The 58,046-nt window shown below is 40.3% G+C and overlaps 4 protein-coding genes and 1 pseudogene across 4 annotated transcripts; 3 read left to right on the top strand and 2 right to left on the bottom strand.

Annotated features, from left to right (window-relative positions):
• Positions 1 to 1,277: 1,277 nt before the first annotated feature.
• Positions 1,278 to 17,786, top strand: LOC121975552 (G-type lectin S-receptor-like serine/threonine-protein kinase At4g27290). Its single transcript, XM_042527268.1, has 9 exons — positions 1,278 to 1,415; positions 1,659 to 2,813; positions 2,893 to 3,087; positions 3,165 to 3,281; positions 16,236 to 16,354; positions 16,421 to 16,631; positions 16,716 to 16,956; positions 17,039 to 17,189; positions 17,274 to 17,786. The coding sequence occupies exons 1-9, from the start codon at positions 1,331 to 1,333 to the stop codon at positions 17,547 to 17,549; spliced, it is 2,550 nt and encodes an 849-aa protein (XP_042383202.1). The 5' UTR covers positions 1,278 to 1,330; the 3' UTR covers positions 17,550 to 17,786.
• A 2,435-nt stretch (positions 17,787 to 20,221) lies between these two features.
• Positions 20,222 to 21,349, top strand: LOC121975554. The gene is made up of 2 exons (XM_042527271.1): positions 20,222 to 20,781; positions 21,161 to 21,349. Exons 1-2 carry the CDS (start codon positions 20,307 to 20,309, stop codon positions 21,196 to 21,198), a joined length of 513 nt encoding a protein of 170 aa, XP_042383205.1. The 5' UTR covers positions 20,222 to 20,306; the 3' UTR covers positions 21,199 to 21,349.
• Positions 21,350 to 27,905: 6,556 nt separating this feature from the next.
• Positions 27,906 to 28,550, top strand: LOC121975555 (dolichol-phosphate mannose synthase subunit 2-like). Its single transcript, XM_042527272.1, has 2 exons — positions 27,906 to 28,095; positions 28,184 to 28,550. The coding sequence occupies exons 1-2, from the start codon at positions 28,006 to 28,008 to the stop codon at positions 28,340 to 28,342; spliced, it is 249 nt and encodes an 82-aa protein (XP_042383206.1). The 5' UTR covers positions 27,906 to 28,005; the 3' UTR covers positions 28,343 to 28,550.
• Positions 28,551 to 29,361: 811 nt separating this feature from the next.
• LOC121978404 lies at positions 29,362 to 32,055 on the bottom strand (annotated as a pseudogene).
• A 109-nt stretch (positions 32,056 to 32,164) lies between these two features.
• On the bottom strand, positions 32,165 to 32,974 carry LOC121978405 (cysteine-rich repeat secretory protein 38-like). Its single transcript, XM_042530754.1, has 2 exons — positions 32,921 to 32,974; positions 32,165 to 32,551 (listed from the first exon to the last, which is right to left on the bottom strand). Exons 1-2 carry the CDS (start codon positions 32,972 to 32,974, stop codon positions 32,165 to 32,167), a joined length of 441 nt encoding a protein of 146 aa, XP_042386688.1.
• Positions 32,975 to 58,046: the final 25,072 nt, after the last annotated feature.

A 58,046-nucleotide genomic window follows, 5' to 3' on the forward strand; every position in this document is an offset into this window, starting at 1 on the left:
AATCTATAACAAAAGATCCGCAGCGTATCAAATTTTAACCTTTTTTTTCATTTCTTTTGTTTGATTTGATTTAGTTTTGTTTGTGACACCAAGCAGATAGCGATTATCCTGCGGGCTAATGCGAAAAGAAAAATTGAGGAGATAAGAAAAAGAATCTCGAAGAAGAAAACTTTTTATTAAAACTTGAGGGGTTATCCATTAAATCTAAACATGACTCTTTATACACCACAGCCTAAGACTCAAATAAGGAAAGAAATTACAATAATTACAATTAACATATCTTAATTCTAATTTTGTAAAGAAAGGAAATAGATTTTTACCCTAAAAAGAAAATAATTAACTTAACCATCTTAACTCAAATCAAGACGCAGATCAAAACAAATCCTCTCTAAAAAAATACTAGAAATATAAAAATTACCCTAAATACAAAAAAAATAAAAATTACCAAAAATAGTAAAAAGACCCTAAAAATGATTTAAACATCAAAATTTGAGGCTAAAAATTGACAGTTACGATATCACCGATAACAAATATAGGTTTTCGAATTCTGCACGTGTAACGATAGACAGAGCCTGATTCCAAATCCCGAGTCAAAAGTTATGCCCGTTTGAAGTTTAAAAATTCATATTGGACTTCAACATAGATTGAGCCTGCTTCAGTTTGACTTTTTTTTAATGGTCAACTCTGAATCGTTTTAACTATAAGAGCATTCACACCAATTTTCTTATCCAAAATATATAATTTAAGTTTAAAACAAATTACTTTATTAAATTTAGATATTCATTTTTCAATAAACCATATATCAACTTCCCTATTTTTTTTTTCTGACCTCTATTATATTTAGGTAATGGAATCTATTCTCTAAATTTAGAGAAGTATTAGTTATAAATATAAAATTTAGAAATATGATAGAATAATATAAAAAAAATTAGTTACTTTATCTCAAATTTAAAGTAAAAATTTTAAATAAAATAACTGATATATTCTTGTCTTGGATTCTTGAATGCTATCGATGATCTCGAAAATTATACCAGTATGATTTTGTGAGTGTGTCATAATTATTGAAAGGGATCGAAAATAATTTTATGCCTTTCATTTCCATTTTTTCAATTTGATAACGGATAGTTTCGACTTTTTTATTTCAAAAGACAGTCAACAACATGTGAAAAATGCCATCGATGACTTAAGAATTCTGTTTCCGCATTAGTTACATAGAACAGAGACAACTTTGTGGATAAACTTCTTTATAGAACTTGAGCAACTTCAATAGAAAGAAGTTAAAACGCAGTCGTAGAGTGCAGGTGCAAGCAACGCAAATCAATACACTTCCATGGCCAAGATGCAGCTCTTTCTTCTTCAGTTGCTGGAAATAATAGCGGCAACAGCTTTGGTTGTTCTTGGTCAGTCTTCATCTGGTATGTATAGAAAAGAAATCTCAGTCCATAATTAAACTATAAAATATGATCGGATCTTTCTAACTTACCATCTTCATTTATTTGTTTGCAATTTTTTTTTTCTTTGCTGAAATAACTCTGCTAGTTTCTGAATTAAAGAAAATACAAACTGCTCATACTCTCTCTTGAAGAAAATGCAACTATGTACAATTTCACCACAAGATAAGAGGAACTGAACCAGAGACTAATTAACCTTTTGTGCAGGAGACACAATGACCCCGAACAGCTCACTTATTAATGGCCAGACCTTGATATCAGCAGGAGGCATATTCCAGCTTGGTTTCTTCAGTCCTGCTAAAGATTCAGAGAATGGATACTTAGGAATTTGGTACTACAGTCGCCCGCCTGCAGGACAAAGCATAGTAGCATGGGTTGCCAATAGGAACAGGTCTCTGAACAGAGCCTCCTCTTCACTGAACCTAACCTCTGATGGAAATCTAATCATATTCGACGGAGAAACACTTGTTTGGTCGACGGGGATATCCACAGAATCTAATTCTGTGCACTTGCAACTTTTAGACTCAGGTAACCTTTTGTTGACGACTGAAAACTTTAGCAGGACTCTATGGCAGAGCTTTGACCACCCAAGTGATACACTTCTCCCTGGCATGAAGCTTGGATTTGACCTCCGAAGAAACACTTCCTGGCAGCTCGTGTCATGGAGGAGCGACGTAGACCCTTCTCTGGGCAACTACATCAACAGGATGGAGACGCATGGGGTTGCAGAGTTCATAGCATGGAACGGAACCACCAAAATTTATCGAAGCGGACCATGGAGCGGACATGGATTCGTTGGCCTTCCTCAGATGAAGAACAGCACTTTGGCAAGGAGAGTAAACTTCACATTCGTATCCAACGAAAATGAGATCTATTACATAACTGAAAACTTGGACCGGTCGGTGCTATCACGGTCAGTGGTGAACACTGATGGAAACTACGAGCGGTGGAGTTGGGACAACGGAGAATGGAGACTCTTTTGGTCATTTCCGGCGGATGAATGCGATCATTACAATCTCTGTGGGCGTGGCAGCGTTTGCTCTTGGGGCTACTATGCTTTCTCCTGCAGCTGCCTACAAGGCTTTGCGCCGGCTAGTAACGGGTGCGTGAGGGAGAAGCCCCTGAATTGCTCCTCAAACCAGATTTTGAAGGTGCAGAACGTAAAGGTGCCGGACACCGAGAATGCCACAGCGTACGGCATGATGAGTATGGATGCATGCAAGCGCTTGTGTTTGGGTAATTGCTCCTGCGTGGCGTACGCTGTGCTGGATGAGCCCAATGGGTGTGTGACTTGGCAGGGTGACCTATTGGATCTAAGATATTATACCGATGGAGCAAATGATCTGTACATTCGGCTTGCAGGTGAGTCTCTAATTGTTCGTGAATGAATAAGGGCTGATTGGATTTAGTTCATAATTCTCAAAAAAAATTATTTCTTCAGAATCATCAACATCAAAGAGTAACAAGCATGTGTGGGCGATAACTATACCAGTGGTGCTTGGATTTCTGCTACTTTGTTGTATACTAGTTGCCACGAGGAGGAGAAACAGAGCCCAGAAACAAGGAACTCGGAATCATATCGAGCCCTCGGCCAAGGGGACCAGGTTGAAATTGCAGTTTCCAAATGCGGAGAACGGTAATGGATTTCATCACTATGCTTCATGTGGTTGGAAAAAATGTCGATTATATCAACCATGGTGTTCTTTCTCACAGGTGACTTGCAGAGCCTCCCTGAACTTTCTAATTCCATGGCTAATGATGATGTTTCAGAGCCGATGTCAAACGAGATTGACTCTGAGCATTCTGGTTACCGTGAGTATAGAGAAGTAGGTGAGTTCGGACTCTCTTTGTTCCTTATTGCTTTGTTTGAGAGATTTCTTATTGCTTTGTTTGATACAGCATTTTTGCAACAAAATCATAGATGAACAAAGTTGCTTATTGCTGAAGTTCCTTATTGCAAATAAGATCAACAAATCATTGATGAACTGTAGTCAATATCAAATTATATTTTCACAATACAGCATTTGTGATTACTAGATGTATAAGAAAAGCTTCCTACTTCACGTTCCAACAATGCCAAAACAAGCCCAAGGAAGCAAATGTGGGAGGTATATAGAAACCACTCAGTTGTAACCACATTTAGCAATTGTAAGTCTATAAGTCGAACTATTTGTGATCCTTTGGTTCGTTTTTTTCTGGTCCGCTCCGTAATTGCAATCGAATTTCGATTGAAATTCAGCCATAATTGATTACGATCCTTTCTTGACATCATCTTCCCACCTAGGTTATAGTTTTAGATCGAGCTAGATGGTCGGAGGCCGCCGACGATGGATAGACTATATGGTGTCGAGCAAGGGGTGGCCCGCCCACCGCCTAGACTGGAATCCGACTGTAATTTTGGACCAGGAAAAAGTGGGCCAAAGGATATGTGCTCTATACTGTATTAGGAATTTAAGTTGCAAACAAAAGATGGTTGAAAATGCATCAAGTGTGGAAGCTTTTGTTAAAAAAAAATTATTAACCAGGTCAGGTAACATTAAACCTGGGTGACTGATCCGGTCCCATCGAAATTTTCTACCAGCCATTGATGCGGGGATAAGGGACCCACCCCAAGTAGGGGCAAGGTCACGGTGGAAGTCAAAGTCAAGGCGTGGTCAACTCCCCCACATCACCGCCCTGTTGAGCAACCCCTTTTGCCCCACCGGGATAAAGAATACCCGGTCCAACATCATCATAGCTCGGCCACGAACCGAACTTCTAACGCTCAGAAAAGCATGTGTCGATGAGGCGCACGCCGAGCTGCCAGCCCGCTCGAACTTACATCAAACCTCGGAACCAGCAAAGTGGGATCGTTATCGAGTAGACCACATTCAGACACAACTCCACTTGGTACAATAGCGGATCTCGGACAGTGGAAGGTTGGTCGAGCGGCCATCCCGCTCGGCCCGAGAACGATAGCATCGGGATGGCGGATGGTTGGCCGAATGACTTACCCACTTGGCCCACTAACGGACAAAAGGAAGATCTGGCGATATCCTTCTAGGAGCTCGTGCTCCTGACAAACGGCATGGTCGGCGGCATGGTCAAGTAGAGAATCGTACAACTGAAGCTTCCACTATCATATCAGAGACGTGCTCAACTTGTTGAGATATTGTGTCAGGAATACTTTACTGATACATCTTTTCGGGAAAAGCCTTGAGAAGCATGTACATCTTGGAAAGCGTGCACGCACGTTACAGGAGCCCTATATAAAGGGGTCCAAGCTTCGTCGGAGGTACACACACATTACTGTTGCTACTATTCTTCTGCTTCTTCGTTCTACTACTTCTACATCGCCGGTGGCTGACTTGAGCATCGGAGGACCAACGCTGGGGGACCCTTCCCTGACTCGGCACTGACGTGGTTGTGGTTGCAGGTCCGCTTCGCTCGGAGTCTTCGCACAGTCAATAGGAGCGCCACATCCCCAACATTCGTCGACTCGACTTTCGGACAAGATCAAATTTGGCGTCGTTTGTGGGAACGCAACCTGCATTCGAGCTGAGAAGATGGAGGACGTTGGACGACTTCACACCGTAACGCTCACCCAAGAGGAGATCGGCTTGCTTGTACAAGCTCGAGCAGCAAAGATAGTTGAGCAGCAGCAGCAGAAGGCGCTGGCCGATCGACTGGCCCAGCAGGCAACGTCGACATCGGGTGGCAAAGCGGCGCATGAGGACTTGCTAGAACAACTCTCCATCTGGGGCCATAATAGAGGGTCGACCGGTATGCATGGGGAGGCACCGCCATCGTCGATACCTTTCCACTGGGCTTTGTTCCAAACACCCTCAGAAATCGCTCAGGCAAATCAAGAGCGGAGATCCTCTTCGGATAAAGCACCCGTTCGGGACACTCGGAAAGGGAAGGCGCCCCAAGGCTATGCGTCTCCTGAATGGATTAACCGCCAGTTCTCCGAAGCAATACTGCAAGACCCACTGCCAAGACACTATGCTCTACTGGCGATCGGAGAGTACAATGGGTTGACTAATCCAGACGATCATTTGGGTAAGTTCGACAACGCGACTACACTTCACTAATACACAGATGAGGTGAAGTGTCGAGTCTTTCTCACCACGCTCTCCGGCTCAACACAATGCTGGCTCAGGAGACTGCCGGACGGATCGATACAAAGCTTTAAGGATTTTCGAGCGGCCTTCTTACACCATTTCATGAGCAGTTGACGCTACCAAAAAATGAGCGTTAGTTTGTTTTCTTTGAAGCAAGGATCAAGAGAGGCTCTCTAGGCATACATCCAATGCTTCAATCAAGTAACCATGGATATCCCTTTGGTCTCATCTGAGACCATGATGAATGTGTTCACTCAGGGGCTCATTGAAGGAGACTTCTTCCGATCACTCATCAGGAAGCCGCTCCAGGACTACAACCACATGCTCAAGAAAGCTAATGAGTACATAAATGTGGAAGAAGCGCAGACAGCAAGAAAAAGGAGGAACCAGCCGAATCCTCAGTGCCAACCGAACATCGACCACCAAGCAACCACAGCCGCCAAGGAGACCCAGAATCGAAGGAATGCGGCCACACTAGGAGGCGAGGGCGCATGCCATGCAGCATGTGGCTTCCGAACGACAAAAGGTGTCAAAGGGCAAGGTATGGACACCTATGTTCTGTTCCTTCCACCAGTCGGCTTCGCACAACACATGTGACTGCCACGACCTAACGCCGATCGCCAGACCGGCTCCAAGAGGATATCGTCGTCGATCTCCCTCTCCCGACCGGCGACGCGGGCATCAATTTGTCGGGCGACGGGAAGATGCAAGAAGATCACCCAAATGACAACAACATCATCAACGAAGGGAAAATGCTTATCATCCCCGGGCCTTGCTCGAACAAAATAGGCCATCCGTTCAAGAGGAAAACAGAAGTAATGCCTCTTGGGGAGAAATAAACATCATCGCCAGCAGACCGACTGGCGGTGACTCCAATCGAGCTAGGAAGACATACGCTCGGTGGTTGGAGATTCATGCAGTAGGCTGCAGCCAAGAGAAGGCGAGCGGACCTGAAATCAGCTTCAGATCCCGGGACCTAGAGGGAGTAGAAGTCCCTCATGATGACACACTCATCATCCAAGCGGTAATCGTAAATTATATCATTCACCGAATTTTTGTTTACACAGAGAGCTCGGTAAACATAATCATCAAGAATGCTTTCGATCAACTCCAGATGGACCAAAGCGAGCTACTGCCAATGACGACCCCACTGTATGGGTTCACGGGCAATGAGGTTTTACCGATTGGCCAAACCAAATTGGCCAAATCGCTAGGAAAAGAACCGCTCAAGAGGACCAGGACCACGGACTTCATTGTGGTAGACACTCCCTCAGCTTACAACATCATCCGGAGCCGACCACCCCTCAATAAGTTCCGGGCAGTAATTTCAACCTACTTCCAAAAGATCAAATTCTCGATAGACGACCAGGTCGGTGAAGTCAAACTTGACCAGTTGGCCATCCGGCGTTACTATGTCGAGATGGTCAAGATCGAGGCCAAGTCCGGTCGAAAAACTCCCTGGCTAGAGGTAAGCGCCATCATCGAAAAACTGCCTACCCTAGCCTATGAAGAAAAAGAGGAAGTCCAAATCCATCCCGACTGAGCAGAGGCAACAACTTTCATAGCGTCCGATCTGGAAGCCGAGCAGAAGGCGGAGCTGATCACATGTCTACAGCAAAACCATGATGTATTCATATGGTCGACGCACGAGCTTCCCGGGATTTCCCCGAGCGTCGCACAGCATGAACATCACGTCCGACCGGACGCTCGGCCGGTAAAGTAGAGAAAGAGATACTTCAACGCCGAACAAAACCTAATCATCTGGGCAGAAATAGAAAAGCTGCTGGAGGCCGACCACATACTGGAAGTTCAATTCCCAAGCTAGCTCACAAATGTCATGCTGGTTTCCAAGCCGGGCAATAAGTGGCGAGTCTGCATCGACTTCCGGGACCTCAACAATGTGTGCCCGAAGGAATTTTACCCGCTATCTCGGATTGATCAGATGGTAGACTCCACTGCAGGATGCGAGCTGATATGCATGCTGGACGCATATCAAGGATACCACCAAGTGCCGCTCGCTTGGGCAGACTAAGAAAAGGTCAACTTCATTACGCCCGACGGGACATACTATTACAATGTTATGTCGTTCAGACTAAAGAACGCCAAAGCTACTTACCAGAGGCTGATGAATAAAGTGTTCCGACGACAGATCGACCGTAATGTGGAGGTATACGTCGACAATATATTAATCAAATCCCTCCAAGCTGTTGACCTGTGTGCAGATATCAAGGAGATTTGCCAGACACTCAGGACATACGGGATTAAGCTGAATCCAAACAAGTGTCTATTCGGCACAAAAAGCAGGTGATTCTTGGGCTACGTCATCACCGAGCGGGGCATCGAAGCAAACCCCAACAAAGTAAAAGAAGTACAAGATATGCCGCCACCTAGAAATTTGAGGGAAGTACAGCGTCTCACCGGCTGGATAATCGCACTGTCTCAGTTCATCTCCAAATCATCCGACCGGAGCTTGCCATTCTTCAAGATACTGCGCCGAGCCACCAAATTCCAGTAGGACGAGGAGTGCGACAGGGCATTCGATGAACTCAAGACATATCTCAATTCTCTGCCTGTATTGGCTAAGCCACTTGTCGGCGAGCCCCTCCGAATTTACCTGTCATCGACCAAGCATGCGGTCGGCTCGGCCCTAGTTAAGCAAGACGGCGAGGAACAGCCGGTGTATTTCCTAAGTTATATATTGAAAGACGCTGAGTCCCACTACACTGATCTCGAGAAGTTGGCTTATGCGTTGGTACTCACCGCTTGGAGGCTTCGCCCATACTTCCTCACTCACTCCATCATCGTGATGACCAATAGCCCCTTGGGGAGAGTGCTCCTCAATCCAGAGGCATTTGGACGGCTCATCAAATGGACAACGGAGCTTAGTGAGTTCGACATCCAGTACCAACTCCGAACGGCCATCAAAGCGCAGTCCTTGGCGGATTTCATCACTGAGGTACAAAATCCTGAGCCAGAAATCATTTGGAGGGTATATATGGATGGATCATCCACTCGACAGGGGAGCAGGATCGACGTATTACTCATCTCCCCCCAAGAAGAGTGGATTCAATTGTCCATTCGGTTGGATTACAGGGAAACAAATAATAAAGCTGAGTACGAGGCACTAATAGCCGCCCTACAAGCCACCTGGCACGTCAGAGCCATCAAAGTCCTCATCCACTCAGACTCCCAATTGTCCACTCAACAACTAACCAGGACGTTCAAGATAAGTAACGCCCGACTCAAGCTCTACGTCGAAGCCTTCGAGAAGCTGAAGGCCCAGTTCCTGGAGGTCGACATACAGAAGATCCCCCAGTCGAGGAACCAGGCTATAGACAAGTTGACCAAATTAGCCAGCTCAATATCGCCGATCGTCATAGTGCAGTCGATCGAACAAGTCTCTTTGGTGGCACACATCAATCGGATGGAAGGGATCGCGTTCCCGAACAACTGGAGGACCACACTGGTAGAATTCTTGCGGTCGGGAGCAACCCCGTCCGACTAGGAGGAGGCTCGATTATTGAGAAAAAGGGACGGTCGATTCACATTAATCGGGGACCAGTTATACAAGAAAGCCTTCTCCCGACCTTTTGCTCAAGTGTGTCGTATCGGAGGATGCCGACTACATACTACAAGAAGTGCACCAAGGATCCTGTGGAGGACACTCAGGCGACCGCTCGTTAGCAAGAAAGATTCTGCTGACGGGATATTTTTTGCCGACCCTCCAGGAAGATGTCGCTCGGACGGTGTCCACCTGCCTATCATGCCAGAAATATCATAGCTTCTCGTACCGACCGATAGAAGAAATGAAGACGTCCACGGTTTCTTGCCCGTTCGACCAGTGGGGCATAGATATTGTGAGGCCTTTCCCCATGGCGACCGGCCAGTGGAAGTTTCTACTCGTGGCTGTAGATTACTTCTCAAAGTGAGTGGAGGTCGAGCCACTTGCAAGGATAACCGAGTAGATAGTCATAAAATTCATATGGTAGAACATTATCTTTCGGTTCGGCATCCCTCGCCGGCTCATCTCGGATAATGGAAGACAATTCGCCGACCAAAGGCTCAGGGAATGGTGTGACGGATATGGTATCCAGTAAGCCTTCACTTCCGTGGCCTATCCACAGAGCAACGGGCAAGCAGAGGTCACCAATTGGGAAATCCTTCGAGTCTTGTGTGCTCGACTCGATCATATAGGAGGCAGCTGGGTTGATGAGCTCCCCAGCGTGCTGTGGGCGCTCCACATGACTCCTAAGGAAGGGACTGGGGCAACTCCCTTCCACCTGGTGTATGACGATGAAGCGATCGCCCCCGTCGAAGTCGGAGTTGAATATGATCGAATACAACACTACAACGAAGACAATGCCGAGCGGAGCCTTCTAGAGCTAGACTTAGTGGACAAGGCGCGCGCAAGAGCTACCGTCCGGTTGATGGCATACCGGCAGAGGATGAAACAAAGCTACAATCGAAGGGTGATTCCAAGATCATTCTAGGTCGGTGACTTGGTATAGAAGAAAGTGAAGCTGGTCAGCGACATCACCAAGTTAGAGGCTCCATGGGTTGGACCCTTCAAGGTCGTAAAGAAGCTTCGCTCGGGTGTCTACTACTTGGAGGATGGGGACAGATGGTGACTGGAAAGGTTGTGGAGCGCGAACCATCTCCAGCCTTATCAAGCCAGATGAGAGGTGCGCTGATGTAATAATCAATGTGTCTTTGCATCCTTGTACTCTTTGAATGCAGGATAGAAATAAGAAATAAGGATTGCCAGGTTCTGTGCCGAATGGCGCATCAAATCGTCGAGCGGTGACGTTAAACTCATGTCTACATCGATGGTCGAGCGGCGACCTTAAATCCATGACTTCGTCAAATCATCGAGCGATAACGTTAAACCCATGTCTCCATCGACGGTCGAGCAGCGACCTTAAACTCATAACTTCTTCAAATCGTCAAGCGGCGACGTTAAACCCATGTCTCCATCGACGGTCGAGCGATGACCTTAAACCCATGACTTCTTCAAATCGTCGAGTGACAACGTTAAACCCATGTCTCCATTGACGGTCGAGTGACGACCTTAAACCCATGACTTCTTTAAATCGTCGAGCGGCGACGTTAAACCCATGTCTACATCGACGGTCGAGCGGCGACCTTAAACCCATGACTTCGTCAAATCGTCGAGCGACGACGTTAAATGCATGTCCCCACCAACGGTCAAGTGGCGACCTTAAACCCGAGTCTCCAATAATGGTCGAGCGGCGGCCTTAAATCCGAGCTTGCGCTTACGGTCGAACGATTAGTCGTAGATACAAGATTGGGGGCATGCACAGTCAAAGACAAGAAATCGTGACAAGAAATGTCTCGCCGAATGGGCATACATATATTAAAACCAACATTTTTCAAGACTACATTTGCAGGATAGAGATAAGAGTTCCGAACAGGCGAGCTCACATTAAGACTTCAAAAAAAATTTACAATGTTCAACCTCACTCAAGATAATCAAGAGCGTCGTCGGGTAGTGAGTCGGTCATCTTGCCCCGACTGATAACGCTATCCTTGAAGGTCTCGGGGAGATGACCGCCTGCCTTGAGCTGGTTGATAGTCTCATCTATAGCCAGGTTGTAGAGCCGGAGATACCGAACGACGACTTTGTCATTAAACATGTCCGAGCGAATGTAGTTCTGGCGCAGTGTTGCAAATCGGCTCGGCTCGGTGTCCTGATAGATCTTCATCGTCGCTCGAGAGCCCTCCAACTCAGCCTTCGCCTTCTCTAGCTCATCCTGGGTCAGCTTTAGTGTTGTGTCCTTGGCGGAGAGCTAGCCCTGGAGCTCAGTTTCCCTTGCCGTTTGGCTCGCCCGCTCAGTCACCAAAAAATCTTCAACGCCCTTGAGCTTGCTAGTGAGATCTCGGGCCTCCTTATTCTTCAGTTCCAGGTCCTCGATAGTCCGGTTCTTCCTAGTGGTGGCCGACTCAATTTTCTTGTCGAACGTGCTGGCTTGCTTCTTGAGTTGGCCCAGCATCTCCTCGTGGCCGGAAGATTTACCATGCTCGGCCTCGAGAAGGTTGGTCGTCTTCTCCATGTCGGGCTTCAGTCTGGCCATCTCCCTCGGATCGGCAATGGGCTGGCTGATGGAGACCTGGAGCTTCCTGAACTCATCCTCTAGATGAGCTAGCCTATGATACATGGTCAGACTTTCCACCTAATACTACAAGTAGCTAAAAAGGCTAGAACAGATCAGAAGAAAGGTAATGACAACAAAGAGCTTACCTCAGTTGACATTTGGGTATGGTTGTTGGCAAGCGCGACCGGAGGCATCACCACCTCTCGGGCTCGGGCTTCCTCCTAAACTTGGGCTAGTGGACCCCGTATGATGATTTGATGCTCAGGAGTGCTCGACTGGGTGCTCGGCTCGCTGTACTCCTCCGTGGGCAGGTGAAGGATCGCTAGGGGTGTCAATTCGGTTGGGTCGGGTTAAGTTTTTTTTTTTTTTTTAACCCAACCCGAACCCGAGTTCAACCCAAAACACCTCAACCCGAACCCGAACCAGACCAACCCGATCAACCCGAACCCGACCCATATAACCCGAAAATCTGATTAAAAATGATTTTTTTGGGTTATTTTCCCTATAATTCTTCACTTTTATCTCAATACTCCATCATTATCATACAAACATGATATTAATATACATAAAACATCCAAATTTTTAAAATAAAATTTAATTTTACCCCAAAAAACCCATAAAACCTAATATTTAAGTCAACCCGGGTCAACCCGAACCCGACCCGACCCAATCCGAAAATTTTTTACTCTCCAACCCTCCAACCCGAACCGAAAATGGCCAACCCGAACTTGATTTTTTTCGGGTCGACTCGGATTGGGTCGTCGGGTCGGGTTCATTTTTGACACCCCTAAGGATCGCCATGACGGATCGTCGACCACCCAGAGCCGATTGGGCCAAGGAGGCTGGGCCAGCCGGCCGAGACGCAGATGCAGGGAGGATGGCCTATCGCCGAACCCTCGGTGGCCGCGATGGTGGCATAGAAGCCAGGGGCTCCGTGGCGATAGGTTCTTGCGACCACTCGGCCACCGATTGAGTCCGATTGGAGGATACCTCGGGCGTAGTCACAGGAAACGCAAAGGGATTCGAGGGATCAACCTCGCCCCTTGCGGTAGATCCCACCACCGAGGCAACAGAGCTCGAAGACTCGGTGTGGCGCCTTTTACGCCTTAGCAGTGGCTCGCCAAAAGAATCCGAGCTCTCCGAGCGGACGATGGGCACTTGCTCGAGTGGTGGTTGCTCGCCGCCGACAACCTCAACACTGGGGCTTGGCTAGTCCCCCCCCCCCCCACTCGCCAAGGCGGGAGTCGTTGCGCTCTCAGTTTGAGAGCCGACCAGCTGTAGGTCACAGTTCGCCAACTCCTCGACAACAACCACCTCAATCTCGGTGTTCTGAAGCTTTGCGAGGACGGACATCTGAGCACGCAGCATGACTTCGGCTATAAAAGAAGCAAAAGAATCAGTTAGGATCAAAGGAGATATGTACACAAAATCTCTTGCCTAAGCTGGTTGGAAGCCCGGTCTGGATCGGACTCAGGCCAAAGATGTACATCACACCCTCAAGCAGTAGCTTGTGGATGTTGTACTTCTGGCCGGCCAGCATGGAGGCAGAGTGAAGGTAGTCTGAGCGGCTCTTGTACTTCTTCAAATCAGGTTGGGGTGGTAAGCCGACTTGCCAGCGAGTTTGGAAGCTAGGCCGTTCGAGAAGACGCATAAAGAAGAAATATTCCTTCCAATGTTTATTGGAAGTGGGCATTTTGTCAAAGAAGACCAGCCTAATCCGAGACTGAAATAGAAAGGCTCCCAGTTCGGACTGCTTGGAGTAATAAAAGTAATGGAAAACTCGAGGGGTCAAAGGAATGTCGTGCAGCTGAAACAACACGATGACGTCGCACAACAAGCGAAAAGAGTTCGGCATGAGTTGCAGAAGGGCGACACGGAAGTAATTACAGACTTCGATGATGAAGGGGTGGATAGGGAATCACAAACCGGCCACAAAATGGTCTCGGAACAGACATATGGTGCTGGTCGGCGGATCATTGGGTTGATCGGATGAAGAAGCCAGAATGATTTCGTGATCAGAGGGAAGCTCGAAGGCGTTTTTAAGGCTCTCAGCGTCGCCCGCATTGAACCTGGTCTCCATGGTAGTGTACCAAAGCCCAAGAGCAGGGTCTGACGACTATGAGGAGCTTGCCATGGCCAAAATACGAAAGCGAAAAGAGTCCGAGGGGAAAAAATTAAGGCGAGCAAAAAACACAAAGAAAGCACTAGAAGTACCGGGGATCGAAAAAGATTGAAGGAGGGAAGATTCAAGAGGAAAGCTTACAGGAGGAGAGAGTCATCGTCGATGAGATGCAGAAGATCGCCGAAAGCGCAAGATCGCGTAGGGAGCTTTCATAGAAGATGCAGAGTAAGGAAAGGAAGCCGACGCTGCGGCTTTATAAACTTCCGGCTCGGCCGATCGGAGCCGTCCGATCTAGGTCACGGGAACCGGAGTATAGATCCAGCTATAAAATTCAAATCACCAAACGTCACATCATCACCTATCGCTTCGGACATGCAGTCACTATAGTGACGACGCGTGACATTTCCCCATTGGTCTGCATTTAATGGATGCCATCAACAGGTGTGGGGACGTGCTCGGCCTTAATGGGAGCGATCTGCACAAATTCTGAAGAGATTTGGGTGACGTCAGCGTTGATTGCACTCGAAGACACCGAAGGAGAAAGTCCCAAGTACAAGTACTCGAAGCGCCGATCAGCCTCAAGGATCAGTCCTATAGCAGATCAACACTCTTCGACAGATCGACTGGAGTTCACTAGTATCGTGGTCGATCGGCCAATTGGTCCCCAGACTTTTTGTCCAGTCAGTCGGACTTGTAGCCTCCTTCGACTAGACTTGAGGGGAAACCATGTGTGATGCGGGGATAAGGGACCCACCCCAAGGAGGGGCAAGGTCACGGTGGAAATTAAAGTCAAGGCGTGGTCAACTCCCCCACATCACCGACCGTCGGGCAACCCCCTTAGCCCGACCGAGATAAAGAATGCCCGGTCCAATATCGTCATAGTTCGGCCACGAACCGAACTTCTGACGCTCAGAAAAGCATGTGTCGATGAGGCGCACGCCGAGCGGCCAACCTGCTTGAACTTACATCAAACCTAGGAACCAGCAAAGTGGGATTGCTACCGAGTAGACCACATTCAGACACAGCTCCACTTGGTACAACAACAGAGCTCGGACAGTGGAAGGTTGGCCGAGCGGCCATCCCGCTCGGCCCGAGAACGATAGCATCCGGACGACGGATGGTTGGCCGAACGGCTTACCCACTCGACCCACTAACAGACAAAAGGAGGATCTGACGATATCCTCTTAGGAGACTGTGCCCCTGACAGACGGCATGGTTGGTGACATGGTCAGGCAGAGGATCGTACTACTGAAGCTTCCACTGTCACGTCTCAACTCGTTGAGGTATTGTGTCAGGGACACTTTATTGATAAATCTTTTCAGGGGAAGCCTCGAGAAGCATGCACATCTTGGAAAACGTGCATGCACACTACAGGAGCCCTATATAAAGGGGTCCAAGCTTCGTCGAAGGTACACACACATTATTGTTGCTACTGTTCTTCTACTTCTTCGTTCTACTACTTGCACATCGTTGGTGATTGACTTGAGCGTCGGAGAGCCAACGCCCGGGGACCCTTCCCTGGCTCGGCGCTGTCCTGGTTGTAGTTGCAGGTCCGCTTCACTCGGAGTCTTCGCACAGTCAACAGGAGCGTCACATCCCCAGTATCCGTCGACTAGACTTTCGGACATGATCAGTTGCCAAGACAAATCGGGAAAGTGTATATGAAGGTCTATCCTGACAGCTAGCATTCTCAAGTTTGCTACTCATTATAAAGGAAAATTTCTAATAATACACGTAGCTGAGTCTCGAATTCTAGATCTCTAATTTGTCATTGGAGGGTCTAACCATGATACCCTACCACCCTGCCAGGGGCATGAAGTCTCTTGTTAACACCACATCTCCCTTTATTTCACCTACTGATAGATCGGAATTATATGTTTGATCTGTGCGGACCATTGATAAATGGTTGTTTAAATCATGGGTGGGAGATTGTATCTCCTTGGGTGCTAATACTGATCTTGTTTTGTTGAGTTTGACTAAGGAGTGATCTTGCTTTTTTTTGCTTTTGTCTTTGATTTTGTTGGGTTTCTTCAAAAATAAAAATAAAAAATAAAAAAACTCCCGCTATTCAACTCTCTCCTCCTCCGTCTCTCCTCTCCCTCTAGTGTATATTCTGATCCTACAATTAAAATCAGAATGGGATCATTCTGAATTGATGCAACTATCACTATGGTTCCAAGATGCCTCAACGGTGCCTTGACTTCTTTGTACTTGTTTTGGCATTGTTGGAACGTGACGTAGGCAGCTTGTCTTGTACACGTAGAAAGCACAAATGCTGTATTGTGAAGACAAAATTTGATATTGACTAAAGTTCATCTATGATTTGTTGATCTATATATTGAACAAAGTTCATCAATAATTTGATATTGCATTTCCTTATAATTTGATATTGACTAAAGTTCCTTGTTGCTTTATTTGATAATTGATGGTGTGATCTTTGTTCCAGTTTCAATCCTCGCATTAGGGGTGCTACCTTGCTATGATTTATGTACAATGAAAGCTGCAACAAATGACTTCTCTAATGAAAACAAACTTGGGGAAGGTGGATTTGGTGTTGTGTACAAGGTAGGATTTCAAGTATTTCTCATTCTTCCAAACTACAAATCAGAAATAAACTTAAGATTTTGTCAGGGAGAGTTGCAAGATGGACAAAAGATTGCGGTCAAGAAACTATCAAGATACTCTTCACAAGGCCCAAATGAGTTCCAGAATGAGCTATCACTAATAGCCAAGCTACAACATAGAAATCTAGTTCGTCTTCTAGGCTCATGCATTGAGGGAGATGAACGACTCATCATCTTGGAGTATATGGAAAACAAGAGCTTAGATCGCTTCATCTTCGGTTAGTATATTTGCCTCCATTAATTTTCTTCATAAAAAAAGTTGCTACAATTTGTATGAATAATTTGTCCACAACATGTGTCAGACAAAACAAAGAGTCCATTGCTAAACTGGCAAAAGCGTCTTGAGATTATAAATGGGATTGCTCGAGGGCTACTTTATCTGCATCAAGATTCTATATTGAGAGTCATTCATAGAGATCTTAAGCTAAGCAATATCCTCCTCGACAAGGATATGACTCCAAAGATTTCAGATTTTGGCATCGCCAGGATATTTGAAGGTGATGGAGTTTTAGAAAATGTAACTACAAGACCAGTTGGGACATTGTAAGTTCTTCAAATAGATAAACCATTGTTATCATCACATTAAACATAGAGTACTAATTAATGTTTTATTCCTCTAATGCAGTGGCTATATGGCACCAGAATACTTAACTGAAGGAGTTTTTTCATTTAAATCTGATATATTTAGTTTTGGTGTGATAGTATTAGAAATCTTAAGCGGTAAAAGAAACAAAATATTCAGTAACACGGATGCTAGTTTAAATCTTTTAGGACATGTAAGTAGAACTTTCTTATACACGTGCTTTTATCTCCTTAAGATATTGTTTAGAATTCAAAATTTGATCCTTTCTCATTTGCAGGCATATAAACTTTGGAAGGAAGGCAGATCTTTAGAAATTCTTGACGATACACTAGACCACTCATATCCTACTGCAGAAATCCTTCGTTGCATCCGACTGGGTCTTTTGTGCGTACAAGATAATTATGAAGACAGACCAACATTGACAGAGGTGGTGATGATGTTGGCAAGTGAGGATCAACTTTTGACACCACTCAAGCAACCTACGATAATGTTAGCAAGTAGTGAAGGCGGTGCTACTACTAAAGAAATTAGTCACTCAATTACGGGTCGATAAGCACTTCAAAAGCTCTCATCATCTACGTTTACAAAAATAGACCTAGTTTGTGTACCATGTTCCTTCAACTTCAACAAAGTGTGTGCGTGGCTGGCTAATTTGGAGACTGCACACTGGCTGACTAATTCAACAGTGTGTCAACATCCAATTAGAAAAATAATGGGAGCGTCTTGGAGTCAATGGCTCCCTCCCTTCTCCTCGATCGATCCTATGCCGTTAAATGAATCCAAAGTTGTTGCTCACAAATCTAGCAATATTAAATATTTGTCTTCTAGCAATTTTATATCTCTAGCCTTTTATTATACTTGAAAGTAGTTTGAAGATTTATTTTCTATAGTTGAATAGTACTGATATTGAAGATTAGTTTGATTGGGTTGCTAATGATTTCAATTTGCTAAGTTACTTTAGGAAGGTTAGATTATTTTTATTAGTATAATGATAATATTCATATGAACACTCGTTAGCAAATTAAAAACAGATTGCTTTAGTTTATTTAGACTATTTAGTCTATAGCATCCCAAATTTGTTAGTGAAACAGATTGAATTTTGTCCATTTGCTTTGGATCCATATTGGTGGTCCTTGTTGTTGTGATTTTAGATCAAACCAAATCATCAAGCAACAGGCCAATAGGGTGGTCCAAATCAACAACTCACCTTCTTTTTCTTCCCTAGCAATACATGCCTACCTTCTTTTACATTACTTTAAGTAAAATTTATGTAAAACATAATTTTTAAAAAAAATTGTACAAAGAGAAATACTTTTAGATGTTGAACATAAGGAGGAAGAAAGAAGAGCTTAAAAGCTAGGACTAAAGTTGGAGGAGAGCTCTTAAACAACACGAAGAGTAGCAAAACTCGCAAGCAACAATAAAAGGAGTCGAGCAAAATTCTCAATTGATGATCAAGAGTAGAGGCCGGGGGAAGTAAAGGGCAAGGAAAGCGCGTGCAAGACTATACTAATAAATGGAGAAATGATTTTCACTTGTTTTTTGTTTTGATTGAAAATTATTTTTGCATAAAAAACCCTATTAATTGTGTTTTTTCGTGGAGAGAAAAATGCTGATTTTTTTTTAAACAAAAATGTTTGTAAAAAATATATTTCACTAAGTAAACTGGCCTTAGGGGTCTTCATTTGATGCTCTAGTAGTCCATATGTTTATATGATTGCCTAGCTTATTAAAAAAACAAAGGGGCGATAGAATACACAGCATCACCACCAAAACGTCAATTAAAGATAATCCATGCAGGGGATTAATTAAATAAATAAAGGACCCAATCATTGATCTCTAAGTCTAATTAATCATTGGGACGCACGACATTTGATAACTACATTACACCTATAAAAATGGCCATTACATGTTGCTTGCTTGGACCTCATAACCATGCACTAATTAAATTAATAACATGCTGCTGTGCTATTCTTCTATTCTCTCTCTTTTTTTAATTACCAAACAAAGCAATAAAAGGTGATTTATTATTATTTTTTTCGATAAATTTGGTCTTCAATATGAGTATTAGTTTGTCTCTCAATTGCAGTTGACCGTCAAATAGTTGACAGATGGGATTGGATACTTGTTTGTCTAAATTGTCTCTCAATGATAGTAAAAAGATAAATATTTTAGTCTCTCGTAGTTGTTTCCGTATTACAGGAAGAGAGGTAATTTATAATATTTATTTATCTGTCAGTGATAGTAAAGGATAGAATCTATTAATCCACAAAGATAGGTGAAAAGGTAAATTAGAAACGTATAGTTGGCCAGTATATAAAGGACGTTTTTTTCTTAACTGTATTAAGATTTAAATTCTTATCCTAGGTGACAACTCTATCTTATACTAACTAATTTAAGTGTGGGTGCAATTTGTTTTCTCTTAATGTGGTAAAAAAAATGATTAGTTGATCCCAGAGCTCTCATCAATCTGTCCTTAAGATAACACAGAGAAAATAAATTACGAATGACTATTAGTTATTGATATAATATCCAAGGCATGGGAGAAGACATCACGAGTTAAATTTCGACCTCATGATCTAATATGACAACACCACATATTTCAATCATCGCATCGCTCCGATAGGACTAGTTTATTTGTCTATAAAAAAAATGATTAATCAGATCAGATATCGATGAATCTAAGATGATCGACTTGACCCGGTTTATCTATTTCTCAAGTACCAATATGGTAAACGATTATCTATTTGCCCTAACACCTCCGTTAACCCTTAGGTCAATATAAAAAAAATAAATTATGAATGATTACTATTATCAAAATATCAAAGAAGATATATTCAGATGAATCAAATTTCTATCATAAAATTTCATATGACAATATTTATATTTTAACAATCCTACCATCCTGAGAGAATACCCCTCTCTCTCCCCATATGATAGCTGTATTTTTCTTTATTGTTTTTAATTTAGGGAGTGCACTAATTAACTAGTAAAGGTAGAATTTTAAAATGATATAATTTAAATATGTGAAATAGATAATAAAAACTGACTAGCAAGTAAAATTGTTTTGTTTTAAATGAAACGTAAGGTACATGCAGCAAGATGGCCCACCAGATCCAGCTCATTGCGACGGTGGGCTCCACCAGAATGTGCCTAATTAACCAATCCCAGCTCACCTCGTCCTCTAAATAGATGCCTGTCCAACCAAACCCCTTCTTAAACCCCTCGCCGCTACTTTCCAACTCCTCCTCCTCCTCCTCCTCCTCCTCTGCTTCTCCGTTCCTCACTTCCTCGTCGGCTCCTCAATTGCATGGCCAACATCTTGCCTTTCTCCTCTCCCATGCCTTCTCTGGCCTTCTCCATCCTCGTCCCTCTCCTTTTCTCCTTCTCCTCCGCCGCCTCGATCGGCGACCTCCTTCAGGCCCACGGCCTTCCCGGAGGTCTCCTCCCCAAGACCGTCGAGTCCTTCTCCCACGACCCCTCCTCCGGGCTCCTCGAGGTCCTGATCGACCACCCTTGCTATGCACGGTACGAGGGCGGGCTCGCCTTCTTCGACCGCGAGGTACGCGGCAACCTCAGCTACGGCGCGCTCCAGGGAGTCGTCGGGTGGTCGCAGGAGGAGCTCTTCCTGTGGCTACCCGTCAAGGAGATCTTCGTCGCCGATTCCGACTCCGGCGTCATCCTCTTCGACATCGGCGTCGCCCGCAAGCGGCTCCCTGTGTCTTCGTTTGAAGACCCGCCGGACTGCCTCCCCGGAACGGAAGATGCGGCGGCAGCCGCGTTAGGTGAGTCGGTTAACTCTAAAAATGCGATTTTTGTGGGCGTTTCCATTCTGATTTGGAGTTTCGAATGGGAACGCTTTATCTGTTCTGTGCGTTTAAACATTCATTAGCCGCAGCTTTAATTTCATCTCCAAATTGGTTAAATGCATATCCGATTGGATCAATTCTTCTCTTTTCAGTTTAAAACTTACATCGTCATTATTGATTTTGCCTATCACATTCAACATCTTCATCTAATTTTTTCAGTTTTTATTTGTTTTCTTCTATATTTCCCCTTGTCTTGTTCTTGTCTTGTCTTGTAACACTGACTGATACCATGTACTTGGTCCTGATCTCCATGACCAATCACGTAACTGACTCTTCACGTTCCCACTCTCTGCAGGACCCCTCGGCAGGAAAGGCTTTTGGCAGCAGAGATAACGACAACAGTAATTAAGGAGCATACAATAGAAATTTTCCTCCCTTTCCTTTCCCTTCCCTGATCTATCCCCTTCCAATGAAACTTATTGTATGTTGTAAATGGAAAGTGGAACTGAATGCTTTTAAATACTGTTTTATTGCTGTGTGTTCTTCCAAATGCGTCATCAAACAATCAATTAATCTAATGCAGAAATACTTAGCTAAGGACACTAGGAAAGGTTTTGATGTGGATGGTGAGCTGTGCCAGCTTATATGGCAAGTGGAATAAGATATCAACACCTCTGTGCTGCTTTCAGCTGTCATTCTTTTAAAAATGCCATGAATGATCGATGAAGTCACTTTGCCATGTTGCAGTGCGACTTTGGCAGTGATGTGTGCAATAATGCAGAATTAAATGTAATAATTTTGTTGGATGTATTTGTTCAGGCCTATAAACCAGGACTTGGATCTTGTGTTTTCAAACTAGAGCTGGAGATTTAGGGACGAATGAATATGAATGGAAGCATAAATATGTGAATAAAATAGAAGATGATACGGTGCATAATGGTAGGGTCCGGTCGTCAGAAGTTAAGAGGGTGTGACAGTCAGAAGTCAAAGAGATGTGACAGTCAGAGGTCAAGGGGGTGTGGCAGTAAGTCAAGGAGATATGGTAGTCGGAGGTCAAGGGGATGTGCAGTCAGAAGTCAAGGAGATGTGACAGTCAGAAGTCAAGGGGACGTGACAGTTAACATACGGAGTAAGACCACCTGAGGCCATCCGGCGTATAAAGCCAGGACGGGATCTACCGGTCAAGAAACCAGGTCTGCGACATGACGTGTGATCAAGGCGAAGCCTGACCTGTCTTCACCGGTAGGGTTTCCCCAAGCTAGCCCGCGTAAACAGACTTGTCATTCTCGGTCGAGTCTGAATCATAAAAGCAGGAAGAAAGGGACTTCGATCGCACCCCTCCATCCATCCAGTCTGTTCATTAGCACTTAGCGGACCGACCCGAGTTGTCTCGATCACACCCGGGCGGGAGAGAAGGTACTACGGGACAACAGGTCAGGGAATCGTAATCACTTGTCAGAGAATAACTACTGCATGTCAGGGAATATTCCAACGGTTGGGGTCATCTGCAAATAGAACCTTCCTCCAGTCTATATGAGAAGGTCACGTGTCTTCCACCACCCGACAAAGTCTTGACACCCGACACCCTTTGGTAGAGGTCAATCTCTAGAAGGTATGCACTGTCATATAAAAAGGGACGTACTCTCCCTTGCGCAGGCACGCTCACTCACACACTTATCTCCTACTTTTCTTCTTCCTTTATACACTGTTCTTCTGGAGAAAAAGTACTTCTATACTTGACTTGAGCGTCGGAGGACCTGCTCCAGAGACTTTTTTTCCTGGTTCTTGACCTCTAACATTCCGTGTGCTTGTCTGAGTGTGCGCAGAGTTCTAGTATCGCCAGCTCAGACCCAGCAGTCCTTCAGGGCCACGTGGGGGTCTGTTCTCTGGAGCTCGTACGACCGCAACATCATAGTCTCCTCCCCGTCGACGTCTGCGACACTTCATCCGGCTTTCATCCGACTCAGATTCCGGACAAAATCAATTTGGCGTCGTCTGTGAGAACTTTCTTCACCTGTTCTGGAACATAAAGATGGAGGACACCGGAAGAATCAACGTGACCATGACGGCAGAAGAGTACGAACTATTCAAGAAAGCAAAGAGGCGGGCAGCCTCCGAAAAACAGACCACCGCTTCTCAACCATACAAGATGCCGACAGTTTCTAAAGATCCGACTCACGTTTCTGATAGAGAATCCAAGAGAAAATAGCCCGAGGAGTTTTCCCCATCCTTCTATCGGGAGCTGGGCCTCTATTATTATCATAAGGGTCCAAACGACTATAACAAGAAAGAGCAGTCACAGACTTCTATGGTGGAAAGCTCCCCGCCCAGGGATTCAAAGAAGGGTAAAACTATAGTCCTCAGAGAGGAGCCTAGAGTGGAGCCTGAGGAGCAAGTTACCTTCTCTACAAGGATACTCGAGGAAAAGCTACCCAAAGGGTACAAGCCTCTTGCTATCGGAGAATATGATGGTAGCAAGGACCCGGAGGATCATCTCCATAAGTTTAGGAACGCTGCCCTGTTACATCAGTACAACGATGCTATCAAGTGTTGAGTGTTCCTGAACACTCTATCTAGCTCAGCACAGAAATGGTTTGTCAAACGGGTCCATCACTTGTTTCCATAATTTCAAGACTGTCTTCCTGCGCTATTTCGCCAGCAACAAGAAGAACCAAAAGACGGATCACTGTCTCTTCACCCTCAAGAAAGGGCCCACCAAGCCCTTGAGGAGTTATATCAGGCGCTTCAATCAGACAGTTCAGGATGTTCTGTCCGCTACCTCCGAGATATTAATGAGCGCCTTCTCCCACGGGCAGGTAGAGGGGGAGTTCTTTCAAGACCTCATTCGAGATCCTATAAAGAACTTCAATGAAATGCTGGGGAAGACCGTAGTTACATTAACGTGGAGGAAGCTTAAGCAGCTTGGCGGAAAGCAAACAAGACGCCTGCTTGCACCAACAAACCAGAGAAGAGGCCACCTCAACCACCAGCCCAACCTCTTTCACGCGCCCGGGATGTTAGACCAAACTTTCCACCCGGTCAGGATCCCCGACCGGCCCAGCTCATAGTTGCTGTATAGGCCCCACGACTTGGTCCCTGGGGCCCTCGTTACTGTACTTATCACCAGTCTCACACCCATACCACGAGTAACTGCTTCTAGTTCACTCGTGACTCCCAGCGCGCGACCGAGCTGGGCCTTCCCCCACCTGAACTTGCGCCCAAGCTTCAACGGTTAGTGGATGGCCAATAGGCTACCGCAGGTCCGACAGGTAAACCCCGTCCTGGTAACGCCAGGCAGGGCAGTCAGCAGCCTGGTCGAAACCAAGAGTTAGGAGAGGCCAAGGAGGAAGAAAATCAAGGCAACACGACCGTCCAAGAGATTGACATGATCTCTTGGGGGCCCACAGACGGAGATTCCGCCAGGGCACGAAAATCTCATGAGCGTCGTCTAGAGATACATGTTGTAGGATACAACATGGAGCAAGCTGTCGGGCCAAGTAGCTTTCAGATTCTCGTGCTTCTTGGGTATCTTGACTTTATCCTTCTTGAGTTCTGGGTAATTCTCTTTTAACTGTCATTCCTTTTGACACTGGTAGCAACAAACCCTTCTTCTATTTCTTGGATTTTTCTTATTTTGCATTTCTTAAAATTTATTAGATCTAAAGAATTTTTTAAAATTTCTTACCATATAAGCTTCTTGATCTTCTTCTAAGTCTGACTCGGGTTCATTCTTCTTGGTTGCATTTAGCACCATAATCTGGCTTGAGTCTTTTGATTTCCTTGCACATCTGATTTCATGTAATTCAAGAGTAGAAAAGAGTTCCTCTAGGGTACTTACCTCCAGGTCCTTTGAGATGTAGTATGCGTCGATTATTGAGGTCCATTCTGGAGTCCTGTGAAAGGCATTGAGTGTATAGCGTATCGTGTCCCGGTTGGTTATTGTTTCTCCGAGGTTTTTGAGTCCGGTGATTAGTTGTTTTACCTTTGCGTATAGATCGGCTACCTTCTCACCTTTTTTCCAGATGGATATTTATCAGTTTGTTCCGAAGTATATCTCTCCTTGCAAGTTTGGCTTCGAATGTGCCTTCGTGGAGTTCCAGAAATTTTTCCCAGAGTTCTTTGGTCGATGAGTAGCTTCCGATGCGGTTGAATTCTTGAGGCGATAGCACGCTCAGCAAGTGATATTCTGCCCGATTATTTGCTACAGAATCGTTTTGTTCTTTCTTCGTCCAAAGACTTTCTTCTTTTTCCTCTCCATTTTGATTCGTAGGAACTACAAAACCATATTTTATTATTAAACAAATTTCAAAGTCTGTTTTCAGAAATACCTCCATACAACATTTCCAATGTGCGAAGTCTCCCTCGAATTTTGGTGGAATGATGCTTGGTCCGACCATTGGTTGGGTTTTGTTTCGGTCGGTGGTTAGTCCTTCTGAAGTGTACTCGCTCTGATACCACTTGTTGGTCCCATTGGTGGCCCGCAAGAGGGGAGGGGTGAATTGCCCTGAAAAAATAAATAAACCCTTTCTCGACTTATAACTAAATTAAGAATACTTGTAATTAAAAATAAAGAGACTAATTAAACAGGAAATATGCACAAAGGAGTTACTTGGTTTGCAATCAAAAGATTGCTAATCTAAGGAAAATGAAGCGCACTATCTGAAGATCTCCTTTGGGTGGAGTAGTCTCTTACAACATTAACAGCACACAAAGAAAAGTAGAACAAACAGAAATGGATTACAAGTTGTTGTTTAGTTTCTTGGACCAATGCTATATTTATAGCCTTGGTTGGGGCACCTGAAAGGGTTCTAGGCGCCTGGAAGGGGATAAAACTTTATTCCTTTTCGCATAGATCGCGTTTGATAGCGATCTAGATAAAATCCAGGTCCGGGCACTCGGAAGGGTTTCGAGTGCCCCGGATTGGTCCGAGCGCCTGGACCAAGAAAGTCAATAATGTTGACTTTTTTAGTCCGGGCCCTCTGCTCCGGTTCAGCTCGCCTCGATTCGGGTCTTCCGCTCCGACTCCGCTTGCTCGACCATCCGGAAAAGGGCTCGCCCGAACCCAAGTTTCGGCCTTCTCCTCGAGCAGCCTTCCTCCCCGGTTTCTCGTCCATCGAATGTTGCGTACGTTTTTCTCGTCCATCGGTGTACTCTTCCACAGCACCTCGTCCCTCGGACGCACCGAGCCCGTCGACTCTCTCCCCGTGTCGTCCTTCTCGCTAGCCGCGTCTTCCGCTCGACTTCATGTTCTCCTAAACTCCTGCACACTTAGACACATAGGTTAAACCAAACATGACATAACTTAACTTGTTTGATCACATCAAAAAAATCTTAGGGTTCCAACAGTATAATGGTAAGTCACCAGTGGATATGTATTTACCGTTATTGGTGGAGAGTGTCATGGAAATCCAGGAAACAAACTTACATAGCTCGATCAACTATGGAATTTGAGTTTATAGCTTTAGATAAAGCCGCAGAAGAAGCTAAATGGCTCTGCAACCTCTTAGAAGGTATCCCATGTTTGAAAAATTCAGTGATTACCATGATGATATATTGTGATAATCAATTGACAATTGATATATTACGATAATCAATCAGTAATTGGACGGGTACAAAATAGCTTGTATAATGGTAAATCACGACATATTCGTCGATGACACAATACCATTAGGCAGTTGATCTCTAACGGAATTATCTCTGTCAATTATGTCAAATCGAAAGATAACTTAGCAGATCCAATTACAAAAGGTTTGAATAGAGATCAAATATATTGCACATCAAGAGGAATGAGATTAAAAATTTACAAACAAGAATATTCATAGTGATTACCCAACCTTGTTGATTGAAGATCCCAAGATCTTGGTTCAATGGAACAACTAAATTATAAAAGTTCGCGTGAGCATTTGGACTAGTTTCCGTCTCATTCCCAGGATGGAAAAGTGCTACCTACGATATGTAGTGATGTTAGGTTATAAACTTTTAATGACTTCTATACTTGAAAAAATATAGTATGGTAGGATACTCTTCATAGGAGGTCACTTATATAAGTATAAAGATGAGTTGCTTCAATGAAACACTTATGAATCCAAGATGTTGTCTATGGTCAAAATGGATAAAAAAGTGAGAACCATAAAGAAGTGAGAAATGCTATTGTATGATACCATTGTCTTGGTTTACACGAACGATTGAGTAGTGCAAGACATCACGTTTACTAAGGAGCCTAGTAAATCCGATGATACTTTACTACGGAAGGTTCAAAGTTGCAAACTATCTCTCCTGATGCAATAATCTTTCGATTGAACTCTCCTTAGGTTATAATATGCATGTATTAATTTTTATTCATATGGAGGATTGTTGGAAACATAGTATGAATGAGAAATTAAAAATCTAGATCGTTGGATCAAAATTGACAAATCTAAATCGTTAATTTGAGAAGGCATAATTGCCCTTTTGGATGGGTCAATCTCAATCATTGATTGACATCCAAATGGAAAGACATTATATCTCTTGGGAAGGGATGCAATCTAAACCTTCCAATTCAAGTTGAATAGTTGAGATCTAATTGAACCAAAGAGATTTTTATATCCTTGCATTTAGTATAAATAAGATCCATCTCGTTTTCATTTTACTCACTCAATTCATTCAAATTCAAAGTAAACATTGCATTCTATACTTGCATTTGGAAAGTTCGAGAAGTTTCTTTCGTTTGGAGGTCTTGTAATTTGCAGTGCTATTATCGCAAGATAAAGTCATTGTATTTTGGGAGATGATTTTCGTGTTTCATGAGCATTATGTGTAGGACAAATTCGTCTTAAAAAGATAGAGTCTAATTTTAATCTCGACTTCATCAAAATAGTATTATACTGTTATTCTATCCATACTTAAATTACACTACTACCAAATCCCAACATATGTTTCAGACTTTCTTAAGTATTATCCTCTCTTTCACAAAACCATATTCAGTTGAAGTAGCATGTGGTAAGTGGACAGTGATTTACCACATATTTAGTTGAAGAATGTTTTTGTTGATTTGCATGGCCCAGCCCAAAATGGTATATTGAATGGTCCAAAGTCCATGATTTCCCCTATTTTAGAAGCAAATTGAAGGGTTTCGCATCTCGATCGAAGAACCCTTTCGAGTTCCGAGATTGCCCAGATTTTGGCTTTCAAAATCCATCTTTTCGAACCGAAGGAGCAGCGATGGAATTGGCCGACAAGGCGGTTGGTTTCTTGCTGACGGCGATTAGCATCTCTATCTTCGTCTACTACACCTTCTGGGTCATCATTCTGGTCAGCTAATTTCTCTTCTGTTTGTTAATCGGCGTATTGGTCTTCCCTACGAACCCTAGAAGAAACAAGGCGTGAGTTTTTTCTGCAGCCGTTCGTTGAGAAGGATCATTTCGTGCACGAGTATTTCCTCCCGCAGGAGTACGCCATCTTGTTGCCTGTATTTGCTGGGGTTGCGCTGCTCAGTTTCTTGTGCGTGTTCGTTGGGTTCGTGATGATCAAGTCCAACAACAAGAAGAAATCTGCTTGAAGGAATGCCAAAGAGGCCAGGTTCGAGCTGCTATTCAGGGCGATCTTTTCTCTTGCCGTAATCTGTTTTGACGTTTAATTATTTCCTTTTTATTTTGTTTCTGCTACATTGACATATATGCTCTTCTTTTTTCTACTGGCCTAACCATAGATTTGTGACTTAGGAGTGTATATTTATTGTCTATTTTAAATAAATTTTGCATTGTATACCTATCTGCCAAAACAACAAGAAAGTAAAAGAACAGTTCCTTGATTTCTTCTACAACCCAATCACTAAAAACAAGCATACCTATCTGCACTGTGGAGATTTGTTGTCGCCTAATGCTAAGCTTATGGCGTGCTCTTGATCATTCAACACGATCCAGTTATCAGAAATTAAAAAAAGGACAGATCAGATAATCTCTTGTCAAAACTGCAAAACTCGTATTCTTTATCATGATTAATCAAGATCATTACTCAATCAAAGGCAGCTGATCATTTCACTGATAGCCTTTCAAAGTGGCTTTTCCTCTTGCAGAGATGATGCTGTCAAAATCAGAATGAAAATATCCTGCCTTTGAGGTGGAGTTGATCTATAAAATAGTGTTAATCCTTCCTATCGGTTGATTCCTTAACATTAAGAATATCTTTGGTCAACTCCTTAACTACCTTATGTCTCCTTGTGATGGATTCTGATGCGATATAGGCATTTGGATGCTGACATTTGTTTTTTCCCCTTGATCCTCAATTAGTTTAAGGAAGCACAATAGTTTCTTTTGGTCTTTTAACTACAAATCATTCCATAAACTAGATCAAATACAGATTAGAATAAACCTGAAGCTTAACATTCAGTTAAACTTTACATAAATTTGCATAAATTTGAAACATGATATTGGTTGTTCAATCAAGACTCAGCTATATATATATCATCATCACACACATTTTGATAAGTGGTGGCCACCTCAGCAGGTGTCTATGGTTGTGCAGGCTATCAGAACTATATATATATATATATATATATATATGAAGTGAACTTTCCTACTATCTTGGTTTCAACGTAGAGATTGAAACATTATTTTCAGAAATTTTCATTAGATTTCCCTTGCTTGCGCTGGAGTTCCCTCGCTTTAGAATGCCATTTGATTCACTTGTGGTATTACGGTTACTAAGAAACGCTGGTGCTGAAGGGGTGGGAAGGCCGACAAAGTGACTGTTGAGCATAAGCACAACATTTGGATTGGATCTTCTTGCACGCATAGTAAACCTATATGTATGCACCTTAATATTTGCGGAGCTTGACATTGTTCAACTAGACCTTGATCAATCATTTGCAGGGCACTTCCTTGGGTCCAATGGCACCATACCACCTAAAGTGAGATGATAGCATGTCTAGTTAATAACGTAACCTCATTTGAATAAAATGCGTATCAAATTCTCTGACTCAATTGAAGGGAGGATTAGTACTTACATGAGTAACAAGTTCAACTGGATATCCAAATCCTCGATAACCACTATTCTTTTGACCAGTTAAGATCTCCAAGATTAGCACACCATAACTATATACATCTGATTTAGCTGAGAAGAGCCCATGAAGGGCATATTCTGGTGCCATATAGTCACTATCATTAACAAGAAAAACACACTGAGACTTTCTCTAATCTTTAAAATTTTCTATTCATTTGAGTGTTAAATTTGATCGACAATGATAAATAGAGTGTCTGCTTATAATGTTCCAGCAATTCTTTGAGTGTTTCCTTGGGTTTCATCTACACCAAAAAGCTTCGCAAGATCGAAATCTAAAATTTTGGGATCCATATTTGCATCTAACAAGATGTTACTGGCTTTTAAGTCCCGATGAATGATCTTCAATGGCGAATCTTCATGAAGATAAAGAAGCCCTCGACTGATGCCCTCAATGATCTTAAACCTTATTGCCCAATCCAACTGCTTTATTTTTGATTTATCTGCACCAACCATATGTAATATTTGGTTACTAATTTTGACGATCATGGTGTGTGCAATAGAGGACTAAATTATTCATGTAATCTTATACACAACCAATCTTAGAACATATATTCCAGAATGGAATTGAACAAGTACACTACTAAGTTCTGTATTAGATTAGCAAACTACTATATGATCGTCAATTGAGGATGTTATCATGCAAAAATGGAGACCGAAACTATACCAAACAAAAACTTTTCAAGACTTGTATTAGCAAGGTAATTATAAACGAGTAGTTTCTCCTCTGATTCCAAGTAGCAGCCCAACAGCCTCACAAGGTTTCTGTGTCGAAGTTTGGCTACCAGAAACACTTCATTTTTCAACTCATCTAGTCCTTGTTCCGAGCTTCTTGAAAGTCTTTTTACTGCTACCTCCTCTCCGTTCTCCAGTGTTCCCTGCTTTCAAGTGTCGCCAGAATTATTAGAATCATCCACAGTTATATACAACATTCGTCAATTCTTAGGATTGACCTTATAAACAGGCCCAAATCCTCCTTCTCCTAGCTTGTTTCTATCAGAAAAGTTGTCCGTAGCTATCCTAATAGCCTCCAGATCAAACAATAGAGATTCTGCCCCTTTTATTTCACGTTGATCCTTATGATCTGTTTAAAAGATATTTTTCGTAGTAAAAAATAAGAAGGTATATATGTTCAAATAATAATAGTTCAGTAGTCATACTGAATGTTGCTGTAAGTAGTTTCCGTCTTCGTGCTGTTGCTTTTGTTCTTCGGCGGTAAATAAAAATGGCACAAACGAATAATATTGCTGCAGCAGTAGAGATGGCGCTTAACAGAATTCTTCTCCTAGTGCTGTTGCTTTTTCCTAAGCAAACATGAAAAAGAGATTGAAATTTTACTATATGTCAGACAGTAGCTTGGTGCGAGTTAATGGCAATCAATAAAGCAAATTTCTTGATTTATCTTGCAAAAGAAAAAAAAAACTATAGACTTAACTAGTGCCAAGTGCTAACGGTCTATCTCGAGGATAAGGAGTGGGGGAGGTGGAAAAGAAAAGAAAAGAAAAGGGAGAAAGTAAATTATGAAATCGAAATTAACTATGACATGGGACCTCCCATAATTCCTGGATCTTTACACATTTATTGATAAGGAAGAAATTTACGTTCTTGGTCATATTTTCCTAATTAAAATTGGAGATGAAACTTCAAACAATATTTTTGATGTTTAGGCGATCAGTGGCTGAGACGAGGTACAACGTCTCAAGAAATAGATTGTAGAAGGGGAAAAAAGATTATGACTTTAATACTATCTAAAAGTAATTAGATGTAATAGAGGTATAGATATCAAAGAGGAAAGATATAGACTATATTATTTATAGATATATTGCATTATATGGTAAATAATATTAAGTTTTAATTAACAAAATTTTAGTTATTGCAAGGAAATAAATTAAATTAATCAGAGTCATGCTAAATATAAAACAAGTTTAAGCAGCACTTGCCTTTCAATTCATTGCCAGTGGGAGAGGAAGCTGGACTCAGTGACAGCGGGGGAGAGACGACCTCTATAGCAGAAATGTTGTAGAAAGGATACATTTCATATCGAATACTGCAGCTCTGCCCTAACACCCTGCACCCCTGACTCCCGTTGGACACGGTTGGTATGCTCCCCACTGCGTCGAGAAGACAGTTGTAGCAGTCATCGGCGGACAGGTCCCTTGTGCACTGTTCCAGCCCATAAATATTCGTGGAATTCGGTAGGCTCACATTGTCCATCGCAAACATCTTAGGTGAGCTACGTGCTGCCTTCGCGAGACTGTTCACAATGGCGGAGCCAGGCTTTAGACTACCCGGGCTATAGCCCGGGGACCCGGTTAAAATTGTATTAAAGTCTGTTCATCAGATTTCCCAACTGGAAGATGAGGATCCGTGGGTCCGATGCGTTGTGCATCGCGAGGTTTTTTACATAGACGACGTAGGGAATAATGTCGACGGTGGAGAAAAAGTTTTCGTTGGAGTAGCGGAGCATGCAGTGGTTGTACCATACGGTGGAGTTCATTCCGGTGGGGCATCTGTCGGTGATTAGTGTGACGGAGGCATTGAGGCATCCCTGGCAGGCACCGAGAGAGAGGTCACCTTGGCACAACGCCAGGCCGTAGACTTGGTTCGGAGGACGGCCTATCGTGTCGTTATAGAATCCTGCGGCAGCGGTGGTGGTGGTGGTGGAGAAGATTGAGATTGGCGTGAAATTCACTGTTTGCTGCGTGGTTTGCTTCGGTTGAGCCACATATTAGGCGGAGGGGACCTGTCAAATGAAAAAAATTTAGAGACAATTAGCAATATATATATATATATATATATATATATATATATATATATATATATAAAAGTATAAATTCTATAAGATCTCCATATAAAATGCATTTTAAATATCCATTTGATGAAACCCCCAACTCTACATCAAAGAGTGACAAGTTTTACTACTAGCGCAAGGTTTTATTGTAATCAACCCTCTATCATTATGTGAAGCTTTGGGCAATCAAATAAGCTTTATATCGTTCAACAGTTCTATTACAATTATACTTCTTGGACGCCCATCTACCTAATATGGAGATGACCAAAGGGAAGGAGGACCAGTGACCAAGTTCTGTTTGCTTCTAATACATCGATACCAGCCTTCATAGTTTATATCCATTACGTCCTTACAAGCCTGCTCACATGTCTTTTGTTCGGCAAGTGACACATATTATAGATGAAAGTTAGTATGAAAAAGGTTAGCATATGACACGTAATTTGATATGGGTTAGTAAATGTTGGATTTAATTGGAAGTGATACATTTGTAACAGGTAGAATTTGATTGATCTGATAATCTTGAAGGTGAGTTGGTATTCTACTTTGTCAAGTGAACCTTCAAAGAATGGTTTTTGACTCTACCGGAGGTTCGGCATACTGCTGAGGGCTATTTGATCAATCAATGAATCTAAATTGAAGTTTGCAAGGCTACAATTATCTAAGCAGATAGACAGTCTAATGATGTCTCTATGTTTGTATCTATAGGTTTTGGTAAGGTTAGGGTACTAATTTCATCATCATTTGATATGATTGAATATGAAAAAATATCTTTAAGGAATATATTATCTCGTGTAGCTATTATTTTTTTTCAATCAAAGTATATAAATAATAAACCTTCACTAAAAAAATAATAATTTAGGGAAAAATCACAACAAGTTTGCCGACAAAAAAAATTCGACCCAAATTAGAAACAAAATCTGCAACAAAAATTTTTCATCGCAAATTCCCAACAAAAATATTTTCGTCTCAAAATTCGTCCTAGATTCTAGGACGAATTCTGGATTCGTCCCCAATTCTGGGACGAATTTTGGATTCGCCCCCAATTCTGGGACGAATTCAGAATTTGTCCCAAATTCTGGGACAAATTCAGGATTCGTCCCAGAATCAAAATTTTTTTTTTAAAAAATAATCAGAAACATTAAATAAGAACCTAGAGACATCAGAATATCATGATACAAGTTTTTATGTGTTCGTATTATTCTTCTAATCGTAAAAATATCCTCATCCATAATTTTGACCGAATATATTGAGTGTAGTGATTTTTTAACCTTGAATTAGGTTGTAAATCGGATTAAAAAATCACGACACTAAATATATTAGATTAAAATAATGGATGAAGATATTTTTTAGATCACTAAAAAATTTGGAATTCATAAAACATGTTTCATGAAATTTCGACATTCCTAGGTCAATTTTTAGGACTCCGAATGATTTTTTAATTTTTTTAAAAATTGTTTAAATCTGGGACAAATTACTGGGATCGTCCCAACATCTGGGACGAATCCAGGAATTTGTCCCCAAATCTGATTAAAAAAATTAAAAAGAAAAAAGAAAATCATTCGAAGGGCTTAAAGATTGATCTAGGGATGTCGGAATTTCATGAAATAAGTTTCTATGGATTCCTAATTTTATTATCATCATAAAAATATCCTAATCCCAATTTTAACCTAATATATTTAATTTAGTGATTTTTAACCCCAAATTAGGTCATATTCGTGTTAAAAAAATCACAAAACTAAATATCTTTGGTTAAAAATAAGGATTAGGATATTTTTATGATCACTAGAAAATTAGGAATCCATAGACTTGTTTCATGAAATTCTGACATCCCTAAGTCAATTTTTAGGCCTTCCGAATGTTTTTTATTTTTTTTTAAAATTATTTTAAATCTAGGATGAATTTCTGGATTCGTTCCAAAATCTAGGATGAATCTAGGAATTCGTCACCAAATCTGAGACGAATCCAAAATTCATCTCAGATTTTAAAATTTTAAAAAAAAATAAAAATCATTCGGAGGGCCTAAAAATTGACCTAGAGATGTCAGAAATTCATGAAATAAGTTTGTATGGATTCCTAATTTTATTTTCATTATAAAAATATCCTAATTCCGATTTTTAACCTAATATATTTAGTTTATTGATTTTTAACCCCAAATTAGGTCATATTCATGTTAAAAAAATCACAAAACTAAATATCTTTGGTTAAAAATCAAGATTAGAATATTTTTAAGATCACTAGAAAATTAGGAATCCATAGAAACTTGTTTCATGAAATTCCGACATTCTTAGGTCTATTTTTAGGCCATCCGAATGTTTTTTTATTTTACTCTCTAGATAGGTCTAGAGAGTGTCAACTCCAATTTGAAATGTAGATAGTCTAACCTTGAAGAAGTTGACACTTGGAGGGCATTTTCAAAGTAGTTGTACTCCTTGAAAATGAGAATAATTAATTGTTTACTCTTTGGAAGGATAAAATGTGACAAAATTTAAGAATTTAGATTTAATTAAATTGGCATGATTATGATAAAACAAAGAAATGTCAAGTTAGGATTTTGGCATTTTCTTGGGGAAAAAGGGGAAACATAGTATTAATTTTGGTTTAGCAATTAATTAGGGATACTTAGATAATTTAGGTATATTATTTATGTTAAATTGCCATGATTGTTTACCCACCATATGTCATGACATCATAAATTTTCATTCATACTTGTTATGAAAAATAAAAAAATATCATGTCATGTTATACATACATCATGTAGTTATAGTATGTTTTTCTTTTGAAAATTAACTCATCTTTGATGTATGTCATAAATCATCATGTATTATTTTAATTCCTTGTAATTAAGGACAATGACATTAGTTATAAAATGACATTGTAGGTGGATGATCACATTTTAAAATATCTAGATAGATATGTATGATCTCTTAAATTAGGATAAAAACAATATCTACATCTCACAAAGATCATAAGTTGACTTGTATACATTTTAGTGGACATTAAATACAAGTGAGATGATAGAAGGATGAACAAAACTCAAGATGTAAATTTAGTTCAACTTTTTATGTTATAGTTTCATCAAAACACATAGTTATGTATCATCTAATCATTGGGAAAGCTAGTGTATAAGTCATGTGCATTTAGCCCAAGGAACATGGTTGAAAATTGATTTTGAAAATCATTTTAAAATACTTTTGAAAAACCTTAGTGAAGACTATCTTTTGATACGAATCACCATTGTATAGTTATTCATACTCTAGAGCAAAATATTGAAGTTTTTAATAGTTTCAAGTTTTGTAGCAATCTTTGAAAATGAGATTTATTTTAGAAAACTATTTTTCCATGAAAGTATATGACTTAAATAATGTCTACGTAAAATTTTTATGATTTTTAGAAAATCATAGAATTATTTAAGAATTTTTAAAATTTGACTAAAAGTTGATTTTACAAATATCAGAACCCAATCAATCAGCTGATCAATTAGGCATATTCAATCGATCAGGTGATCGATTCAACTGGGCTTTTCACCAATAGAAGCTCGCAGAATCGATCAGTTGATTGATTGGCCCCGACTTCAATCTATCAGTTGATTAACTGAAGCAGTTTTTCCGCAAACAAAAGCTCGCAGAATCGATCAGTTGATCGATTGAATGACCTTAATCAATTGTGTCCCAACTTTAATCGATTGAAAAAATTACTTTTGGATGAAATGGTTTGATTTTAGTTCATTAAGCCATGTTTAGTCATGTTAACCATCCTTAACCCTAAGAAATTTATTTAGAAACATTTAAGGGTTCTTGATGAAAACAAGAATAAAATGGTTAAAGAAGACTAAGTTGGAGTTTAGGATGAGGTTTAGTTTCAAAGTTGAATTTTGAATCTCAAAACTTCAAATTTTAGATTTCTAAAAGGTTTAGAAATTCTCAGTCATTGTTGGTGAAATGACAAAAGATTGGAGCATGTTTTGACGGGTAGCTACTCCTTAAAGACATGAATGACTATTTTTTGAAACAACAAAACAATAGAAGGTGGGAAACCTTCATCGTTGTGTATGCTAGGGATGAGCATTTGGGCACAATGAAGGGTATGGAACGTTCATTGTGATGTTGTGAACAACAAGTGGGGTTCTCAACAACATGTGGATAACTCTTTAAGGGGAGAGTTTTGATGTGTGCCAAAGGGGGAGAATGTAAGGTTTAAGTTAGGAAACCTTCATTACCCAAAGGGGGAGGTTACCCTCTTAGAGAGGGGGAGAATGAAGGAAACCCTTATTCATGATTTGGCATAAAGAAGAAGTTGGTGCTATGAGATTGGCCTAACTTAAATATATTGTTAAACATTAAAAAGAGGGAGATTGTTGGTGCAATTTCCCTTGTGTCAAGATTGACCAAGTTGACCAAGCTTGAATGGCTCAAGCCTGAGTCTTGATGTTTGACTTTTGATATTTGATAATATATGAAGATTGCAGGTGCAATTATCCATATAGATATTGATGGTTAAAGTTTGACTCGAAGTCAAGTAAGTCAAGGTTGATCGGATAATTGACTAGGAAAGTCCTAACTGAAAGTTAAGCAAGGGCAAGTCCAACAGGAAAGTTGGTAGAAGATGAAAATCTTGTTGGTGTGGGAAGCACCAGACGATCAAACCTGCATTTTGATTATGCCAGAGGGTCCAAAGTTAAGTTATCTTTGTTGGTGCAATCGACCTAGGTTTTGATGTGTCAAAGAGTTTAAGTTAGGCTTTCATATGTATTTGATATGTGTTTGAGTCATGCAGGACTTGGTGTGACCAAGTTCGGGAAGCTCATCCAAGGGCTCGGATCGTTGAGTCGGTGAAGGATGGTGTGGAAGACATCCGAGGGACCGCGCGGACGAGGAGCAATGGAGTGGAGCCGAAGGAAGTGGACTTCAAGGCAGCGTGAAGGATGGCACGGAGAGGAGCCGCGGGCTCGGGTGCATCTGAGGGACGAAGGCCGAGGAAGAGGACTTCAAAGGCGACTCCGGAAAGGATGAGAGGAGTGAATGTACTGGGACCAGTCGACTGGTCATGAGACCAGTCGACTGATCCAGCTTCACAGAATGCACAGAAGCATTCTGTGCTTGTCGACTAAGGGGACCAGTCGACTGGTACATGACCGTTGGCAGAAAACGGGCTATAAAGAGAGCCATTGGTGTTGCCTAACGGCTAGCACCAGTCGACTGGTGCATGAACCAGTCGACTGGTGTCAGGGTTTGAGTTGATTTGTGATCAACTCTTTCCTCTTATTTAAGGGGAGCTTTGGGGCATTGAAGGGGTTACTGATACTCATTGTAAACCTTCTAAATCTTGCCCAAAGCTTCCAAGCCAACTCTCTTCCTTCTAACCCTAAGTTTCATCTTGTAAAGAGGAAGAGAACTTTGTGAGAGGTTTGCTCCACCGAGAAGGAGAAGCTTTAGCCGGAGATTGCCGGGGACTGATCCACCAAAGGATCAAGGGCTCGTCCACCTCAAGGACACGTCGTGGAGTAGGAGCAAGCAATCTCCGAACCACGTTACATCGAGCGTGTTAGCGTTTGTATTCTCGTTTGTGTTTCTTTGTTTTTAGTTTCTATATTTCCGCTTGCGCAAACTAACGTATTGTAGAGAAGAAATCGATTTGGGGGTAGCCTAGCTATCCAACCCCCCTTCAAGCCATCCACCGATCCTCCAACAATTGGTATCAGAGCAAGGAAGCTCTTCAACGGACTAATCGCCAAGAAGAACAACATCATCAATGGCCGGCTCAAACATTCATCCACCCAAATTCGAAGGGGACTTCTCTTGGTGGAAGAAGAGAATGGAGGTATTCTTCGAAACCGATTTTGATATTATGCTAATCATGGAAAATGGTTTCGAAGTGCCTAGGGATCAAGACAACAAGGTACTTGAGAAAACAAGGTGGAGCAAGAAACAAAGGGAAGAACATCTAGCAAATTCGAAAGCCATCCATCATCTACTACATGTTCTTCCCCAACAAGAAGTAACAAGAGTTGGAACCTACTCAAGTGCCAAGGAGTTATGGGAGAAGCTAGTGGAGCTTCATGAAGGCACATCGGAGGCTAAATTGGCAAGAAGGGACCTCCTTCGAACTCAACTCAACAATGTAAAGCTTGAGAAGGGAGATAAGGTATCTACACTTCATGCTAAAATTAAAGAAATTTTAAGTGGACTAACAAGTGTAGGTGAGAAACTCTCCAACCGGGACATCATAATGAAGGCTATCAATGCCTTCCCAAGATCCTCAACATGGAGCTCCATTGTAGATTCGTTCTATATCTCAAAGGATCTTGAAAAGAGCTCTCTAGATGAATTCTTCTCAACCATGGAGCTTCACGAAACAAGGGTTGAAGGATTAGAGGGAGAAGCAAATAGATCAAGAGGAGTAGCCCTTGTGGCAAACAAGGGAAAGGGTAAGAAGAAGAAGTCTTCATCCCCACCATCCTCCGACTCCGAAGAATCAAGCGCCTCAATGGATAGTGATCAAGAGGCGTATATGGTAAGGAAAATGAGAAGAGCTTTTAGAAAATTTTCATCTAACAAATCTCATGCTAGGAAAAGCTCAAGAAGCAAAAGTAGGACAAGGAAGATAATTTGCTACAATTGCCAAGGAGAAGGACACATAAGAGATGATTGTCCTCTCTTGAAAAAGAAGGAAGGGAAGAAGAAGAAGGAGAAGACAAAAGAAAAGGGGAAGAAGACTCAAAACCTAAAAGCAACATGGGATGATCCTTCATCATCATCGGAGGAAGAAGTGCATCACATAGTCAATTTTGCTCTCATGGGGATTGATGATGTAGCCTCCACCTCATCCGAACAAGAAGAAGGAAGGAGCTCAAGTGAAGATGAAGAGGGGAGCTCAAGTGAAGGGGGAGGTCAATCATCGGATTCGGACTTCTCGGTAAGTGAGGTACATAATCTTCCTCCTCATATTTTAATTAAAATTATTTCAAGCACAAATGATGACTTGTTCAAGGTAAAAAGGAAAAACAAGTCTTTGAAACATGATATTAGCATGCTTGAAGAAAAATTAGAATCCATGTGCTCTAAGGACTACAATAAGCATGCTTTTTCTTCCTCAAGTTCAAATGTATCATGTTTAGAAGAAGAAAATAGGGAATTAAGGGAAAAGATAGAATACCTTACCAATGCCCTTAAGAAATTTGAAATTGGCTCTAAAACCCTAAATATGATCATTGGGAGTCAAAGGGCAAGTTTTAAGAAAAATGGGATAGGATACAATGAACAAAATAATGAAAAGACCTATCATTGTCTACTTGCTAGGGGGCAATCCAAGACAAAGACCATAGATAGGAAATGAATCCCCAAAGAGTACTTGGTCAACCCAATTAGAAAAAATTTCTATTGGGTGCCAAAATCAATCCTCAAGGGTTAGAGGATTTTATGGCAAGTCAACAATGGAAGTCAATAATTCAAATTTTTCCTATATGGTTGACTTGAGACCTTAAGGGGGAGGGCTTAGCCTTGATAGAGATTTATGATCAAGAGGGCTAAGTAGAGGTTACCTTTATCTCACAATAATTATTTTCTAACCATGAATGTGAGATATTAGGATGATACAAATAATTCACTTATGCTTATGGCATTTTGATGAGTTATGAAGTGTATCAATGTTTAGTGATCATAGGCCAACTATGGGGAAAGCAAATGTTTAATTAATGGACATCTTGCCCAAAGATCATAGTTGGATATTTTAAATGTTTTGAAAACAATTCTATGTTTTATTTACTATGGTATAGCTATATTAAAACATATGATTGAAAAACTGAGCTTGAAATTGATACAAACTTGATTAATTTTTAAAGTGTTTGAGTTTTTATCAAAACTTCAAAAATATGATGACTTTTCATGAAAACATATTTTTCTTAGTTAAAGAATATTATAAGAAATATGTGTCCAAAATTTCATGATTTTTCGAATTTTCTGGAATTTTTTTATGGATTTCTGAAGTTGGCTGCCGTAGGCTGAAATTGATGTTCAGTTTGTGTCAGTCGACTGGGGCAGATACCAGTCGACTGGTACCAGCCTTTCAGCATTCTATTGGTCTTTAAAATCAAATTTTCGGTTCAAATTTGGTTGGAACTGATACCATAGTATGTGTACGTGTCTGGTACAATATTTTTGATGGTGTCAAAGGGGGAGAAATGGGTAGGTTTAAGTTAGAAATCTACTTGGGTGCAAATCTTTGAAAATTAAGATTAAGAGCATGTGTTAAGGGGGAGCTTGGATTTTATGCTTCATATTTACATATTGCTTGTACTTTTCAAAGTTGTTATTGGTGCCTAACTTAAACATACTGTCACACATCAAAAAGGGGGAGATTGTTGGTGCAATCGACCTAGGTTTTGATGTGTCAAAGAGTTTAAGTTAGGCTTTCATATGTATTTGATATGTGTTTGAGTCATGCAGGACTTGGTGTGACCAAGTTCGGGAAGCTCATCCAAGGGCTCGGATCGTTGAGTCGGTGAAGGATGGTGTGGAAGACATCTGAGGGACCGCGCGGACGAGGAGCAATGGAGTGGAGCCGAAGGAAGTGGACTTCAAGGCAGCGTGAAGGATGGCACGGAGAGGAGCCGCGGGCTCGGGTGCATCTGAGGGACGAAGGCCGAGGAAGAGGACTTCAAAGGCGATTCCGGAAAGGATGAGAGGAGTGAATGTACTGGGACCAGTCGACTGGTCATGAGACCAGTCGACTGATCCAGCTTCACAGAATGCACAGAAGCATTCTGTGCTTGTCGACTAAGGGGACCAGTCGACTGGTCCTAAGACCAGTCGACTGGTACATGACCGTTGGCTAAAGAGAGCCGTTGGTGTTGCCTAACGGCTAGCACCAGTCGACTGGTGCATGAACCAGTCGACTGGTGTCAGGGTTTGAGTTGATTTGTGATCAACTCTTTCCTCTTATTTAAGGGGAGCTTTGGGGCATTGAAGGGGTTACTGATACTCATTGTAAACCTTCTAAATCTTGCCCAAAGCTTCCAAGCCAACTCTCTTCCTTCTAACCCTAAGTTTCATCTTGTAAAGAGGAAGAGAACTTTGTGAGAGGTTTGCTCCACCGAGAAGGAGAAGCTTTAGCCAGAGATTGCCGGGGACTGATCCACCAAAGGATCAAGGGCTCGTCCACCTCAAGGACACGTCGTGGAGTAGGAGCAAGCAATCTCCGAACCACGTTACATCGAGCGTGTTAGCGTTTGTATTCTCGTTTGTGTTTCTTTGTTTTTAGTTTCTATATTTCCGCTTGCGCAAACTAACGTATTGTAGAGAAGAAATCGATTTGGGGGGTGGCCTAGCTATCCAACCCCCCTTCAAGCCGGCCACCGATCCTCCAACAATCTTATGATCTAACAAGGTTGATTGAGCTTGTAGGAAAAGTCCTAAGTGTGCTTAGGCAAAAATCCTAGTGGATTCTAGACAGGTGGAAAATCCTAGGGGGTGGTAACCCTAGGTGATGAAAAGTCCTAACTATGGTTAGGCAGATGAAAACCTCTAGGAGGTGGTAACTCTAGGTGAAAAGTCTTGACGGGTCGAACGCTTCGGGCAAAATTCTAGAGTCGGGGATTCTAGGTTGAAATCCTGGTGGTCGTGAACCAGGTTGAAGTCTGAACCAGTCGTGGAGCGGACGTCCAGCATGAATACCGGAAGCCTCGGGTGCTGAGCAAAAGTCCAATCGGTCTGAAGGATCGTTCTGAAAATAGGTAACTTCTCCTGAGAGGAGTAGGTGAAGACGTGTTCCCCGAAGAGGGAACAGTAGGCGTCGGTTCGACCTAGAGTTTTGATAAAACTCAAAGTCAGAATCGGACAGTCAGATGCTGTCAAATCTCATATTATATATATTATTTTATGCCTAGACTAACTTTATTTTATAGAAAATAAGGGGCAGGAAAAAGCTAGTCTGGGCGCCCGGAAGGGGTTCGGGCATCTGGAGCTAGTCCGGGCGCCCGGAAGGGGTTCGGGCGTCCGGAGCTAGTCCGAGCGCCCGAAGTTGGTCCAGGTGCTCGAAACTCTAAAGTTATATGCAAATTGATGTGGCTCGCGTCGATTGGGCGAACCACGTGTTCCAAGCACCCGGAATAGCCTATAAAAGTAGGCTTCGACCAAGAGCTTCACAATAAGATCACGAACAACTTTTGCTTCATCGAGCTGCTCAGAAAATGCTTATACAATGCTCGAAAGCTCTGACGACGATTCTATTGAAGATTTCCTTATATAAAATCATCGGTATTTTTTAATTTTCGAATTACTTGTAAAACTGTATTTGTACTCTTTCCGACTAATTAGTGATTTCCCATCGAAAGCACTCTCATGTGAGGCCCTTGGAGTAGGAGTCACCACAGGCTCCGAACCAAGAAAATTCTTGGTGTTTGTGTTGTTTATCTTTATTTTCCGCTGCGTATTTACTCAAAACGAATGAATTAGCCACGAGCACTATTCATCCCCCTCTAGCGCTTTTACGATTCTACAATTGGTATCAGAGCAAGGCCGTTCTGAATTGGTGAAACCACCAATCGAGCAAGGGGGGGGGGTTCCTTTTTGAAAGAAAAATAGATATCGTTTGTGTTCAAAATAAATCCTTACATCTTTCATTTTTTCCCTCCAAAACTATTTTTGAAAAATTTATTTTCATCTCTTCACCATTTATTAGTATTGACAAAATATCGCATTTAACAAAATTTGAAATAATATATTTTATTATTATTTTTTTAAAATTAGTAAATTGCTATTTTTATTTTTCTCCCGCACTACTAATCCAAGACCAAGTCTTGGAACATTTGTTATTATTTATTTTTGTGTGCGAGATTCCTCTTTAATGGCCCACCAAGAAGGGTATAGCACTGCACGCCCTCCCCTCTTCTCCAACGAAAACTTTGGCTACTGGAAGAGTCGAATGGAGTACCACCTCAAGACATAAGTCGAGATGTGGATAATCATCCAAACTGATCTCGAACTCCCACTCAACAGTGCTGGAAAGCCAGTATCATGCCAGAACTAGGGCACAACCTTGATGAAGAAAATTGAGGTCGGCACCAAAGCAACATGCACTCTTCAATACGGCTTAACCAAAGAAGAATTAAATCAGGTCGGCCCCTTTAAAAGCACGAAAGAACTATGGGAGAAGCTGATCGTGCTGCATGAGGGAACCTCGGACACCAAGATAAGCAAACGTGATTTGATATTAAATAAACTTTACAATATAAAAATACAATATAAATGAATCGGCAAGACAACTTCATGCGCGGATTCAAGACCTCCTCAATGGCCTTCACGCAATTGGACAGAAGGTGGAGAACCACAATATAATCAGGTACACACTCAATGCATTTCCGAGGAACACTTTGTGGGCATCCATGGTAGAGGCTTACAAAGTATCCAAGGGTCTCTCCTTAATAAAATTAGATGAATTATTTTCTGAATTCTTCACGAACAAACTAATACTACTCGGATCGAGAAAGGTATTGCTTTGATTGCAGGAACGAGGAGAATGCGAGAATCAAAAGCAAACCACATAACTGAACTCGAGTCCAAAGATGAATCAGAATCAGAAGATGACGACGACGAGATTATAGCCAAACTCGTCAACCTTGTATAAAAACTCTACAAAAAGAAGAAAGGCTTCACCAAGAAAGATATCAAGAAAGTGATTCAATCCAAGACGGTGCAATCAAGTCTAAAAGTGAAGTCCGAAGTAACTTGATATAACTGCAACAAAAAGTGACACATCAAAGTCAACTGTCCGAACCAAAAGGAAATGAAGAAGCAAAGGAAGAAGAAAGCACTACAGGCGACATGTGATGAGTCTTCTTCAGAAGACTTTGATGAAGAGCTCAAACAGGCGAGCTTCCTCGTGCTTACGACCCGAGAACAAGTCGACTAATCTAAAATCGAGAGTGAGTCAGAAATAGAATCCGAGAGAAGCCATGGTTCCGTATCCGTTTCTGAAGGGCCTAACCCCACTATAAGAACTTCTCAGATATTTAAATTGCATAACTTAGTTAACTATCTCATACGTAAGTTATCCAAATCTAACCTCCGAGTCAAGTCACTCCAAAATGAGGTAACAATCCTTAAGAAGGAGACTAACATAAGTCCTTTGACTGAGCTAGTTCAAAATGGAAGTTCAACCCAAGTCCAACAACTTGAGGAAGAAAATTCCAATTTGAAAACTCAAGTTAAAGGACTTAAGGACATGTTGGAATGGTTCACCTTGAGTTCCAAGAATCTTGATCTGATTCTTGGAAAATAAAGAGCTGTTTGCAACCGATCCAGATTTAGATTTAAGGCTAAACAAAAATACAGATATTACTTATCACTTGTACATAGAACAAATAGAAAATTAGTCCAAGCATAGGTCCCCAAGTCAAACTTGATTAATCAAGTTAGACTTGGTCAATATTGGGTCCCCAAGGATCAAATCCACTACCTTGATAGACCCTATCGAGGCTATGATCCAGGGGGAGCCGATAGAAAGACCATTTTTATCGATAGATAGATTTGTTTGATGCTTGCTTTGCTGCTTTCACTATACATGCTTAGACTAGGGTAGATAAGGACCTAGGCTTGATTTACACTTGACTAGTTAGACCGAGGAGTTTCAGAAAGAAAATTAAATATCCAATTTCTTTGAAAGGTTTTGTCTAGAAGTGGTGAATGATCTCATACCCAAGAAGGTCTAGAGTCTTGCCATAACCTGAAGGTCAATCATTGAAATAAATATTTAATTGACTAACTATAAAACCTTAGTCTAACGCAATTGTAAATTAATCCTTAGATTGTAATCTAAATTGAAGATAACATTAACCATCTCACAAAATTCTATTAAGGTTCCCTGATTGAAAATCTAGAAAAGGGTGAGATGGACCTAGGTTTAAAAAATAGTTAATCAAACCTAAATTAATTAAACTCAATCCAATCAAGTTAACTCAATTAAAATTCAATTAAGTTTAAAATATAATAAATTTTAAAATCTAATTAATTTCAAAATCTTAATTAATTACAATGATTTTAAAAATCTTAATTATTTTCAAATGTTCAATTAATCTTCAAATTTTAATTATATTTTAAAATTAGAAATTTAAATTTATTCAAAAATTTGAAATTCAAACTCATTGAAAATTTAAAAATCTCAATTTTAATATTTTTGAATATTGATAAAATTAAAATAAACTTAACTCCGTCTCACACAAACTAATAAGTTTTACATGTTTCATAACTTAGAAAGGGTGAGATGGAAAATCAGGAAAATAGAAAACTACCTTGGAAAATTAGAAAAATAGATAATTTCTTTTATCTTATACAAGCTTGGACTCTAGGATCCTCAAAATATTTTTAAGGCATTAATCAAGGGAGAGTGAAGGGAGTCAAGTTAAGTGTTTGTTTTGAAAACTTAAAGTATTCTTTTTTAAACTTTTCTTTTTGCTTTTTGAAAAGTTAAAGGTTTTTTAAAGGAAATTCAGTTTTCTTGTTTAACTATTTTTTTAAAATAATCCTTAAATATTTTATTTGAAAAAGTAAGTTTAAATATTTTTGTATCTAGAAAAATAAGCTTTTTTTTTTTAAAAAAAAGGGGTATTTAACTAAGCTTCTTATCAAAATCATTTTTAAGCTAAGTACTTAACTAAGCTTTTTATCAAATTTTTTTTTAAAAGCTAAGTGTTTAACTAAGTTTTGATAAAGCTAAGTATTTGATAAAGTTTCTTTTTAAAAGAATTCATCTTCTTAGCTAAGTATTTTTACAAGGAATTCTTTTTAAAGTTAAATATTTTATCAAAATATTTTTCAAAAGCAATTATTTTCAAAGCTTAAGTTCAGCTAAGTGATTGTTGAAAAAACTAAGTATTTTCAAAACATTCTAATTTAGTTAGGTGTTTTTCAAAGTAATTATTTTCAAAAGCTAAGTTTAGCTAAGTTCTTTTTTCAAAAGCTAAGTCATTTTCAACTCTTAAAAATTAGCTAAATTTCTTTTTACTACCTTTCAAGGGAAGCTTAAAGTTAAACAGAGTAAATTTTTTACTATCTTTATATATTAAACAAACTTTCTCTTTACTTATTTTATTTTTGATTTATGTCAAAGGGGGAGAGAAAAGTTAAAAGTTAAGAGTTAAACATAATTTTTGTGAAAGGGGGAGCATAAGGAAGTTTTTTTTACAAATTATTATATTTATGCTCATGCTAAAATTCCTTTAATTATCATTATGTTTTACTTAACTTTGAACCAGGTTTCCATAATAAAAAAGGGAGAAATTGTTGGTGTGGGAAGCACCAGACGATCAAAACTGTGTTTTGATTATGTCAAAGGGTCCAAAGTTAAGTTGTCTTGTTATCTAACAAGATTGATTGAACTTGCAGGAAAAGTCTTTAGTATGCTTAAGCAAGAGTCCTAGTGGATTCTAGGCAAGTGGAAAACCCTAGGGGGTGGTAACCCTAGGTCCTAGGGGGTGGTAACCCTAGGTGATAAAAAGTCCTAGCTATGGTTAGGCAGGTGGAAAACCCTAGGGGTGGTAACTCTAGGTTGAAATCCTGGTGGTCGCGAACCATGTGGAAATCTATATGGGTCGTGGAGCGGACGTCCAGCATGAAGACCAGAAGCCTTAGGTGCTAAGAAAAAGTCCAGTCAGTCTGGAGGACCAGTCTGGAAACAGATAACTTCTCCTGGAAGGAGTAGGTGAGGGCGCGTTCCCCGAAGAGGAAACAGTAGCGTCGGTTCGACCTAGAGTTTTGACGAAACTAAACGTCAGAACCAGACAGTCAGAGGATGTCAAATCTCATTTATATATATTGTTTTATGTTTGCACTAACTTTATTTTGCAGAGAATAAGGGGCTGAAAAAAGCTGGTTCGGGCACCCGGAAGGGGTCCAGGCGCACGGAACTGGTCCGGGCACCCGGAACTCAAAAGTTATCTGCAAGCTGATGTGACGCGCGTCGATTGGATGAACCACGTGTTCCAGGCACCACGAGGGGTTCCAGGTGACCGGAACAGTCTATAAAAGCAGGCTTCGACTAGGAGCTTCACAATAAGATCACGAACAACTTTTGCTTCATCGAGCTACTCAGAAAATGCTTCTACGACGTCCAAAATCTCCGACGACGATTCTATTAAAGATTTCCTTATACAAAGTTGTCGGTATTCTTTAATTTTTCAAATTACTTGTAAAACTATATTTGTACTCTTTCCAACTGATTAGTGATTGTCCATCGAAAGTACTCTCACGTGTGGACCTTGGAGTAGGAGTCGTCACAGGCTTCGAACCAAGTAAATTCTTGATGTTTGTGTTGTTTATCTTTATTTTTCGCTGTGTATTTACTTAAAATGAACGAATTAGCCATGATCGCTATTCACCCCCCCCTCTAGTGCTTTACGATTCTACAAATCTAAGTGGGTCAGTGTTGACCGGACACTTGGTGTGGAAGTCCCGGTGAGTGAATCCGTGCAGTGGGAAAATCCTAGTGAGAGAAGCTAGGTAATGAGAAGTCTCGATGAGTGAAGTGAGATAGTGGGAAATCCCTAGTGAGTGAAGATAGACAGATAAAAAGTCTTGGTGAGTAAAGCCAGGTGAAAACCCTAGTGAGTGAAGTTAGGTAGTTGAAAAGTCCTAGTGAGTGAAGCTAGATAGTTAGACAATCTTGGTGAGTAAAACCAGGTGAAAGTCCTAGTGAGTGAAGTTAGGAAGATGGAAATCTTGATAAGTGAAGCCAGGTGAAAATCCTAGTGAGTGAAGTTAGTCAAATAAAAAGTCCTTGTGAGTGAAGTCAGTTGAAAAACCCTAGTGAGTGAAGCTATACAGTTAAAAATTCCTAGTGAGTAAAGTCAAGTGAAAGTCTTGGTGAGTGAAGACAGGTAAAAGTTCTAGTGAGTGAAGCTAGGCAATGAGAAAGTTTTGGTAAGTGAAGCAAGGTATGTGGAAATCTAGGTGGGTCAAGGTTGACCGAACACCTGGTATTTAGAAGTCCAAGTGGGTCATGGAGGACCGGACACTTGGCATGAGATGATAAGTCCAAGTGGATCAAGGTTGATATGACACTTGGAACGGGGAGAAAAGTCTAAGTGGGTCAAAGAATTGACCGGACACTTGGTGATGAAATCCCAGCAGGTAAAGGTTGATCGGATGCTAGGCAACGGGGAAGTCCCAATAGATTAAGTTGACCGGATGTTGGTCAAGGGAATTCTAGACTTGAGTTAAGCAAGTTAGGGTTGGTCAATCGATCAAATCATCAATTGAACCAAAGCCAAATCTATTAGTTGATCGATTGGGAGAGTGCTGCGAGCAAAGGTAACTCAATCGATTAGCTGATTGATTGAGAGCTGTGTCAATCAATCAGTTGATCGATTGAGCAGTGCTTTTGACTCGCGGAGCTCAATTGATCAGTCGATCAATTGAGAGGAAATCGCGAGAGCATAGTGTGCTCCCCAATCGATCAGCCGATTGATTGGTCTACTCCAATTGATCAGTTGATCAATTTGGGTTGATTTTCTCGTGATGACGTGAGGCAGCTGGAATCAATTGGTCAATCAATTTTGGGGTCTTCTGTGATATCACAGAAGAATTTTGAATCGATCAGACGATCGATCCAGCTACCCCTGATCGATCAGCCAATCGATTGGGAGATGACTATTGTGCAGGATATGAGGTTTGGACGGCTAGGATCGCTTGGATATAACATGGAAATCGATTGAGAGCTAACTTAATCTATTGGGAGCCCTAAAAACGCAGATATAAAGGTGATGGCGAGTTCAAATGTAACAATTCTTCTCCACCTCTTCTGTGATTCTCACCGTCGGTTCTTGAAGGTTCTTAGAGTAAAGTGATGTTGCATTTCCAAGCATCAAGAGACATTTCCAAACAATAAGAGAGCAAGCTAGGATTTCATTGTTGTAAATCTTGTAAGATTTCATTTGTTTATCTTCTCATTTCATTGAGAACTTGTACAAGGTTTCTCCACCTATGGAGTATTTCCAAGAAGGAGTGTATTCATAGTGAATGTGTGAGAGAGTGTTGGATCTTTGGATTAGTCACATTATCTTAAGGTGGATACCAAGTAAATTCTTGTGTTAGCATTGGGGAGCTTGGCTTCGAGTTCATCCGCTGCAACAACATCTACGAAGTGACCGAGTGAGCTAGCTATTCATCCCCCCCTCCCCCCTCTAGCTCTTGGTGTCCCAACACCCTTGGTTGGTTTTTTTGGTCGTAGTTGAAGGGGGCGACAAGCTCTCATCATGTTTCTTTTGAAAGGATCTGTTATTGGTTAAAAGTTTCATCTTATATATTCGGTAAACCTACTCCTTGATTAATAGTTTGTCGAACAAAGCCTTGCTTGATCATAGAAATATTGAACTCTATCATGACCCAAAACCATGATTCATTTCAAAATGAAGAACTGGAGATACATTCAGTAAATTCCCAGATTCAATCAACATCTCAATTACTTGTAGATGTTAATGTACCTTATGAGGATATAGATGATGGAGAGATATTCAATAGTGAGGAGCTTGTTGAACTAACACAGTCTAGTGAGGAGGACCTACAAAATGTTAATGTTAATTATTCAGATTCTTAAATCTCACTAGTTATACTCTATAAGTCATTAATGTTAAGGTGAATTTATGTTTAGATCTAAATCTTACTAGTTATATCATATAAGCCATTATTATTTTAATTTGATTATTATTATGAATGTGTATGCGTTATAATATAATTGTGTAGATATAGACATCTGAATCTATTAGTTGAACCCAGTGACTAGACTATGTTGCAGATTGTTAGGAGTTGGTAAGTATTAGTGTTATTAGAAATTTTCATTGCGTATATTTTTTTATTTGTAACATATTTGGAATGATATATTTTTTTGATGTAGTTTTATCCTAGATGGTCATCGGGTGACGACGTGCATAACGTTAAATTTTAAAGAATGATTGTGCCCTTCTGGTACTACATGGAGGCGTGTAGACAAAGGGATGAAAGATTTTTATTATCATGAATTTCTAGTAAGTAAAATTTATTATTTTTTAAATAAATTGTGAACTTATTGTTGCAGAAAAGATATATTTGGTAGTCAGGGCACGAGGCAGCATTTTATGCAACTTGGAACGCCCCTTGTGCCAAACTCTATAAAGATATACTATACAAAGCAAGACAAAAGGGATTAAGGATATCGTATGTATCAGGGGATATTTGGGATGCATGTTGAGTCATCTGGGATGTAGACAAATGGCAGACAAATTCTACCATTGCTTGAGCCAATAGAAACACTGAGCTAGCTGGCCCTAGTACCGGATCCACACAACATACAACTGGATGCCAATCGATCGTCGAGCATGCCTTAGACTTGGTGAGTTTATAATTAATAAATTTATATAAGAATTATATGATTATCAATGAATTCAATATTTTGATTTAATTGCATTCTTTAATATTTAGGAAAGTCAACTACAGTAGTCTCCTACTTGTTGTGAGATATTTACCAAGACATGTAAATCAAAAGATGATACATTTTGTTGACCATCATTTGTCGACATTGGACGTAAGAATATAAACTTAAATATCTTTCACTGTTTACAATAATTAGCTTTTTGAATTGTATATCTAATAATTCAATTTTTTTTATGTAAATAGGAAGAATGACTGCCAAGGTTGCACAGACATCTCAGCCTGCTACAGATGGAGGTGAGGCACACACTCTATTTACCGACCAGTTAAATGAGATATATTATGTTGTGGTCGGTAGAAGGAAAAAGACCACCACCCTCTATGGTCTTGGGTCTCAGGCGAGAGTCGTATATGATCGGGTGATAACTCCTAGGGTCAGGGGTCATCCCAGCAGATCATCTAGTTGATCCGGATCATCTACTAGAGTAGATGTCTTAGAGCAAGAAAATAAAGATTTGAAGAATCGACTCTTGACATTAGAGAGAGAATTTGAAAAGGAGAGACAATCCCAAATAAGATATGAGGAAATTGGATGGAAAATGCAAGAATTCATGGCTTAGATGAGTCAAATGTTGCATCATTTTGATTCTAAGGAGACTCAGGACCCTCAGGACAATACTGATGAATAGTTGACTCAGAGATATGTTGACCTTTTACTTTTCTATTATTTTAATTTGTTTATCACTTATGAAACATGCAAAATATATCTATTAATTTTCATATTAAATGTATCTCTAATTATATTATATCTTTTCAAAAATATTATAGATCTATTCTATATATCACCATATATTCAAACTAGCATTCAAGTATGTAAAATAATTTTCTAACTAACATACATACTTTGTCTATCCAAACTTCTCATATTATTATAGTGTTCACCTTATTTAGTTTAAATTCAATTTGTTAGTCATAATTCTAATGATATATCATTATTATTTTTTTCTTATTTTATTAATAACCTATCACATTTTACTTTCTACAAATTTTAATACTACTAGCTAGTTTTGGAGTGGATTTGATTGTCTTTGCTAGGAGATGTTGTATTTCGTATTATTAGATTCAGATGTATTACACTTTATTTGAGATGTCTGGATATTCATCTTTGTTTTGTTGTTGGATTGAATTTGATACTTGATGAGAATAGATTTGATACTAACCGTTTTTGCGAATGTGTTATGTGGATTGTATCGTTTGTGTAATGTGAATGTTATGTTTGAGAATGTGTTATATGAATGTTATGTTTGAGAATGTGTTGTGTTATTTGTGAATATATAATGTTAATGCGTAATGTGAATGTGTTTGAAAACCATCATTTGTAATATTGGTGTTGATTGATATATATGTAAATAGAGGAAGCCAAGAAAATAGGTTGATGCTGTCGGAAACATTGCGATAATTAGCGATGAAATTTTAATATTCCGTCTCTAATTAACAACAGGAATTTAAAATGTCATCGCTAATTAGTGATGAATATTTAAAATATTATCTCAAATTAGCGACGGCAATTAAGAACTCTATCGCTAATTAACAACAAAGGTTTAAAATTTTGTCTCTAATTAGTGATGACATTTTAAATTTCCATCTCTAATTAGTGATGGAGTATTAAAATTTCATCTCTAAAAATGAGAATATTTTTAAATTTCATATCTGTAGTTAACAATGATTTTTTAATAATTCATCTCTATTTAACGATGAAAAATTATATTCCATCGCTAAGTTTTGATGGCACCATTAACAAATTAGAGATAGAATTAAATATTTCATTGTTACTAGAGACAAATTTAATATTTGTATCTAAAATTAGCACCGAGATTAATAAACTTCCATCTCTATAGTTAACAACGGACTTTAATTCCATCGCTAAATTTAGAGCCGGATATTAAATTCTGTCTCTATTAGCAACCAAATATTTAACTCCATCGCTAAATGATGTTAGCGACCAATTTCACAGTGACGACAAGAATCATTTGCTAATCAATCACTATGTTCAATTAGCGATCGATAAGCGATGAATATTTCTGTCACTAAAGAGCTTTTTTTGTAGTGTAATAACTTATTTTCTAATAATGTTTGACAAACACTCATGGAAATGAGTCTGTTTTTCAAAGATTTGACATCGAGAGTTATTATGATAACAGAATCAATGTTTCAACTAGAAACAAAAATAACTCTGATAATATGTAAACTTGAGTGCATATTTCCACCCATTTTTTCTATTCAATGGAATATCTACAAGTTCATTTACCTTACGAGACACAACTAGCTGGTCCTATGTAGTATAGATGGATATATCCATTTGAACAATTTTTTAGAAGATTAAAGAATAATGTTTATAACAAAGCAAGAGTTGAGGGGTCAATATATAATGCTTATTTGGTGTAAGAAGCATCTTCTTTCTGCTTATATTATTTTGCTGATAATGTGAAAATCAAACATCGCAAGTATCCTCGAAATTCTGATGATACTCAGCCGATAAACCCAGAGATGTTTTCTATTTACAAATTTCTTGGTAAGTCAATTGGTAGTTGTTAATCCAAGGCAAGTGAATGTGCACCAAAGTTTTCCATTGTTGAAGGTGGAGTAGCCTCTTACAGACTTTGGAAGCTCATAATTGACTAAAGAAATGAGTACAGTGATTATTGCTTTAACTCCTAGCCCCAAGTTGTTATTTATAGCATTCTGGGAAAAGTTATCATTATGCTGACGTGGTTTGGAGGCGTCTTCAAAGGCATCCTTGGCGCCTCGAAGTGGATAAAGTTTTATCCACACAACAACGGTCACTCAATGGCTCTATTGTGTTGGAAGTGCCTTTAATGTGTCTGGAGATGCCTCGACACTGTTCATCTAAGGCACCTCGAATCACCTAAGGCACTCTCGCGCTCCGTAGATTGGAGGAGCCTCCAGTTGCCCTGAGGCACCTTGAGTCCTTTGCTCAACAGCTTCAACAGATGAGCATCCAAGGCGCCTCCAAACAACTAAGGCATCTCGGGTCTTCAAGTCAACCTTTGAATTGACCTTTTTTGCGCTCCCGATTGCTTGGGTGATGTCCCGATCGACCTTCTTCTTGAACAAGCTTCCTCCCGACTCCTCATCCCTTGAATGCTCTACGTGCATCCTTCTCGTCCACCCGTGTACTCTTCTGCAGCTTTTCATTCATCGAATACACCGAGCCCATCAACTCGTTTCCCATGCCATCCTTCTCGCTCATCACATCTTCTGCTCGACTTCTTATGTTCCTAAGTTCTTATACACTTAGACATAAGGCATCAAAACCATAAGACCTCTCCATAACATGAGAGTCTACTCAAGTTAGTATGTTAGTGGATTTAAATTTCACATAGTATAATGCAATTAACATCTATAATTCATGTGTTTGAGTAAAAGGATCTATCAGTAATAGTAATACTTAATTTGATTACTATGGTAGACTTGATAAAATCATAGAGATGAATATCCTTCTTTACCTAAAAAAAAAGTGTATTATTCAAATGTTTATGGTATGATCTAACTCCAAGAATAGGTACCAAAATATATATTCAAGCTACAATTTTAGTTAAGCTTAATGCAACCAAAAAATTCAACAAGTTTGAACCCTTCATTTTCACGGTACAAGCTGGTCAAGTTTTTTTTATCTTGAATACCCGACGAAGAGAAGATGATTTAGTGAATGGTTAGCAGTTTATCAAATGGAGTCTCTCTTGACTATAGAAATACCGAACTCCATCATTCAGTTGATTCACAAATTTAATCCACATCTCAATTATCTTGAAAACTGTGATGTATTTCAATATGAGAAAGTGGAGATACATTCAGTTGATTCATAAATTCAATCTAGATCTCAATTACTTGTAGATGTTAATGTCACTTATGAGAAAATAGATGATGAAGAGATGTCCAACACTGAAGAGCTTAATATAATAGAGTCCAATAATGAGGACTTACAAACTATTAATATTAATTATTCAGATAATTAAATCTCAGTAGTATTTCTCCTTTACCATTAATGTTAATGCTTCTTAGCTAACTCTCACTAGTTCTACCCTATATGTCATTATTGTTCTGATTTGATTATTATTTCGAATGTGTATGTATTATAATATTATTTTGCAAATATCATTATGTCAAATATTAAAACAGTACACAGTGACTAGATTTTGTTGAGGATGGTTGAGAATGGGTAAGTATTGATATTATTAGTAATTCTAATTCATCTGATCTTTTATTTATTATTTTGCCATATTGAAAATTTTTCATACAGTTTTACTCTAGATGGTCATTATGTATTTGCGTACATCACTAAAAAAAAATTAAAGAACGAGTATATGTTTATGGTTCTACATAGAGGTATGTAGACCAAGATCTGAAAGATTTTTATTATCAAGAATTTTGGTAAGTAATTTGAATATTATTGATACTATATAATATAATATCCTTTTATACTAATTTTTTAAATATTATTGCAGAAAAATATACCTGAGAGTCAAGACACAAGGAAGCATTTAAAGATATATGAAATAATTATTGTGCCAAATTATATAAGGACTTGTTATGCAAGTGAAGAAAGAAGGGAACAAGACTGACCCATGTATTAGTTGAGATTTGGGATGCATGGAGGGCAATTGGGTTGCAGAAAAATGGCATCAAAATTCAGTGACTGCTCGGAACAATAGAAATATTGAGCTTGTTGGCCCAAATATCATATCCACAAAGTATACGGTTGAATCACAATCTATTATAGATAATGCAATAGATTTGCTAAGTTTACAATAATAATTTGAACTACAATTTTTTAATTATTAATGAAATTATTTTATTTTATAAAAAAAATTATGTATGTAAGAATATACTTTACAGAGACCTCTTACTTGTTGAGAGGTATTTTCCAAGACACACTAAAAAGGGATGATACATTTATCAATCCTCAATCAAAGGCTATAGATGTAAAAATATAAACTTTATTACCATTCACAATTAAAAATGACTAGTTTCATTAATTTTATATTAGATACTAATAAGTTTTTGGTTTTACATATGATGATATGACTAATCGAGTTGCACAGCGTCTCAGCCTACTATAAAGGGAGAGGAGTTACAGACTCTATCTATCGATGTTGTAAATAATATTTATTATGAGATTGTCAGTGGAACAAAAAATAACTCCCTTTACGACCTTGGTACCTAGGCAAAAGTTGTATATGATCGTGTCATGGCTCCTATGGTCAAGGGTCATCTTAGTTTTTTATCATCTACTGAAGTGGAAGCCTTAAGGAAAGAAAATCAAGAATGGAAGGATCGGGTCAGGACAATAGAGGAATCGATTAATGATCGGGTCAAGACGGTAGTAAAGCGACATGAGCAAGAATTCTTCACTCGCATTCCATTAATGAGTCACTTTGTTTTTCGAACACCACATGGTTTTGACTCCTAAAAGACTCAAGACCCGAACACTACTAATAAGTAGCTCATATGAGGTGTGTTGACTTAGTTTTTTTATTTATCACTCATAAAAAATGCAAAATTATTTTGTTATTTTTGCAACTACATGCATCTTGATGAGTGTAAACTGCAAGTGCATGATTATCAACAAATCATAAAAGGTATTGATCCTTTGAGGGCTATGAATCAAGTACTAGCTGGAATTGTAAAATAAATTATCTAGAAAGTCGTAGATCGCAAGAGCACATGAGAGCTTGAGGGAGAGAAAAAAGAGAGATTCAAGAGAGTTGAGACAGATTCTAGAGCAATCAAGACATCGAGGGCGAGTGAGTGGTCGAGAAAGAAGTCTAGATTGGGAAATGATTTTAGGACTTTGGTTTCTCTATTTGACCCCCTAAGTGTTATTCCTTTTCATATATGTATGTTTACTCGCTTGTAGGGTTTCCTATCCAAATTACCGATATAGATTTGAGGGGATTATACTGGAGTGCCTACCCCTAACTTGACGTTGCTTAGCAAGGTGATAATGCTAAATTGTCCCTTAAGGGTTACCTTTGTCACATGGGGCTCCACAGGTATAAAATCTAGTTTATCTCCTACACTTCATGATGTCAATTTGAGGCAAACCTATTAAGGCTTGTGATATTTGTCCCCTTATGGCAAATCGGCCTCCATTCAAAGTGATAATACTGGAATGTCCGCTTAAGGGTTACTCGTGTCACATGGGTCTCCACGGGTATACAATCTAGATTATCCCCTCTACATGGTGACCAATCCTTCACATTCTATTGCATTCAAGCACACACAATAAAGTAAGAACAAGGATAAACATGTCATGCAATAGGAGAGTTCACAAATACTCAATTCATGCATCAACAATTACATTGTAACTACTTCCTACTCCTAGAATCTGAGAACTACTCCATAGCAATGGGGATACAACCAAAATAAATTAAGGGAAGTATCAAACAACTCCAAATGAAAAGAAGAGAGAAGAGAAAGCTTAGTAAGATGATGTCGATGTCTCTGGAAGGATCTCCATGTCCGAAGGTGGACAGATCGTCAGCAGCTCTTGGAACGATGCCTCTAGGGTTTTTCCTTTTGGGAAAACTCTTCCTCAGGAAAAGGGAACAGAGCCCCAAACCCAAGATTCCCTTACAAGATGGCCCTTCATCCATTTATTGCTTCCCAAATCTGTTGTACCACCTAAATCGGTGGGGCTCTGCCAAAATGAGTTTTTAGGCCCTTAGATTATGTTTTCTCGGGTTTCACCCTGAATCAAATTTGTAGGGCTTGAAATTATCTACATTTTAATAGTTCATAGGCTAGTGGCTCAAACTGATTCGAAAGTTATGCTCATTCGAACTTTGGTCTGTAGTTTGGACCGGAGGGACATGGTCTTGCCTGAGAGGCACGACCAGGTTATGTTGGGTACTGGATTTTCTATAGATTGACATGTCTGTGCCTGGGAGACATGGTCGAGATGTGTTGAAGGTTGTAGACTCTTTTTTAACACTGTTTTA

Source organism: Zingiber officinale, chromosome 4B (assembly GCF_018446385.1).
Source record: "Zingiber officinale cultivar Zhangliang chromosome 4B, Zo_v1.1, whole genome shotgun sequence".
In the NCBI taxonomy this organism is placed as follows: Eukaryota; Viridiplantae; Streptophyta; class Magnoliopsida; order Zingiberales; family Zingiberaceae; genus Zingiber; species Zingiber officinale.

Bases quoted from the DNA above. Each gene is read 5' to 3' on its own strand.
- LOC121975552 (XM_042527268.1), top strand. From the start codon at position 1,331: ATGGCCAAGATGCAGCTCTTTCTTCTTCAGTTGCTGGAAATAATAGCG. The intron at 16,355-16,420 runs GTAGGATTTCAA...AGATTTTGTCAG, and splicing joins GATTTGGTGTTGTGTACAAG to GGAGAGTTGCAAGATGGACA. The intron at 17,190-17,273 runs GTAAGTAGAACT...TCTCATTTGCAG, and splicing joins GTTTAAATCTTTTAGGACAT to GCATATAAACTTTGGAAGGA.
- LOC121975554 (XM_042527271.1), top strand. From the start codon at position 20,307: ATGGCCAACATCTTGCCTTTCTCCTCTCCCATGCCTTCTCTGGCCTTC. The intron at 20,782-21,160 runs GTGAGTCGGTTA...CACTCTCTGCAG, and splicing joins TGCGGCGGCAGCCGCGTTAG to GACCCCTCGGCAGGAAAGGC.
- LOC121975555 (XM_042527272.1), top strand. From the start codon at position 28,006: ATGGAATTGGCCGACAAGGCGGTTGGTTTCTTGCTGACGGCGATTAGC. The intron at 28,096-28,183 runs GTCAGCTAATTT...TTTTTTCTGCAG, and splicing joins CCTTCTGGGTCATCATTCTG to CCGTTCGTTGAGAAGGATCA.
- LOC121978405 (XM_042530754.1), bottom strand. From the start codon at position 32,974: ATGGATATAAACTATGAAGGCTGGTATCGATGTATTAGAAGCAAACAG. The intron at 32,552-32,920 runs GTCACTGGTCCT...GCTCAACCGAAG, and splicing joins TTAGAAGCAAACAGAACTTG to CAAACCACGCAGCAAACAGT.